The sequence below is a fragment of the Marmota monax genome, unplaced genomic scaffold, assembly GCF_021218885.2.
Source record: "Marmota monax isolate L192 unplaced genomic scaffold, Marmota_monax_Labrador192_F-V1.1 WCK01_AAM20220418_F8-fsc00086, whole genome shotgun sequence".
Lineage (NCBI taxonomy): Eukaryota > Metazoa > Chordata > Mammalia > Rodentia > Sciuridae > Marmota > Marmota monax.
The window spans coordinates 1147926-1208873 of record NW_026693086.1 but is presented as its reverse complement, the minus strand read 5'-3'; the positions used below and the strand labels follow the sequence as shown (position 1 = coordinate 1208873).

General features: G+C 51.5%; 1 protein-coding gene across 3 annotated transcripts; it reads right to left on the bottom strand.

Annotated features, from left to right (window-relative positions):
• Positions 1–1412: 1412 nt before the first annotated feature.
• Positions 1413–45364, bottom strand: Scnn1b (sodium channel epithelial 1 subunit beta). Of its 3 annotated transcripts, none has more exons than XM_046454581.2 (14): positions 44665–44844; positions 18487–18597; positions 18061–18379; positions 15787–16066; positions 14219–14307; positions 9818–9921; positions 7992–8155; positions 7571–7678; positions 5460–5577; positions 4252–4327; positions 4099–4156; positions 3403–3464; positions 2465–2540; positions 1413–2250 (listed from the first exon to the last, which is right to left on the bottom strand). In XM_046454581.2, the coding sequence occupies exons 2-14, from the start codon at positions 18551–18553 to the stop codon at positions 1879–1881; spliced, it is 1893 nt and encodes a 630-aa protein (XP_046310537.1). In that variant the 5' UTR covers positions 18554–18597; positions 44665–44844; the 3' UTR covers positions 1413–1878. The 3 variants fall into 3 exon arrangements, with proteins under 3 accessions (XP_046310537.1, XP_046310539.1, XP_046310538.1); XM_046454583.2 differs by lacking the exon at positions 44665–44844 and adding an exon at positions 45241–45364 and having other exon boundaries at positions 1414–2250; positions 14219–14409; XM_046454582.2 differs by having other exon boundaries at positions 1414–2250; positions 14219–14409; positions 44665–44839.
• Positions 45365–60948: the final 15584 nt, after the last annotated feature.

Genomic DNA, 60948 nt, shown 5'->3' with positions numbered 1-60948 from the left:
GCAGGTGTGCTGACTCGGGTCTCTCTTCCTCTTCTTACGAAGCTACTAATGCCATCAAGGGGCTCACCCTGATGACTTTAATCCCAGTGACCTTCCATTGGTGCCACCTCTAAGAACCATTAACTGTGAATGTGGGCCAGGCTCTGAAGCCGGAGCTGCTTCAAGACTTGAACCTGGTCGGTGGCAGCAGGGGGCTGCAGCGGTCAGCTGTCTAGACCGTCAGGCCCCCTTCTTTGGTAATTGCTCCCTGATCCCTTCCTGGGGAACCATTAGGTTTGTCAGATTTAGCAATAAAAAATCCAGGATGCTCATTTAAATGTAAATTTCAGAAAAACAACAAATGGTTTATTAGTATATTATAAATATTGCATGGATATACTTATACCTAAAATTATTTTTATATTTATCTGAAATTATAATTTAACTGAGCAGCTTAATTTTTTTCCGGCAACCCTAGGAGCCATTTCCCATTACCTGGGACCAGGTGATTCTGCTGGGGGCCAACCAGGCAGTCAGGTCTGGGCAAATGAATTCAGGTTTGACCAATCAGAGCAGCCTACCCAGCTGGACCACTCATTGGTTCAGAAACAGGCACGTGACCCAGTCAGGGGCCAATGAGCGTCAGCCTGGGGGCTGCAAATGCAAGGAGAGGTGGCCTTGGGGAGCAGAGGGAGACCGAATGGTTTGAGCTGCCTGAGAGTGTCTTGCTTTAACCCATTTCGTCCCACTGTCCTTGATGTGAGATACTACAAAAATCGAAACATAGTATATAATATACAATTATTAATAACATAATCATAATAATATTTAATAGACATGAGCTCTAGACTGTGACTTCTAACCTATTTCAATGCACCTGTGTCAGTTTCACTGAAACATTCACAGAACTGAAAACTTGAGACTTGATGGGTTAAGCTGGTTTGAGTTGCTCTCTCTGTCCTTGTAACCCAAAGAAAGAGTTGGGTGGCATTGTAGCCATTAGCTGTGGTGCACACCTGTGATCCCAGCTGCTCGGGAGGCTGAGGCAGGAGGATCGCGAGTTCAAAGACAACTTCAGCAACTGCAAGGCACTAAGCCACTCAGGGAGACCCTGTCTCTAAATAAAATACACAGTAGGGCTGGGGGTGGGCTCAGTGGTCAAGTGCCCCAAGTTCAATCCCTGCTACCCCCTCTTCCCCCCAAAAAGAAGAAGCCGCTAGGCCTCTGCTTCAGGGAAAGGAACAGCTGGAAAGGAACTATAGGAATCACAAGAGAGAGACGCTCTTGACCTGCTTAAGACCTTGGCTCTCAAGCCAGGATAGACGCCCTTCCTGTCCCAGGCACGCGTGAGGACCTCCGCTGCCCACTAAGACAAAGAACAAAGCTGGACGCAATGTCTTCCACTTTTATTTTGTAGAACGACGCATGTGCCACCTGCAGGCCCCCACTCCTGGTGCTCCCCCTGTCCCCCCCCCGCCACTGCTGCCTTTGCTAAGCCTGTTCACAGAGGTCAGTCAAGGCCAGTGAGGGAAAGGCCACTGATTCTGGGGAACATGGTAGACCCACCTGGTCATCTCTGGGGCAGTGACTGACACTGGGAAGAAAGTGGCCTGACACCAGGAGAGGGGTCTCTAGAGCCAGAGGGCAGGTCAGGTAGGCCCAGGACAGGAAGGGCAGGAGCCAGGTGAGAACCCAGTTCTGGCGTCCTGCACCGTGACCCTGCGGACCCTGCAGCCTGGGCCTGGCAGTGGCTACTGGCCTCTCTACGGAGGGGGCCGGGCCCTGGACACCGGTGGTCCTGGCTCTCTGGAGAGGGCACTATACAGCAAGGCACTGAGCCACGGTCTCAGCTTCTCAGCTTCAAGTACGTGAGCCGCCCGGGGTGGGCAGGGGCAGGGTCTAGATGGCGTCACCCTCACTGTCAGACTCAATGGTGTCCAGCGGCTGCAGACGCAGGGAGTCATAGTTAGGGGGCGGGGTGCCCGGGATGGGCAGTGGCTGCCCGTTGGGGTAGCCCTCGGCCTGGCTGGCGGGGTCGGGCTGGAAGCCAAAGTTGGTGTGGGCCTCCACCAGCTCGGCCACGGTGGGCGGGGGGCTGTCACAGGGAGCCCGGGCCCGCCTCCGCCGCAGGCTCCTGAGGAAGGCCACCAGCCTGATGATGGTGATCCACAGGAAGTCGATGATGATCTCCCCAAACTCGATGAGGCACAGCACGGAGCCCCCCATCCAGAAACCAAACTGGCCGCCCAGGTTGGAGAGCAGCCAGACGATCTGTGGGGAATGGGGCGCTGAGGGCCTGGCTGGGCGGAGAGTGGGCACAAGCTCTTGCCCCTCGCCCAGGCTCAGGGGTTCCTGTGGGGTGCGCAGTTGACTGGGAAGGGAAGGGGACAGGGTGACCACCTCAGCCCAGGGAAATAGCTCAGCTGGCTGTAGGGACCTTCCTGATCTCCACCCTTTGGGGTGTCAGGAGCCTCCCCAAACTCACGTTGTTGGCTGCTGATTCCTCGATGGTGCGATAGTTGAATTCTTGGAAGTAGATGTTGAGCTTGACGATGCCGTTCCTGCAGAGGCAGCAGAAGGGGCTGGGACCCGGGGCTCCCTGCACACCCCGGGTAGGGAAGCCAAGGGGCCACCCGGCCCTCCCCTGCTCTGACTTGCTCATACTGCCAGGAGTGGTGAAGCCAAACCAGACCAAACAGGTCACCTTGTCAGCCTCCCTGCACCGCGGGGCCACAGAGAGTATCTACCCTGTTGGCCCCTGTCCTGCCATCTTCCTGAAGACACTCTGGCCTGGGACAGCCCCAAAGATCAGCTCTGAGCTCCCTTTTCCCCAGGTCTAGGGCGGCCAGGCCACATTCGGTGACCCGCCCACATTCGGTGACCCTGCATAGAGTGCTGAGGAGTTCTGCGGGGATTAGGGCCCCTGGGGCAGGGAAGGTTGGCTGAGAGGGGGTTCCCCCCTATTCATATGTGTTCTTTGCTTCTTATTTGAACAGTCCCTGTTTCTCACTCACTTCCTACACGGACCCCCCTTATCTCTCAGGCACACTGAGGCTCCCTCCCTCCTGTCCCTGAAGGGGAGGGGGCTCTACAGACCCTCATTGCTGTGAGCTCTTTTTGCATCTGTCTCTGGGCTTGAGCATCCTGGTGGTATGGACCTGTGTCTTCCCTGTGCTCAACACACATTTGTGCTGAGCAGGTGGAGAGAGACAGGGGAGGGATGGGGATGAGGGATGGGGGAGGGGCTGATGAAGAGCATGCTTCTCCTCCAGGGGTTGGAAGACCCCAGTCTTCCTGGCTGCCTTCCTCCCTCTTGCCTTCGGGGCTTCCTTCCCTAGCCTTGCTCCTGGATCTGACCCCATCCCCCAGGCCCTGGCTCCTCCCCTTCCCTGCCTTCCCAGCCCGCCCAGGCTTCAGGCTGACCTGCTCACAGTGATGTTGGGGCTCTGGTCCCGCTCCTGAGACAGCACGTGGAGAATCCAGTCCTAGAACCCAAGAAGGCAACTAAGAACATGGTGCTCACACCTCACATTCCCCCATCGCGGTCCATGGTCCATCCTGGTCCATGGTCCATCGCGGTCCGCTGCACCTTCCTGAAGCCCCCAGGGACCGCAGGAAGGGGCTGTAGGAGGAGGCCGCGGGGGAAGCTGCGGCTGCTGTTGGCAGGAGGGGAGCTCGGGGCTCCAGCCTCTTCTGGACAGGCCTGGCCAGAATGGACCTTGTCCCAGGTCCATTCCCACCTCTTGAACTTGCCGTCCCCTCTGCCTGGGCTCCTCTGGCTCTGCCCACCGCTGGCTCAGCCTCTGGGTTTCAGCTCAGATGTCGCCTTTGTAGAGGGGCGTCCCTGACCCCTCTGGGTGCTCTCCTGCTTACTCCCTCACAGCCACCGTTGACCTTGAACGTGATCTTACTTCTGTGTACGTGATAGACAGTAAGCTCCACGAGGGCAGGACCCTCGGGCCCATCTCATCCTCTGCAGTGTCCCCGGCCCGGTGCCTGGGGAATGTCAGTGGGAGAGCCGAAGGGAGGGAGGGAAGGAGGAAAATACCACCCCCCAAAGATTGGGACCTGTCAGCCCAAAGATGGGGACCAGGAGTGTGGCCACTCCCACCGTCTCACCTCGGAGGCCTCAGAAGGCCAGTCGGCCATGGAGATAGTCATCTTGTACTGGGTGTCACTGGAAAAGAGAAGCAGCCCTGTTGCTGTCCTGCCAACATCGGCCGCCCTCCCTGCTGGCCCACGGCAGTGCCCACGTCCCCTCGCCACACTCACTTGCAGGACTCCTTGCACATGCTGATGCACGTCTCTCTCAGGGCCACGCTCATCCGCAGGTCTAGGTAGCAGTGGGCTGGGCGGGAGAGAGGAATGGCCAATAGGGGTGGGCGGACGGTGGTCTAGGGGTCCACCCTTCACCCTGTTCTGCCCTCCTGGCCCAGGGCCACCCGAGGCCTGGGGTTAGATGGGGATGTGGTGTCTCAACCCACGCTCTCTGGTCATGGGGAATCATTGCCACCCCGACTCCAGCCACCTCCAGCCATTTTGCCGCAGCCTAACCCTGGGATGCTTCCCTCGGGTGCCCTAGACCCAGCTCAGGACCCCCTGGGGAGCCCTCTCCATCTCTGCCCATGGATGGGGTTTTCTCCCCAGCCCTGTTTTGTATTTTATTTAGAGACAGGGTCTCGCTGAGCTGCTCGGCACCTTGCTTTGGCTGAGGCTGGCTTTGAACTCACGATCCTCCTGCCCCAGCTTCTTGAGAGGCTGAGGATTACAGGTGTGGGCCACTGTGTTCATGTTTGTTTTAAGAGGTGGCGGGACCCCTGCTTGTTGGATTCCAGGCCACCAGGGCTTTCAGGCCTGGGTTCTAGCTCTGTGGGAGCCCAGCAGGGGCTCCTTGTCCTTGGAGGACATCACCATCAGGACTCTATCACTTTCTCCTCGGGCCCAGCATGCCACAGAGAGACCCAGCGATGCCACTCAGACATGGACACACCCACCGAGCACCACACACGGCCTTGTGCACACGTGTGCATCCAAGCCAGGATGCACGACGAAGACACTGGAAGCCACCTGTGCCCGAGCACAGCACTCACAGACAGGTCCTGTCATCCCCAAGTGCTCCGGCACACTCAGGTGCAAACACAGACATGCCCTTGCACACGTGCATTGGAAAACACAACCACACACACACCGTGCTGTCTCCCGGGCCCATTCCCAGGCTCATGCCTGTGCTGGCATTTGTGTGGCACACAGACACATGCCCTGGAGGACAGATGGACTCCCGCTCCTATGTGTTTCAAGCAGGCACTTCATGGAGTCGGGGAGACAGGGCTGAGTTCCTGCAGACAGGCCTGGGATGGGTGGTAGGAGACTGTGGACAGAGGAGGGGCCGCCCTGGCACACCCCAGGGCCCTGCTCAGGGCACCCAGCTCTCCTCTCTGCTCTGTGGGTAGTGGCCCCAGAGGTCGTGAACCTGCACTCACCCCAGTCTGGGAAATCCTGGTTGTTGCAGTATCTCTCCCCCCGGGGCAGTGGGTACAGGTAGTGGCCGCAGCTGCAGTTATGGATCATGTGGTCTTGGAAGCAGGAGTGGAGACAGGCCTGGAGGTTGGGGAGGGAACACAGACCTGGCTAGTGATGTCCCCACTCTGGTGGCAGAAGAAGGACCCCAAGAATTCAACACCCAGGTCAAGGGAGCTGGGGGCCCGGAGAGATGCCCTTTGGCCTAAGATGCAGGCTTGAGATGACCAAGTTGTGGTGACGGACCCTGTCATTGGGGTGTGGCCGTCCTTCCTCCTTGGGCCACATAGCAGATCACTGAACCCCACAGAGAGACCAGACAAGGCCCCCGAAGTCCAGGTCTCTCCATAGATGGCACCCCATAAATGACACAGCAGAAGTGGCTTGTCCCAAACCATAATGCTCACACCTAGGGCACCACCTCTCCTCCTCAGGTGCCAGGGCCCTTCCAAGCTCTCTGTATCCAGGGACCCAGAGGGCAGCTTGAGGAAGCCAGGCGAGCCGGCCTGAGCACCTTCCTCCTGGGGGAAGAGCCAGGGAGAGCCGGAGAAGGACCTCTGATCGCCCAGAACAGGAAGAGAATGGGCAGCTGCTCTGCAGAGTGTCCCCTGGTGGGGAGCGAGAAGAGGGCACACGGCGCACCCTGCCCTGGGGCTGGATGTGGTGAGTCTCCACTCACTGGGCCCCAGCACGCCGTGGGGTGTTCAGGTCATTCTGACCTGGCTTCAGCCCACTCAGGGACCGACCATGTGTCCTAGGGCAAGTGATTAACCTCAGCCTCGGTTTACTCACGGGGAAACAGGGTGACAGTCACCCCTGCCTCCCGGGGTCCAGAGGATTCCGCATAGCATCAGGCCCTTAGTCAGCGGCTGTCCACTGTCCTGATTGCCATCTCCCGTGGACTCTTGGCTCCAACCCTGCTCCTCTGTGCCCTCCTCTCCTGCTCCCCCAGGTCACTGTGTGGCCTTCCTCTCTTCCTGAGGGGCTTGTGGGGTCCCTGCAGGCAGGGGGTGGGACTGACAGCAGAGTCAATGGCATGGCCAGGAGGACCTGGAGCCTGGCCCAGAGGAGGCCATGGGGTCAGGCTGGGCGCCCTGACTCCGGTGAGAGTCTTGGAGGAGCTGGTTTCCCAGGAACGAGGCCTCCAGGGCTGGGGCCTCCTCCTCCATTTTCCCACTTCCCCTTGCTGCCTGCCTGTCTGTCCAGCCTGTCTGTCCAGCCCTTCAGAGACTCAGAAGATTCCCAGAGCTGCCCACAGCAGACCAAAGGAGGCCCAGCCAGCCAGCTTGAGTGTGCAGTGAGACAGCTGGGCAAGTGGGCAGTGGCGGGGGGTCGATTTCCTAAGGGAAAACACTAAATGTGGGTTTCCCAGACTTGGAGGCAGGCACAGGGCTGCCCCTTGTTGGACTCCATTTCTTTTCTGTCAACACAGACAGGGACGGAGGTGGAGACCAGGTCAAGAAAGAAACCTCCAGCTGCAGCGAGGGAGGCTGAGGGCAGATATAAAGAGGGACGTCCCAGGTAAACGGATGAGGTGTTCAGATTGGGGTCTGTAAATCCAAATGTCCCCATTCCGCCATCTTGAAACGGGAATAATAGTTTCTACATCCTAGGGTGGTTGTGAGGATTAAATGAGGTAAAGCATGTGAACTACTTGCAACAGCGCCTGCCTCACACGTGATAAGCCAACTCATTAACATATTACTAAAGGCTATTAGTACTCTACTTTTGCCTGGGAGGCTTGAAGGGATCAGATGATGATATGATGCATGCAAATCACACAGTTGAGAGCTCGGTAATGATCCTAATTGTTTTTTTTTTCCCCTCTTGGGAGACCCCAGAGCAAGATCCTTTCTAATCTTGGGTTCCCAAGGGCACATCTGCCCAACTGGGGACTTGCAGATAGCCCGCCCTGGGCCCTGGTGAGAACCCAGGAACTGTGCCTGTGGCTACCTACAAAAATCCAGCCCAGCCAGCCTTGCCGGGCCCTCTCTCAGAGACCTGAGGCCTGCGGTCGGGAGACGTGGACAGGGACAGGGGCCCCAAGGTCCAGGGTCCTGCGCAACCTGCCCACCTGGATGGAGTAGGTCGTATTGTAGTCGCTGTAGAGATTTTGGACCGCGACGTCGGAGCCGTTCACAGTGCACGGGCTGTAGGGCTCGCCCATGCGCTGCAGCTTGTCCTGGGGCAAGAGAGGTTGCTCAAGAGGACCCCTGATCACCCCTGAAGGCCCCCTCTGTACGTCCCGCCCAACAAACTCGGGGGATGCTGAATGGGGCAGGGGAGCTGTAGTACCCGCAGGCGCCAGAGGGGGCGCCAGAGGGCTCAGCCTTCGCCAGAGCGGGGCTCGCTGCAGGGTTCCCCCAGGGTCCGGGGGCCTGGGAGGCAGGGCCAGGGCTGGGGCCCCGGATCCCCTCCTCTGGGCCAGGTTGGCCCTGAGCAGGTGGGCTTCCACCCTCAGCCGCCCTCGGGCTGCGCTTGCGCTCCAGCTGTACCACCAGCACGCCGATGGAGGTCTCTGTCCCCGTCATGGCATAGATGCCCTCCTCTCGGATAAAGGGGTACGTCCTCTGCTCGTGAAGCAGCAGCCGGGCCCCGGCCGTGGATGCGAGGAAGGGGACATAGTCCTCCTGGCCTATGTCCAGCACCAACTTCAGACCTGTGGGGAAGTTGGGGTGAGGGGATGCCCACCAGCCCCTTGTCCAAGCCCCCTGCGGCAAGGGGTGCCCCAGGGCCTGCCGAGGAGCCGGCAAAATCCAGACCCCAGATCGCCCATCGTCCCCTCCTAGGGCTGTTCCTGGCCTCTGCCCCCATAATCTTTTCTGCACGACAGGTAGATCTTGGAGACACAGCACCACCCACCCAGCCACCCCACCCTGTGCCCTCTCACCCAGGTCCTCATTCTCCCCATTCAGGGCCTCTGAGCTCCCAGCTCCTTCCTGCTCTGGAGGCTGCCGGCCTCACCCTTCACCTGAACCTCCTGCTCTTGCTTCAGATCAAAGCCCCGTGTCTCTTCCTGCAGAAGTGACTGTCCACACCAGGTCTCAGGGGCTTCCCTAGCTCTGAAACTCTCCTTCCAGGCATCGCTCGTGTGATTCTGTCTTCCTTCCCCACCGGCCCTTCTTGGGGAATCAGACCCAACCTCTGTGCCCCTTAGTCCTGGGCTAGGTGGGCACTGGAGCGAGTCCCAGGGCTTAGGACAAAAAGGGCTGGCATGGCCTGAGCCCGGCCCCATGCTCAGAGCAGTGTGAAGTGCTTTAGGGACCCGATGCTGTTGGATGCTCCTGGGAGGCCCAGGAGATGGGCACTGTCATTATTCCCACTTAGAAGAGCAAACAAGGCACAGAGAGGTGAAGGGACCGGTCCCAGATCACTCATGAAGGAGGCGGGGCTGCTGGGTCCTCACCCAGGCTGCTGGCTCCTTGTTGTGATGCTCTGCCCCATGAAGCAAGGGGTCCCTGGAGGGCAGTGCTTTAAGGAACGGGGTCACTGACCCCCTCTTGGCTAATAGCCCTGATGGTCACTGAATGATGACCTGCTTCTTGGTGGTAGGGGGGAGGTCACAGTCTGGGCGGTGGGAGAAGGATTGGCTCCCACCTGGGTCCAGCTCACAAGCCTGAAAACCACAGCCTGCCAGCCTTGCCCTGGGGGACAGGCCACTGCGTTGGCCCCAGGGAAAAGGCGCCTAGGGTCAGCCATTCTGTCCTTCCTTGCTTCCTTTAGTCCTCCGCGCCCTGTCTCTGGGGTTCTCTAAGCAGTGGGTAGGAGAGGCCAAGTGCATGCCCTGGACTAATGGGTGGTCTCGGGGAAGCTGTCCAAAGGCTTCTCAAGAGTCAGTCCCCTGCGCACGTGCAGCATTTTCTGCTTCCCAGGCCTGGCCAAGCAGTTCACCGCAGGGTGACAGAGTGACTCACAAGGTGACCTCTCTGTGCGGTGCTACCAAGAGCCTCTTCTCCCAATGAAGAGATCCTGAGCTCAGGATCACCCAGGGAGTGAGGGGTGGAGCTGGGATTCTACCCGGCCTGGAGCTTGACCTTGAAGCTGCACCACGTCCCCAGCCTCACCTTGCCGGGCTGCAAAACGGGACACCAGCCCCTCCCCCAGGGTCAGCGTGGGGAGGGGAGGGGCTGAGAAGGCGCCTGGCCCCGCCTCTCCAGCCCCCAGGCAAACAGCAGGCGCTCCATTATGGCCACGCCTCTCTGCGCTAGCCCAGGTCTAACCCTGAGCTCCGGGGCCAACCACAGGGGGCCCTTCCAGCCCTGCGGGGCAGAGGGCTTAGAGCCTCCTGGATCTGGCCTCTGGATCCAGAACCAGGACTCACCAAATTCACTCCCGGGGTTGGCAGAGGGGAGCGCCTTCTCCGTCATGCCCCAGTTGAAGATGTAGCAGTTGCCGTAGTAGGGGTAGAAGATGGCCGTGAAGTTCCTGAGAGAAGAGCCACCGGCTGGGGGAGGCACCGGCAGAGCCTCCCCAGCCTGCAGAGGGGATCCCACCACCACGGCCCGCCCTCCCTGCGTTGCTCAGAGAGGCTCAGAAAGGGAGAGATGAGCAACAGGCCATTCTGTCCATCCCCCTGCAGAAACCAGAGAGAGGCAACTCCCAGGATCCCTTGGGAAAGAGGGAGGAAGGGAGTCTCAGGAATTGGGGGACAGGCTCCCTGGTTTAGCCATGAGTTATGAAAAAGAACTTTCTTAGACGTTTGCATCTGGTCTCTTTAGACACCTCCAAAAAGACGTGTCCACATCCTAACCCCCGGAGCCTCTGGATGAGACCTTACTTGGAGAAAGGGTCTTTGCAGATATAACCCAAAATCTTGAGAGGACGTTATCTGAGGGGATTCAGGTTGGCCCTAGAGGAGAATCTCTGATACAGAGAAGCCCACCATAAATGCTTTAAAAATACTTAAATACTTTAAAAAAACGTTGGTTTTTATATTGTTCTTTTATATTTATTCAAAACAAATATAAGCTGGGGTGCAGCTTGGCACATCTGTGATCCCAGCAACTAGGGAGGCTGAGGCATGAGGATGGCAAGTTTGAGGCCAGCCTCAGCAATTTAGTGAGATCCTGTCTCAAAACAAACAAACAAAAAAAAAGGTGGGGGGATAAGTACAGGAAATCATGTTAAAAATTAACCGCTGTGCAGAACTGTCTATTAAGCCTTATATTCTGCAACACTTATTGAGCAACTTCCCACGGGCCAGGCCCATGCTGAATGTTTCTGCACACACAATCTCACTTCATCCTCAAAATAACCTCATAAAGTCAAGGGCTATTTTCACTGATTTTCCCGATAAGGAAGCCATTTCCTGATTCTTTCATCTCAGCCTCTGGGTCAGCAGAATGAGGTGGGTCCAGCCCAGGCCGCTGAGAAATCAGATCTGGGAACTGTCCTGGGCTGGCTCTGCCATGTCTGACAGAGCTGAGCTGCTTTCTCTGCCTCTGAGAGGAAGAAACCACATTTTTTCACTCAACAAACATTGACTGAGGTGGGTCCCGGGCTAAGGCAGTGAGGAGAACTGGATAGGGCTGGCCTGAGAAGCGCCTCCCACCCAGACCCCCGCCAAAGCCTCTGTGTGGTGTCCCCACCGCCCGCCTTGCTGCCTGCCAACAGTCAGGGCCCCTTGTGGACAACTGTCAATCAGACAAGCCACGCCCCTGCTCAGCCTTCCCTCGCTGCTCTGGGAGTAAGATGCACACTCCAGCCTTGGGTTTCTACACTCCTCCACCAGATGTTCCCAACCCCAGCCCCTTTGCACCTGCTCTTCCTCATGGTTCAAATCCCACCTGCTCTGAGAACTCCCATGGCCCCTCCCTAATGCCAAGTGACAGAGGTGGACCATCAGTTCCTAGAAGCTCAGCTCTGACAGATCATAACCCACCTCCCCGCCTCCCTCATCCCCGCCTCTTGATTTCCCCGATGGAAGGCACCCGAGTGTGACATCATCTTGCTCACTTGTCATCTGCCTCCCTTCTGCTTGGGCTGTGAGCCCAGTTTGGACGTGTGACCTTGTATCTGAAGTTGGGCAGCTCAAGGTCAAGAGCCGGGTCCTGAAGCTGTCTGACCTGGAACTCTGTCCGTTAGCAGCCGGTGAGCTCGGGGACTTCAATGCTCTGTGTCTCACTTTCCATGTCTCTTACTATGTCCCCAGGATAGTGGCAGCAGCCACCCTGTGGGACTGAGGTGTTAGACGCCTAACAACGTGTGTGTGTGTGTGTGTGTGTGTGTGTGTGGCTGTTACAGCTGACATCGCTGTGCCCGGGGCCTGACACAGGACACAGACACCTAGTAAATATTTGTTGAATAAACTGTGATGTGTGATAAGGGCATCGCGGAGATAAGTGCGGAGGAGGGACACCCAATTCCCCGTGGGGAGAGGGGACTGACAGACGCAGCCAGTGGAGGTGGCAAGGCCTAGGGACAGGGAGGGGACAGGGCCGTCAGGCAGGGGCACCGCTTGGGCAAAGCCTGGGGGGAAGGAAAAGCTATGGGTGGCCCCTGGACACAGGGTGGGATCCGGGCTGTGGCCACAGGGGAGAGGACGACAGGACAAACCAGCCAACGCCAGGCGGCTGACCCCGCCCCGGCCACCGGACACAGCGTTCCCAAGGAGCTGCTGTGGGCAGATGCAGCCTGGAGGAGAGGCCGCCCCTGGGGTGCGGCCAGGTCCTTCCTGCCCCGGCCTCGTGGTGGGTTTTCTCCTCGGTGCCAACTATTTGCTTGTTGATCATGCTCTTGGCCCTGAGAGGCTGCTCCCAGCACCGGTCCCCTCTGGTTCCAGAGCTTTCCCTCCAAAACCCTCTCTTGGGACAGGAACCTAGTGTGCAGAGGGACACCAGCAGGTCTCCAGAAGAGGCAGGGAGAGACCGTGTGCAGGCGTTGCCTGAAGTTCCAGCTCCTAGGGAGGCTGAGGCAGGAGGATCGCCAGAGCCCAGGAGCTCCAGGTTAACCTGGGAAACACAGCCAGACACCCCCCCGCCCCCCGAAAAAAAAATCCCAAAACTAGGAAATGGACCATCTCAGCCGGAAGCAGTATAACAACGGGGGTACTGTGTGGTTGGAAGTCAGCTGATCCCTGAAGCAATAAAAAAAATTTTAAAGGTGTATCAATGCCCAGATCCTATGTTCTAAATACCATGCTCAAATAAAAGGACACAGGGGTCCTTGGAGAAATGGCTCAGGCACCTTGTGACGTCAGAAGGTAAGGAAGTGCCGAAAATAATTTTTTTTTTTTGGAAGATTGGGATATATCAAAGGATGCAGGAGGTAACTGGAGGCGCTCTCAGTGGCCAAAGCTGAAAGAATGTAAGCAAAAATAAATAATGACGTGTGGAACCAGAGCCTAAATATGTAGGCAGGCGTTCATTTTGGTATAATTAAATGTTTGAATGAATAAATAGAGAAGAAAAAATATAAATCTCTCTTTTTATACAGGAGATTGAACCCAGGGGTGCTTTACCAGTGAGCTACGTCCCTCGTCCTTTTCATTTTTATTTTTTTAATTTTGAGACTGGGCCTCACTAAGTTGCTGAGGCTGGCCTTGAACTTGTGATCCTCCTGCCTCAGCCTCCCGAGTAGCTGGGATCACAGGCATCCACCGTGGGGCCTGGCAGAAATCAATCTTTCTTAGAGGAAAAATTCCAGATCATATCTATGCGTCTCTCCAGGAGAGGTGGAGCTCGATTCTCTCTGTCCCTGTCCACCTGTCCTCGTCCCCAGAGTGTAGGCTGGACTTCGTGATGCCCTGCCAGAGTGCCCAGGGAGGGGAACGTGGTTCCTCTCCTGTGGAAGCTGGTGTGACCCCAGAGCTGAGGGTGCTCATCCTGGGCGACGCACAGAGAAGCAAACTGCCCAGAACAGGTTTCCCCACCCCGACGGCTGCTCAGGGTCCAACTGTGGCTTGACTACCCCTAAGACCACGGTACTATGCCCCAGAGAGAGAGAGGTCGGGTCACAGTGAGGGCGGAGGGTCACGCCGTTGGAGCCCAGCGTTGGCAAAGGCAGAAGGACATGCTCCCGGGCCACCTTCGAGGGCCGAGTGGGGAAGGCCCGGGTCCGGTCAGCTCTGGAGAGAGACAACCCAGAGACAGGTTGGGGGAAATTTCTGGGCCAGGCTGGCTGGGGGGTGCCTTTCACGCAGAGGGCTGACCGGGAGGGAAGAGAACGGATTTTCCTTTCCAACGAGTAGCAGAGTGACGTGGGGTGGGCCTGGCCCTGGGCTTCCCGCTCTGCCACTGCCCAGCTGTGTGACCTCAGAGAGGTTACTTAAACTCTCTGGGCCTCAGTTTCATCCTCTATAAAGTGGAGGATGGGGAAATAACAGGGCGTTTCTCAGGGGCTTCTAGACATAGGGTTAAAGCAGTTTTATACTGTGAAGCGCTTACAGTAGAGCATAAGAGGGCCCCATAGATGCCAATGATTTGAAGTCCTTGTCACACACGGGTTTAGCAATAGTCGTGACTTGTTGGAATCTGGCCTGCAGCCTGCTAGCCAAGTGGTAGCCTGCAAGGCGGCCTGCGGCCCCTGGTTTATTCCACCTGGGGGTCCCCCAGCAAGTTCCCCCGAGGCCGGCCTCCCTGCCTCCAGCCCCTGCCATGGGTGAGGCTCAGCCTGTGACGGTGAGGCTGAGCCTGGCACCTTGGCCCAGGCACCACCTAACCCCCTGCAGCCCTAACCCAAGCACCCCCAGAGCAGGGGACAGCGGGGTGGCTGGGCGGCTCACCGGTGGCTGCAGGGCTCCGTCCCGAACAGGCAGGCCAGGATCATCCGCTGGGCCGAGTAGCCCATGGCCACCAGCTCCTGGCGCGGCACCTGCGAGAAGATGTTGGTGGCCTGCAGCACGTACCACTCGGTCACGGCCTGGGTGGCGCTGGTGAAGTTCCAGAAGGCGCACGCGGTCCCGTTGAGGCTGCACTGTGGGGGCCGAGGGGGTCCCGTGGGTGTGGGGGCTGCTGACCGGGCTCCGTCTCTGCGGGTCCCCAGCCACTGCCCCCAAGGGACCCAGCAGGGCGAGGGTGACCCTGTGGTGCTCCCTGCTCACACCCTGCGCTCAGGGGCCCCAGCCCCACAGCCCCACGGCAGGTCACGAGGACCTCCATGCGTGGTCACATGCACACACAGGGCCACCGGGTCCCCCACCCAGGGCCACACAGTGCCACGTCACAACGGTGTGTCCTCTCGTCCGCCACCAACCTCAGACACCTGGATCCACCCGAGCCGGACCCCATTCACACTCGTGTGACCTCACACCCACGAGCCCCTGAGCAAGTGCCCACGGGCGCGCACACTCACACGGTTCCCTGGAGGCTGCATGGGCCTCGGGGAGGCTCGGACTGGGGAGTCTGCCCTGGGGTTTGTCAGACGGAGCCACGGACCTCGCTGGGCCCGTCCAACCCAGGTCACCACAGAGGTGCAGGGTGGCCGTCCCCTGGAACTTAGCCAGCCGTGGGGCCTCTGTGGGCCCTCGCCGGGGACCTGCCTTCTGGAACCAGGTCCGAGGGGGGACTTGGCCTCCCAGTCACAGCCCTGCGGACCCGGCCAGTCCTGGGCAGCGTCCTCAGTGCCACCCCGAGGCTCCTGCCTCTGCCTGGGGACGCGGTGGCTTCCTCAACCCTTGCCCTGTCCAGACTGTATGGGACCCTCCTTTAGGGTTCCATTCCACGTGAGCCCCAAGTCTGTGGAGGGGTGTTACGTTATTTGTTACTATTATTGTCATTTAGTACCAGGGGTTGAGCCCAGGGGCACTTAGCCACATCCCCAGCCTTTTAAATTCAGGTTTATTTGAGGCAGGGTCTTGCTAAGTTGCCGAGGCTTTGAACTGCGATCCTCCTGCCTCAGCCTCCCCAGCTGCGGGGATTACAGGCACGCGCCTGGCTAGGCGTGAGTATCATCCTCCTCATCCTGGAGAAGCGGAGGCCCAGAGAGGTCACGGAAGGCATAACGGCAGCACAGCCTTTCCTCACCCCCAACACACGCGCGTGCACACAAACACACACACGCACACACACTGCTGCCCCTGAGAGCTGTGCAGCCCCCGGGGGTGGGCTGGCTTTTCAGATGAGAACCCAGGCGCCGGCAGCCTGGGAACTGCACCTCCGGGCAACAGGGCCCTGGGCAGAGCCGACAGAGCTCCTGGCCCCAGGCCCTTTGCTGGCTTGTGTGGAGACGTGGGGGTGGGCGAGGGAGGCAGTGGCCCCAGCCTGGTCTCCATCCAGGTGGCTTTCCCCAGCAAGAGCCAAGTCATCAAGGAGAAGAGGAGCCCGTGCTCCCAGTGCGCCGGGGACCACTTACTAGTCTCATGGCCACTTTGCACTCCTGGGCGCTACACGTCCTTCCCGGGGCTGGGCTGCCGCTTGCTGAGCCATTGGTGTTGTTACTCCCAAGGAGGTCGAGGACCACGGGGTGGCGGAGGTCCCGCTCATCGATAAGGACCAGGGGCGTGTGGTTCCAGATGGTCAAGTTCAGGGTGCTGCTGGCGTTGGCCCGGCCTGGCTCGGGGGCCACGATCCTCTCCAGCACGGCCTCCATCAGCTCGTCCAGGTCCTTCAGCAGGTGCTTGACTTTGGAATACCTGGACGGGGAGAGGCCCCGTCGGGTGGGCAAGGGTGCTGAGCAGGGGGACCGGAATCTGGGATCCTCCTGCCCCCCGGCGCAACGCCACCAGGTCAAGAAGGATGTCCTGCCCGAGCGTCCTTCTCTCCACCCACCCACGTGCCTTCCCACAGCCCACTCATTCATTCATTCACTGAGTCTTTAATGAACACCTACTATGTGCCAGGTACTGGTCCCAAAGGGACCGCTTCTCTTTCCCTGTGAAACTCACAGCTAGGCACCAGCATCATCAGTTTGGGGTCACTGATCGCTGGCCACGTGCCAGATGCCAGGTGCTTTCTGTTTTGCCGCATTCTATCATCGTCCCTGCGCAGGGACAAGGGCACCGAGGCTCTGGGACGTGCCGTGATTGATTTCTCACCCCACGGCCAGGCAGCAGAGCCGAGATGGGAACCCGGGGTCGGTGGGCTCCCGTGGGCCAGGGGTTCTGCTCGGAGGGGACAGAGAGGTAGGAGGGGGACAGGGCTGTGACTCGGAGGGTCCTGTTCCTCTAGCAGTGGTGACCAAGGTGCAGAGGGTGGAGGGCCGCGGGGCTGGCTTTAGGACTTTCCTCCGCTCCTGGGGCCTCCCGTGGTGGACGCGGTGCCAGAAATAGCGGGGGGCGTCCTCCCCAGGCCCCATGGAGAGGGGAGGGCCCTGCACCCTGGTCACCCGCATCCATTCACATAGGACCTCGTCATCAGGGTCCCCAGGGCCCTGGGCACCAGCTCTGGCTGGAGGCATCCTGTAGCAGGGTCATCAAGCCCTGGACAAGGTCCACTGTCCTGAGAGAGGGCGCATGGGCCTCAGGCCCCACCGACACCGTGTCTCCCCATCATTCGACCACTGGGCTGCGTCCAGGGTACTCAGGAGGGGGAAGGTGGTGGCATCGCTGTGGCCGACATGTCCACAGCTGCTGTGGAGATTGGTGGTCACTGTGCGGGCTCTGGGTTCAAATCCTGGCTTCTCCCTTAATATCTGCTTGACCCTTGACCAGTAGTAACCTCTCCAAACACCTGTTCTCTGATTGACAGAATGAGGGTATAAACATGTGTAGCTCCGGGAGTTACTGGGGGGCTCAGGAAGTCCATGCAGCAGTGCCCAGATGGAGTGTCCGTGGCTGCCATGATTCTTAAGGGTTCTCCTGAGCAGCTCTAAGGACCCACCCTAGTGGGTGAAGCCCTGTTCGGATGGGACCTCTGACAACTGGAAATGTAATCAGGAGGTGGGAATCCTCTTCTGGGACTTTCTTTGGGATGAGAACATCCTCCATGGCTCTGCCACGTTGGCCCTCCTTTCTATTTCTTGAACACCTGCCTGCCCCAGGGCCCTTGCATATGCACCATGTCAGCCACTTGGGGCACTGTCTCACTTCCTCTTCACTTTTCTGTGACCAGCTGCCTGTCCTCAACCCTGATGAGGTCGATTCTCCCTGCAGGTCCCCTTCAGCAGCCTTGTTGTCAAATAGGGAAGGGGCAATATGTCAGAGCGGTTAAAAAGTGGAATCAGATCAGCCCTGGGTTCTCATCTCACAGTTGCCCACTGTGCATCTCTGGGCAAATTCATGCACCTCTCTGAACCTCCATCTCCTCACCTGCAGATTGGAGCTCGTACATACATAGCGCCTGCCTCTGGGGAAGTGGTGTGGGTCACAATGAGACCAATTCCCCCAAGGACACTGGGCACCATGCCTAGCATACCCCAAGCACTCCCTGGGGAGTTTAAAGTGTCTCCGTCACAATCATAACCAATCCCATCTTGAAACCCGTTGGAGCCCGTCTGCTCTGGTAGGTGGAGAGAGGTGAGGGCTTGATCTGGTCTCTGCCGCCTTCCCAGCGCCCAGAACAGTGCTGGCTCCTCGCGGCTGCCCGGGAAGCCCAGATGCACTGGGCAGACAGACAGACACCGGAGGCGGGAAGCCCGGGAGCGAGGGAAGGGGAAGAGGACGGAGGGGACGCTCCAGGGCCCACCTACTGGAAGGGGCTGGCGTTGCAGAGGGTGACGGCCGGGAAGTCCATGGTCTTGAAGCCCAGGGAGAGGGCCACGCTGACCTCCCAGCCCAGGTAGGTCCTGATGAAGACGCCCCACTGCCAGCACACCAGGCAGGCGAAGAGCAGCGTGAGCAGCAGCCACAGGGCCTTCTTCTTGGGGCCCTCGCAGATGATGCGCTTGGGCCCGTGCGTGTTGGTGTTGTTGCAGTACCACACCAGCAGCTCCTTGTAGCTGTAGCCCGGGCCCTTCTGCAGCCGGTGCAGTCCCTTGAGCAGGTACTTCTTCACGTGCATGGTGGCCCCTGCGGAGACACGGGGGCCGTGGGACACTGCCCTTCCTGCCGTCCTTCCTGCCCTCCATCCCTCCAACCGTCTCACCAAAAAAAAAAAAAAAGCACTTATTGAGCACCTGCTGTATACCAGCCACTAATTGCTCGATGATGAGCAAAACGGAGGTTTCTTGCCGCCGTGGGCATGCACACGCTACTGGACAGGCTACTTCTCAGCTCCTCGGGTGTTCCTTGTGCAAAACAGGGATAGTAATCACGTCAAATTCTATTATTATTATTATTATTATTATTAATTATTATTATTATTATTCTTATTCTTTTGCAGTACTGGGGATTGGATCCAGGACCTCATTCATGCTAGTCAAGTGCACTACCCCTGAGCCGCACCCCCGGCCCCATCCTATCTCATTTAGAGAATCCACCGAGAGGGTGAAATTGGAAGTCGCAGACAAAGTGCCAGCCATCCAGGGGACCCGGCAAAGACCGAGGACTCCACGTGCTCGCTGCCCTGCCCAGTGGCTGGCTGAGGCCAGGATGATGTCAGTGAACCAACTGCATCCAATGGCCAACTTCAGATGGTGACAGGCAGCCTTGGGGCCCTGTCCCCTGAGACCCCAGAGGCAGGAGAGGGCGGCGGTTGGTTAAGCACCAGGTGACGGCATCTGGCTTTGAACCTCTGCTCGGCCGCTCTCTGGCCCTTTGAGCCGATCACCTTCTTGGCAGTCAGTTCCCGGGGCTGTGAAGTCACCGTGACCCTCAACTTCCACCCGACAGGCTGCTGGGAGGCAAGAGCCACCGCGTGGACACCGCCTGGCCGGCCAGTGTCCTGGCCAGGAGGGGGAGGGGCTGCCCAGGTGACGGTCCCTGGGGAAGGGGCCCGGAGCCAGGGCGCGGGCTGGGGGCAGGACGGTGCTGCACGGGCCTCCCTGGCCACACTGGGGACTTGAGATTTGTTGAGGGAGGACTGGGACTTCGGGGGTGTGGGGGGTGAGGTCATCGGGGTTTGGGAAGAACATTCCAGCAGCTTCGCGGATACTGATTGGAATGGGGTGAGGCCGGCTGCCCAGCGTTAGGTGGCCGCTGTGGGTGAGGGAGGAATGCTCCCTGAGACTCCCAACGGCGAGAGGTGACAGGAAGACTGGTGTCACAGGGCCTGGTGGGGGTGGCTTCCCAGGAAACACAATTCCTTCCTGCTCTGTCCCCAGCCTGGAAGCAGGACACTCGAGATGGATTCCCACAGACAACTGAATTCTACCTTCAATGCAGATCAGAGGCCACCGCCTCCAGGGAGCTCTCTGGAGTTCACATGGGAGTGACCCTCACCCCTCCTCAGAAAGCCACTCCAGGCTGGGGACACCATGGCAGGCAGTGTGGCACCTGCTGGCCCAGCATCCTCTCCCCTTTGCTCTGATGTTGCAGGGGGACCCTCCTCCCCCGAGTCTTCCTTGGTGTGACTTGCCGGATGGTTCTCCACTCTAGCTCTGGGGGATGCTCCCGTGATCATTGTTAATATGGACCACCGGGATTTAGTTCCATCACTAAGTTAAAGAAAAAGTCAAGGAAGAGACCTCAACTTTTTTTAGCCAAGACTTCTAAGCCTCCCTGAGAATAAAACCAACACAGGAAAGCAGAGCCACAGAAGAGATTCCTGACAACACCATCTGGATATCTGGATCCAGCCATGCCTGAAAGCAACTTATTCCTGGGATATGGAAACCAATACATTTTCTCTGTGTTCTTATGTCGGCTGATCCAATCTGGGCATCTGTCATTTGCAGTCATTAGAATGTTAACAAAAAAAAGAAATTCACCTGGTTTTACTCTGTTCTTTAGTTATTTGTGCCCATGGCTCCCCCCCCCCCCCATAAGATCACAAACTCACTGAGGACAGCAGTTTTGCATCTTCAACAATGTCCAGCATGGCGCCTGGCAATCCATCAAATAGCTAAATAGATAAAGTCAGGTAACCGTATCCAAACAGGGATTTTTAAACACCCACACATGTTCAGTGCTGGTCTAATTTGGGGACATGGCAACATCTCTGCCCTTTCTTTCCTTGTGGAATGAGATGGGAGTGTTACAGGCTTCCTCTCCAACTCCATGCCTCTGTCCTCTGATGGAAATCCAGCTCCAAGTGCCTCCCCTGGCCATCATGGCTAGAAGATGAACGTTCAGACGCTCCCGCCCCTGCATCTGCTCAGCAGGTCCACTTCCTGCCCTGACATCATAAAATAATAATAATAATAATAATAATAATAATAATAATAATAATAATAATAATTGTCATAGCAACAACTACAAGAGCTACACTGAAGTACTACTCACCACCACACAGGCAACAGGCAAGAGGCTCGGGTCATTTCGTCCTTACACATTATTTTCAACAACTATAAATGGGCACGTGTGGAAAGAACAGGGCTTTGCCAGTCTCATGTAGACAAAAAGCCCGTTTGGTTCCAGCGAGTAGTTTGTGGGAGAGGTAACAAAGGACCTCTCTAAAAAATCCCAACCTTTTCTATTCTCATTTAATAATTCTGACACTTTAAAGGTGACCTTGTTCTTCTGGCTTGTAGATCTGGACTTTTGCTTTAGGTTCAAAATAAAGTAACAAAACCAAGCCCCCCCCCCAAAAAAAAAGTGTATGTGGGGGGTGTGGGGGGCAGATTTAAAGAAATATATTAAGTAAACCATAGTATTACCTGTAGCCAAAGTAGTGACCACGGAAGGTAAATAACTGTTAAATGTTAAACGCAGGCTGAACTTTAACTAGTGTGGTCCCTTGGGTCTTTAGCCAAGTGAAAAAAAGAAATCAACAAACACTACAAACAGCCTCAGATTTCACCTCCAGGTGATAAGGTCTGTGTTTGGAGTGTATACACAGTTGAGTTCAAGGGTTTCAATCAGTTTACAGTTTCAACCAACCCAGCAAAGTGGAAATAGAGTCCCCGTGGGGACCTGGCTGATGGGCAGCCCCTGCCCAAGCCCCAGAGAGTCCCAGACGACTGTCTAGACCTTGGCCATGAACTTGTGAGAGCTTCACTGGCAACAGATTCCGATACAATGTTGCACACAGCAGGGTTTGTTTTCTTAGAAGAGACAAGGACTGCTCCCTTTGGGAAACATTGTTTTTCCTCCCTACAATTTGATAACACAGAGCCCAGAGCTTTGGCCCAAGTATAACTGTATATCTGAGCTTCTTATTTGGACAAAACCCAAAGCAATGCTATTGTAGGGTCAATTTTTATATTCCTCTTGTGCACAAGAGATTGCAACTGGATAACTCAAGACCAAAAATGTTTTATTGGTTGCTACTGTTTGCACAGTATCTATTTATTTATTTATATAATTCCCACTTTTAAATAAAAGCTTCATTAATTTGCAAAGCATATGATTTGCCCATTTAAAGTGTAAAATTTGTATGCTCATGGAGTTGTTCAACTACTGCCACACAATCAAGATTAAAATATTAAGATTTTTTTTTTTTAGTTGTAGATGGGCACAATACCTTGATTTTATTTATTTATTTTATTTTTATTTTAAAAATATTTATTACATATTTTTTTGTTATTAAGTTTTAAATGTCATGTTTTTAAAATATTTATTACATTTTTTTTAGGTGTAAATGCCTTTATTTTTATGTGGTGCTGAGGGTCTCACCCGTGCTAGGAGAGCGCTCTACCGCTGAGCCACAATCCCAGCCCTTATTTATTTATTTTTATATGGTGCTGAGGATGGAACCCAGTGTCTCACACGTGCTAGGCAAGCGCTCTGCCACTGAGCGACAACCCCAGTACCAACATTAAAACATTCTGACGGGTGCAGTGGTGCACACCTGTCATCCCAGAGGCTCAGGAGGCTGAGGCAGGAGGATCGCAAGTTCAAAGCCAGCCTCAGCAAAAGTGAGGTGCTGAGAAACTCAGTGAGACTCTGTCTCTAAATAAAACACAAAATAGGGCTGGGGATGGGGCTCCATGGTTGAATGTCCCCTGAGGTCAATCCCTGGTAACCAAAAAAAAAAAAAAAAAAATTCTTTCCTTCCCCCAAGACACTTCTCACATCTCATTTATCCACTCATCGGGTGATGGGAATTCGGGCTGCTTCTGCTCTGGGGCTATTCTGATAATACCTCCCTGGACGCTCACAGGAGAGTTTTTGTGTGGACACGTTTCTGTTTCTCTCCAGTGTTTACCTAGGGGTGGATATACCCATGGTCTGTCCTGCAATTCCATGCTGAACCTTTTGAGGAATTGCCAGTCTTTTCTGAAATGATGGTACTATTTTACAGCCATGTACCAGGCTTCCAATTCCTCCAGATCCTTGATGATGCTTTTGTTATTTTTATCTGTTTTTTTTTTTTTTTTTGAGAAAATTATTACATTCATCTTTGTGGGTGTGAACTGGTATCTGACCATAGTTTTGATGGGGCTTTTCTTGATAGCGAATGATGTTGAACATCTTTCCATGTGATTACTGTCATTCTGTCAATTGCATGGTCATATATCATCTCTGGAGAAGTGTCAATTCAGATCCTTGGCAGATTTTTAAATTGGATTTTGTGTCCTTTTGTTATTGGGTTCTAAGTGACACACACATATATATATATTCTGTATACAAGACCCTTATCAGACATAGGATTTGCAAAAATTTTCTTGCATTCTGTGTATTGTCTTATCACTTTCATGATGAAGTCCTTTGAAGCACAATGGATTTTGATGATTCTCAATTTGTCTATATTTGCCTTCTTTTTCTTTTGGTGGTCCTGGGGATCTAACCTAGGGTCCAGTGCATGCTAGGCAAGTACTTGGCCACTGAGCTACATCCTGATCCTTTTTTTTAAATTTGGAGACAGGGTCTTGATAGATTGCTATGTCCTTGTTAAGTGGGAGAAAGAGGCTGGCCTCCATCTTGTGATCCTCCTCCTTCAGCCTCCTGAGCTGCTGAGATTACATCTGTGAACCACTGTGCTCAGCTATATATTTTTTGTTGCTTGTGCTTTTGTGTCCTGCTGAGGATCTATTGCCAAGGTCATGGAGGTTTATTCCTATGTTTATTCTAACAGTTTTATAGTTCTGGCTCTTACATTTACGTCTTTGGTTCATTTGGAATTCATTTGCATGCTGTGGGACGCAGGGGCTCAACTTTATTTATTTATTTATTTATTTGCCCGTAGACACCCACTTTCCCCAGCAAGAATATTCTTGGCCCCATTTAGTTTGCACCTTTAGTTTTTTTTAATGTAAATTAAAGAAAACTTAAATAAACAGACAGATATACCATGTTCATGGATCATGAGGCTCAACATGCTAAGATGTGAATTAACCTCTATAGTCAACTCAATCCCAATCAATCTCTAGGCCCAATTACAACAGAAATCTCATAAGACCCTTTGTAGAAATCGACAAGCTGATTCTAAACCTTATACGAAAAAACAAGGGAACTAAAATAACAAAATACAAAATAAACCTACCCATATGCAAAATTTAAAAAATTTTTTGAAAAAAAATAACAATGTTGAAGGATAAATACTATCTAATATCAAGACTTACTATCATGTACAGTAATCATGACAGTGTGGTACTGGTATAGCAATACACATATTAGCTGGGTATTGTGGCCTGTGTTTATAATCCCAATAGCTTGGGAGGCTGAGGCAGGAGGATCACAAGTTTGAGGCCAGCTTCAGCAACTCAGAGAGGACCTACACAGCTTAATGGGACCCTGTCTCAAAAAAAGAGGGGAGGCTGGGGATGTGGCTTGGAGGTTAAGCAACCCTACATTCAACCCCTGGTACCAAATACACACACACACACACCAATGGAACTAAATAGGGAGTCCAGAAATAGACCTACAAAGTTGCCAAGGTAGTTCAACAGAGAGGTGATAGTCTTTCCAACAAAAGATGCTGAAATAGGTGAATGTCCACATTCAAAAAAATAATAATCTCAACTTGTACTCTACACTATGTACAAAAATTATTTGGAATGGATCAGAGACCTAAACACAGACCTGAAACTGTCAACCACACATAAGAAACTCTAGGAAAAAACCTGTGTGAACTTGGAGCAGGAGAGGGTCTTTTGGATAAGACCCTCAAATTATGCATCATCAAAGGGAAAAACTTGTAAATTGCACTTTCTTGGAATTAAAATCTTCTCTTTCAAAGATACTTAAGAAAATGAAAAAGCATGCAATGCAGCTGGTGGAAATACTTGTGATTCATGTCTGATAAAGAAATTATGAGCAGGATATATAAATAATTCTGACAAATAAATGAGAAGACAAAAGATTCTATGTGTGTGTGTGGGGGGGTAGGGGACATGGAATAGCAAGGAATGGAATCAACCTAGGTTTCCATCCATGTATAAATGGATAAAGAAAATGTGGTATCTATACACAGTGGAGTATTATTTAGACATAAAAAAAGACAGAAATCATAGCCTATTCAACAAATGGTGCTGGGAAAACTGGAAATTCATATGTAGCAAAATGAAATTAAACCTCTATCTCTCACCCTGCACAAAAATCAACTCAAAATGATTCAAAGACTTAGACACAAACAGAGACCCTGTGCCTAATAGGAGAAAAACTAGGCCCAAATGTTCATCATCATATTGGCTTAGGACCTGACTTCTTGAACAAGACTCCTAAAGCACAAGAAGTGAAATCAAGAATCAATAAATGGGTTGGATTCAAACTAAAAAGTTTTTCTCAGCAAAGGAAACAATCAATAACGTGCTGAGAGGGCCTACAGAATGGGAAAAAAATCTTTGCCACATGCACCTCAGATAGAGCACTAATCTCCAGGATATATAAAGAACTCAAAAAACTTAGCACTAAAAAAACAAAACAAAACACACAATAACCCAATTAATAAATGGGCTAAGGAACTGAACAGACACTTTACAGAAGAAAAAATACAGTTGATCCACAAACATTATGGAAAAATGTTCATCATCTCTAGCAATTAGAGAAATGCAAATCAAAACTATTCTAAGATTTCCTCTCACTCCAGTCAGAATGACAGCTATTAAGAATACAGACAACAGTAAGTGTTGGTGAGGATGTGGGTGGGGGGGGGGTGGAAGGCACTCTCATACATTGCTGGTGGGACTGCAAATTGGTGCAGCCACTATGGAAAGCGGTATGGAGATTCCTCAGAAAACTTGGAATGGATCCACCATTTGACCCAGCTATCCCTCTCCACGGTTTATACCAAAGGACTTAAAATCAACATACCACAGTGACACAGCCACATCAATGTTTATAACAGCTCAATTCACAAGAGCTAAACTATGGAACCAACCTAGATGCCCCTCAATGGATGAATGGATAAAAAAAATGTGGTACATATACACAATGGAATATTACTCAGCCTTTAAGAAGAATGAAATTATGGCATTTGCAGATAAATGGATGGAACTAGAGAATATCATGCTAAGTGAAACAAGCCAATCCCCCCAAACCAAAAACTGGATGTTTTCTCTGACAAGCAGATACTGATCCATAGTGGGGCAGGGGTATAGAGAAGAATGAAGGAAATTTGGTTTGTGTAGAGGGGAGTGGGGGGAGGGGGAGGGCTGTGGGGATGGGAAAGATGGTGGAGTGAGACGGCCATTATTACTACCCTATATACATGTATGATTACACTACTGGTGTGACTCAGCACCATGTTCAGCCAGAGGAATGAGAAGTTGTGCTCCATTTGTGTACAATGTGTCAAAATGCATCCTACTGTAAAATAAATTTTAAAAAGAAAGAAATCCTGTTATTTGTAGTATTGTGAGTGAACCTTGAGGACAATATGTTCAGTGAAATGTCAGGTATAGAAATATCATGTGTTCTCACTTATATGTGATTACCAGAGGTTAGGAAATGTGGTGGGGCAGGGAAAGGGAATGGAGAACAGATGTAATGGGTACAGGGTGCAGTTAGACAAGAGAAATAACTTTTCATGTCCTATAGCACAGTCGAGTAACTCTGGTGGACAAAAGTTAATTCAATATTTAAAGAGAGCTAGTTGAGATGACTTTGAATATTCCAACAAAAAGAAAAGACAAATGTCTTTCTTGATCTGATCATTGCACATTGTCTATGGGTTCTTAAATACCATTGTTGTACCCCATAAATATATACAATTATGTGTCCACTAATTTTTGTTTGTTTGTTACTACAGATTGAACCCAGGGGCACTTAACCACTGAGCCCCATCCCCAAATCTTTAAAAAATGTTTTATTTTGAGACAGGGTCTTGTTACATTGCTTAGGGCTTTGTTAAATTGCTGAGGCTGACCTCAAAATTGTAATCCTCCTGCCTCAGCCTCCCGAGTCACTGGGATGACAGATGTGAGTCATGGCGCCTGGCTAAAATTTTTTAATATATTAAAAATTTCACTAAGTTCATTAGTATCCTTAGTACTAATAATGATGACAACTAACATTACTAGCCCCATTTTATGACTTGAACAAAATAAAAATCATCTTCCTAGTTAATTCTTGATTGTACATGTGTAATAACAATAAATATATACACATTAAACATGGGCAAAAGACTTGAAATGACACTTTGGTAGAGAGAAGAGATGAATGGGTCTTAACACACGAGAAACTTCTCAACATCATTAGCCATCAGGAGAATGGAAATCAAAACCACATTGGATACTACTTCTCACTAGAAGACTGATCATGCTTAGCATTGGCAAATGACTGGAATCCCACTCCAAGGCTGATTGGCATGCAACAGTGCTCACACTGAGGAAAAACTCCAGAGGTCGCTTATAAAGTTAAATGTGCACTTATCATATGACCCAGCAATCCCACTGTTATTTATCCAAGAAAACTGAAAAACAAACTCACACCAAGATTTATACATATTTATATATATATACAAAGCAGTCTTATTTCTAATAGTCCCTAACTGGAAACAATCGAAATGCCCACCAGTCACATGAGTAAATAAACCAATTATGGCATTTCCATAATGGAACACTATTTAGCAGTACAAAGGAATCCACTGTGGACACACGGTATGGATGGATATCAAGAGCACTAGTCTGAACAAGAGAAAACAGACCCAAAAGACAACACAGGCTATGAGTCTGTTTGTAAGAAACCCTGGAGGAGAGCTCATCCACAGCAGCACAAAGCAGGTGAGAGATTGCCTGGGTCTTGGCGGGTTGTGAATTGACTAGAAAGTTCCCCAAAAGAGATGATGAAAATATTCTGGATCTTGAGCCGGATGGTGGTTCACTGGATGTAAACCTTTGTAAACATTCAACAGATGACATTCTTACAGGGGATGCATCTCGTGACATAGGGGTTGTGTCTTCACACACTGTTAACACTTTCATGGACATTCCAAAATGATGAGATTCTATGTTTTAAAAAATTTGATTTTTTTTTTCATTAAAAAAAAATCAGATTGGACAACTGCCCCCACGTGGTGACATTCTGCTAAATTTGAAAGGCAGCTGCCCATCCCTTGCCCCCCACAGGTAGATGGATCACATAGGTCTCTGCAGTTTCCCCACGCCCTACTGTTTTATACCCAGCCCACTATACTCATTTTTTTTTTAATGGGGTATTTTGGCTTATGTGGACATCTCACTTGGTGAGCCCTGTAAATTGTAGGTCAGGTGCTTTCATTAAAATCCCCTGTCCTTATTTTTGTAGCACAACCTCAATTATCTCAGGATGTCAGGCATATGAGTTCTGGGGAATCTAGGCTCTTATAGTTAATTGAAGGTTAACCTGAAAATGGATTTGACTCTGGGTTATTGAAAAAAAAAATCCTGTTTCTTCCTCTACTCGGGCAGCCACAGAGCATGACTGGGTTCTTTGTTCTCGGGCACCTGGCCAGGTATCAGAGCCAGAGGTGGGGTGTGTGTGCCAGGCTAGAGAAACTGTTTTTGTTTTTGAGAGATGGAGACTCTGCCCAGGCTGGTCTCCAGCGATCCTCCTGCCTCAGCCTCCCGGGTGGCTGAGACCATTGGTGTGCACCACCACGCTCACCTTGAAGGAGCTTTGAGGGACCCTCAGAATCACTCCAGAGGACTTGACCTGCCTGGTACATAATTTCTAGTTATAGATTCAAATATCATGTGCATTTCCAGGACCCAGAGTTTGGTCTCGACATAACTCTCTCAACCAAAAGGACTAGAGGCTTCTTAGGAAAATGGCTGAGACTAGGTTTGATAAAAATGCATAAAACGTACAAGATGATCCTGGGCTCCCTCATCTTATTTAGGAGAAAAGGGAAATATCAAAGATGACCGAGGTCCGTTGAAAGACCTCTTTGAAAAGGTTCTCACTGGGAAAGATGTTTTATCTTTAAAAATAAAATAAACTTTAAAAACCCTGCGATTAATTAGAACATATTAAATGCATAACAATTCTATAATTTTACAATGATGGATAGCCAAAAAATGGCACAAAGAAGTAAAACATTCATGCTATTAATAAATAAATGTCACTCATCAATGTGCCCCGTGGTGACACAGTTTACTAGCAGCTTGTGTGTTCAGTAGACTCCTTTAATTACTGCAAGGGTTTGGAAATTATAGCCCCAAACTCATTTGAAGGCCTGTTTTTGATGCTCTTGAGCTAAGAGTGGTTTTTACATTTTTTTAAAAGGTAAGGTATACGAGACATCCCAGCGGCTCAGGAGCCTCTGAGGCAGGAGGATCGAGGGTTCAAAGCCAGCCTCAGCAACTTAGCAAGGCCCTAAGCAACTCAGCGAGACCCTGTCTCTAAATAAAATATAAAAAGGGCTGGGCACGTGGCTCGGTGTTTAAGTACCCCTGGGTTCAATCCCTGCTGCCAAAAATATGAGCAAAGGGTGTGTGGTTCAAAAATCCCCAAGTGTTAACAAAACAAAACAAAAAAACTTGCCCAGGCCTGATTTACTGTGTTCTGTTTTTTTCCCATTACATAATAATTAAAAAAATTTCAAATAGGGTTTTCATATGAGTATTTGTAAGTTTGATTTTATTTCCCCCTAAGATGCCCACTACTTATATGTTTTCCCAAACATCAATCACTTGTATCTCACATTCATGATTTTTGCTAACTCCCTGGAAAACTTGTGTCATTATTTACTTGATATATAACATCACAGCGACTCACTTTTTGTGAGTGTGAGAACTTAGTAAGGTTATATCTGTGAAATAACAAGTGTGATGTGTTGAGGCACTTTTCCTAATACCTACTGAAATACCTCCTCCTCCTCTTCCTCCTCCTCCTCCTCCTCCTCTTCCTCCTCCTCCTTTTTTTTGGTTCAAAGATTGAACCCAGGGGTGTTTGATCATTGACTCCCATCCCCAGCCCTTTTTATTGTTTTTATTTTGAGACAAGTTCCCGCTAAGTTGCTGAGGCTCTCACTAAGTTGCTGAGGCTGGCCTTGAACTTGTGATCCTCTTGCCTCAGCCTCTGGGGCGTTGGCATTACCGGTGTGCCCCACGGCTCCCGGCTGAAATGCCTTCTCAACTATTTACGAAGGTGTCCCTCTGAGCCACTTTGAAAATCACCTTCCTTTCCCACCCTTGAGGGAGATCTCCGTGAATCGTTCCCACTGGCTGAAGCCAGGACAGAGCCAAGGACACACCATCTCTCTCAAGGCACGTCCCTGTGTCCCTTTGGGGGGTCCTTTTAAGGGCGTCAGGGCCGGAATCACGATACCCATTTCACACAATGTAAGGAGCGGGCAGAGGGACTTGCCCGCAGTCCCTGTGCGTCGGAGGCAGCTCTGGAAATAGAAACCAGGGTGCATGGCTCCCTGCCACCTCCCACCCACGCCACCTCTGACCTCAGCACCTGTCCCCGTGGGTGTCGGGGAAGTCTGACCTGTGGCAATGGGCAGCTGTCTCCTCCGTGGGCACGCCTGCCTCGTCCACCAAGGCTCCAGTCCCTGACAGCTCGAGGGGCCTCCTGGGAAGCCAAACTCAGCAGGACTGGGGGAGATGGTAGGAAAGGGGGCTGCCTCACTGTCCACCAGCAGAGGAGGAGACACAGGGTCCTAGTGGAGCTGATCACTGGTGGAGAATGTTGCCAACGTACTTAGCTAAGTGAGAGAAAGGGCAGGGCAGGGCATAGAGTTGTATTTTTTTTTTTAAAAGGAAATCAGAAGTATGGAGACATCATGTGTGTGCATGTATATAGTCAGTCACCGATTACTCAAAAAAAATTGGCACTATGAGTGGACTAAGAAGAGGAGCTAGGTGCCTGGGGTGGAGGTGGGGGCTAGGTCAAGAGTTTTCTTTCTTTTTTTAAATGAGCCTCTCCTTTTGCGTCTTTGGAATGTTGAACCATCTTAACATTTAATCTTTTCATCGATTCTCTCAGCAACTATTTACTAAGCATCTACTTTGTGCTCTACACTATTCCAGCGGCTGGGCTTCTCTTAGTGAACAGGGTGATAAAACCCTGCCCACAGAAGACCAAATAAGTATTTAAAAAAGCAATTAAAATTTAAAGTTGATGCTGATCAGATACAAGTTTAAAAAAAGAAACACCTGTACGGCAGTCATTAGATTTGCAAAGATGACAACGTTGCGTCACAGCGAGGGTTGGCCAAGCTCTGAGGAACAGAAGAGTTTTAGGTGCCAACGAAGGTCGAGATGGTGCAACCGGACGCTCTGTGTCACGTTCAGAACGTGACCGCCGTGACCCAGTGGTCCCACTTTTTGTGTGTGTGTGTGTGTGTTACTGGTGAGGAAGGGCACGGGTGTCCGTGTGCGTGCGTGGCTTCAGAATATGGATTAGGACGCGGTGACCTCCTCAGATTGGGGCAATGTCAGGACTGTCCCTGAGGGGGGCCTGGGATAGAAGCAGCCACCTACAAAAGGTCCTTGATGCAAAGCAAGAAAGGGCAGCTGGCTGCTGGGCCCGTGGTGGCCATCTGACCCGGGATTAAGACTGGTCCAGGGCAAAGTCCCACGGTGCCCCCGTCTGCAGGTAGCTGAGTGTCGTCACTCCCGGCCTCTGGGTGGCTGGAGCGTCCCTGTGTCTTCACTACAGCCGGGGGTGCTGACCCGGCTCGCTGTCCACCCCACGACGTGGAAGAGGCACTTCCAATACTTCACTGTGGCCCCGAAATGCTAAGGATTTAGGGCAATGGTGTGCGACGTCCCCTCCGAGTTCTCTGTGGAGGGCCCCACACGGGCCACTCCTCTACCAGTGACCACGCTCATGCGCCCCGTGGAGACGCCTTTTGGGGTCCCTGCCCCACCTTTTGGGGTGATGTCTGGGTGATGCTGCCTTGCCCCCTGTGGGGACATGTTGGTGGCTGTCCCACTGTTTTGCTGCGCGATGGGGCTGGGGTGGGGTCATCCTCTCCTCCTGGGATGGCCCTTCTGTTTCCTGAAGGAAAGGACTCTACCCGGGACACCTGTAGATTGGCATCTGCGTGGCTTGCAGCTTGAATGTCCCCTAAATGCCCGAGAATCAAAGGCGCGGTGCCCAGATCTTACTAGCCAGCTCATTGGGAGGAAGTGGAACCTTCAGGAGGTGCGGCCTAGTGAGGTCACTGCGGGTGTGCACTTGAGGGGAAATTGGGTCCCCGCCTCCTCCTTTCCCCTCTCTTTGCTCCTAGGTTGCCATGAGATGGCGTGGCCTCCCCCAGCACGTGCTCCCACCATACTGTGCTGCCCCAGGCCCAAGCCACCACGGACTGAATCTCTACAGCTGCGAACCAAAGTCAACCTTTTTAAACATTAAGCGGCCTCAGGCATTTTGTCACAGAGACAGAAAGCTGACTATCAGGGTCTCCCTTGGTCTTCATTTTCTCCTCTCTGTAATGGGGATTCTCGTGTCTGTGCCTCTTGGTTGTTGGCAGGATCCAGCCAGATGAAGCGTGGGTGGCACGGGCCCCGTGGCCGTCACAGAGCAGGTGTTAGTAAACGGTTGCTACGCTTGCTTTTTGTTACTGTTATTATTAACATTTTATGCAAGGGGCAGAATTATTCAAAATGACCCTGGGTGTTCCCTCGGGATTGCTGAAGAACAGCTGGACTCCTCTGTGAGCTAGGCAGTGGACCCTCACCACATGCAGGACATACCAGCAACTCCATCTTGGACTTTCCAGACTCTGGAATGGTGAGCAACAAATATCTCCTGCTTCTAAGCCACTGAGTTATGGGATTGTCTAAGAGCTGCCCCTAGAGACTAGGAAGTCGCCCGAGTTTCCTAGAAGGTCAATTGCAGCAAGCCAAAGGGGCAGGGAGCCCCACCCTGTGTCCTCTGGTCCCTGTATGCTCTTTAAACCCGGGACATCCTGCAGATGACTCACTCCCAGCCCTTTCCCTTTGTCCCCAGGGGGCCACTGGACCTGAACTCTGTAATCTGGGGTGTTGGGGAAAGAAGTCCCGTTAGGCCAAAGCTGCAGGCCCTGAACAAGATCTGGGCGGCTGGGAAGGAAGACAGGGGCCCTGACAAGCCAGCATGGGCCAGGCAGGGTGGCCAAGCCCACGGGGCACGGGGCTGCCACCATCGTCACCCCAGCCCTGGCCACCTGTCACAGCAGACAGTCCTGCCAGAGCCGTCCGGCTGGTCCCCAGTGATCGGATGAGAGGTCAGAGCGGCTGGGTGGTGGCAGAGGACACTGGCGGTGTCTGGCAGGGTGTCTCCAGATGTGACCCGGTCACTCCAGCTCCCTCTGCCGCTGGCCTGTCCACCTTCCAAGGCCCGCTCGACGGCAGGCTCGGTGGCTCAGCATACCTAATGTGCTCCTTCCCCGGGGACAGCGCGTGAAAGACCGGGGTCACAGGACCTCAGGGAGGGTGGCTGCTCCTGATTATATGGGCCTCCTGACCCACACGGGCAGAGACCACCACGAAGAAGATGAAAGACGTTTCTCCCCACGCACCCCGAGAACCATCTACCCTCGCACACGGCTCCGCACGGGTGACCAACTCAGGAGCAGCCCCTTCCTCGTTTTGCAAACGCACAGATGACATAGAACACCCTGTCACTTGTCACTCGAGAGACGGCAGGACAGGCTGATCCTGGCCCTCCAGCTGCAGTGTGGGATCCTTCCAGAACCTTCTCTGTGGGTTTCTGTGCCCTGGACCCAGGAGTGGACAGGTGTCCAACTCAGGAGAATCCTGACACGTGTCCTGCACCCCAGACAGAAGTCCCCAAGTTCCAAGACCTCACTGTGGCCACAGCTGCCGGGAAAAATCTTCCAATTTTTAACTTTTTCAATAGTTTTTTTTTTCTCACACTAGGGACCCAACTGGGGACCTCGCACCTGATAAGCAAGGACTCACCACAGGGCTCCATCCCCCCGCCCTTGAAAGCTGTTTCAGGGAGAAGCAAGTTATTTCCTTGTTCACCTGATGGCTAAGAACTGCAGCCGGGTTTGAAAGGTGACTCCCTCTGTGGATGTCACCGCCTCTCTGCTGGGCTTCTCCTCCGGGACATGGATGCTCACAGCAGGAAAACTGAGATGCCCAGTTGGAACAGAAGGGGTCACGTGCTACGCACAACACTGGCCCACGGTGGAATATTGGAAAGTTGTTAAAAAAGGTTTAAAAAGAATCTGTGACGCACACCTGTTGTCCCAGCCGCTCGGGAGGCTGAGGCAGGAGGATCTCGAGTTCAAGGCCAGCCTCAGCAACAGCAAGGCACTAAGCCAGTCAGTGAGACCCTGTCTCTAAATAAAATACAAAACAGGGCTGGGATGTGGCTCAGTGGTCGAATGTCCCTGAGTTCAATCCCCAGTACCCCCACAAAAAACAATCAGTCTGTGGATTTATATGTATTTGTGTGGATAGGAAAAAAAATCCTATCTTCAGGAAGCAGGCTCTTGGGTTACTAAATTTTTTTTTTTTAGTTTATTTGTAACTTTGTAACTCCCATAATGAACCTAGATTGCTTATATTATTTTTTAAGAAAGCAAAGCTGGGTGGGGCACATGCTGGTAGTTCCAGATCTCAGCTACTCTGGAGGCTGAGACAGGGAGATGGCTTGAGCCCAGGAGTTTGAGATCAGCCTGAGCAACGTCTTGAGGCCCCACCTCAAACAACAACAGCAAAAACAACAACAACGGCAAAGTAATAATAAATGGAAGATAGTTTGTTTTTTACCAACAAGGCGGGGGGAAGCCATTTGAAAAAAATCGAGATTGGAAGGACGACAGGTCCTCGTGGATCCCTGGGTTCTGCAACCCACCTCTGACCCAAAAGGATTTAAAAAAAAATTGCGTGTGTCCTGAGCAAGCTCCGAGTTTTTTTCTGATCATCATTCACTACACAATACACTCTGACACCTATTTCCTTGGAGTTTACGGTGTGTAGGTGTTCTAAGAATCCAGAGGCGACTTCAAGTAAATGAGAGGATGTGGGTAAGCCGTGTGTAAATACGACGTCATTTTATAGGAGGAACCTGAATGTCCCCGGATTCTAGGTCTGGAACCAACCCACTGGGGATGACGGAAGAGACGACAGTATAAGGAAAAATTGTTAGGGAAAAGTGGCTGGAGGTCAGCAGAAAATATAGATCTTAATTTTTTTTCCCCTTTTCAATATTAAACTTTCTAGAATTTGAGAAGCAGTCAGGGAAAAGGGGTTGGGGAAGAGTCCGGATCGCTTGGGATGAAAGTTCCAGTATTTGGTGAACAGGGGCTTGTAAAAGAAGTTAAGCTCAAACGTACATGTTAGCTTGTATTCTAATATTCATACCTTTTCCCCCAAAGTTTCTTTTACTTTTTTTTTTTTTTTTTTGCACCAGGGCTGCTTAACCACTGAGTCACATCCCCAGCCTTTTTTTCTTCTTTTTTTAAATTTTGAGACAAGTTCTCACTGAGTTGCTTAGGCTAAGCTGTTGAGGCTGGCCTCTAAATTGTGATCCTCCTGCCTCAGCCTCCCTGGTTGCTGGGATTACACATGTGCTTCACCACACCCTGCTCTACTATTTTTTAGATTTAAAAAAAAAATTAAATAAGAAACCAAAAGGAAAAGGCATTCAATCCATTAGAAAAATGTGCCTGGGGTCCCTAGCAGCAGGATCCTTCTCCCCACAATTCCTGGGGGGGGCACTTCCTGCCTCTTGGGGACAGGGTGAGCCAAGGAGGAGAGACGCAGGGTCTGTGGCGCCGGCTCCTGCGCTTCCGGGACGGCCCCGTCCTCCAGACCCGGCTGACGGTCTCGCGCCCTGTTTGCTTTCTTTATGGCCCGAGTCCTGGCGACACCAGGTTTTATTCTGAACAATCACAATTTACACAGGAAACACCTCGCCTCCCGGGCCCCGAGCCAGGAGCCGTGTCCTCGCGTCCTCGGGCACAGGTGACTTGGCGGTGCCCGCGGTGAGCCCTGCGCCCACGGCCCTGCCCTTGCCCAGACGTGCACGTGGCCACTTGCCCAGGGTGGGCGGTGCGTGCTGGCACCAGGGAGATGGGGACAGCTGGAAAGGAGAGCTTCAGCAGAGCTTTGCAAGATATGAGAGTGTGTGTGTGTGTGCATGTGTGTGCACGTGTGTGTGCATGTCTCTCTGTGTGCATGTGTGTGTGTGCACGTGTGTGTGTGCATGTCTCTGTGTGTGTGTGTTTAGTGGGGGAGAGGGAGGGGAGGAAAGTGGTTATTTCATTGGGAATAAAATGTGGTGTCCCTGAGATCCCATCTCACCCATCAGAATGGTGGGCATCAAGAACACAAGCAACAGTGAGTGTTGGTGAGGATGTGGGGGAAAAGGTACATTCATACGTTGCTGGTGGGACTGCAAATTGGTGCAGCCAATCTGGAAAGCAGGATGGAGATTCCTTGGAAATCTGGGAATGGAACCACCATTTGACCCAGCCGTCCCTCTCCTCAGTCTATACCCAAAGGACTTAAAAACAGCACACTACAGGGACACAGCCACATCCATGTTGATAGCAGCACAATTCACAATAGCTAAACTGTGGAGCCGACCTAGATGCCCTTCAGTAGACGAATGGATAAAGAAAATGTGGTATATAAACACGATGGAATATTACTCAGCCCTAAAGAAAGATGAAATCATGGCATTTGCAGGTAAACGGATGGAGACCATCCTGCTAAGTGGAATAAGCCCGTCCCCCAAGACCAAAGGCCAATGTTCTCTCTGATATGTGGATCCCAACACAGAACAAGGGAGGGTAGAGAGAGGAAGAAGAGACGTTCACTGGATTAGACGGAGGGGAACGAGGGGAGGGGAGAGGGTGGGAATGGGAGGGACGGCGGAGTGAACCGGGCATCGCTGTCCTCGGTTCATACGTGGACAGATGACCCGCGAACTCCTCACTGCGCACGGCCACAAAACGGGAGCCACACTCCAGGCGTGTCCACCCTGCTGCCAGGCGTACCTCGAAAGTCTCCACCCTGGGTCTGCGCTGGAAAGAGCCAGGGCTGGGGGGGGACTTGGAGTTTGGGCTCACTCTCCTGAGGCCCAGCTCTCTCCATGTCACATTCCTCCCAGGAACTTTCAATGGCTCCCGATGTCTGCAGGACAAAGGCCAAACCCTCAGCCGGCTCTGAAGACCTCGGGCCACTTGGCTCTGTGCAGGGGGAGTCGAGGGGGTGCCCCCGTCCACCTGCCACGTGGAGCTGCGGGGTGGGCTCTATGCGTCCTCTTCAAGTCCACATGCCGAAGCCCCACCCCAGGACCTCAGGATGCGTCTGTATTTGGGGACAGCAGCTAACAGGCGACTAGGTAAAAACCGAGGCTCTGCGGCGGGTCTCCCTCTGAGCTGACCAGTGTCCTAGTGAGAACAGAAAATCTGGACGCATGAAGGAAACCTGTGACATGGGCAGGGAAGGGCAGGCACAGGGCTGGGGTCGGGCAGAGGAGACCGGGGCTTCCTTCTGAGTCCCGCTCGGGGGACCAGGGCGTGTATTTAAAAAATGATAATAAAATCAATAAAAATAAATAAAAGATGCATTAAAAACAAAGAAACCCATCAATAATTTTGAATATGGGTTACATGTTGAGCTGATCATACTCTTTCTTGCAGGTTCCATGAAACACTGTATTAATATGACTCTCACTTGTTCCTTTTTCCGGACGTGGCTTTTAAAATGTTTTCCATTGTTTATGTGGCTCAGATTTGTGGCTTGGGTCACATTTATGTTGGACCACCCTAACCCAGCCCAAGGGCCGGCACAGGAGGCCCTTACATCTGGATTGACTATCAGAATGAATACAGTTGGCGCCAAGTAGGTGCTTCTTGAGCCTGAATATAGCTGGTGCCAAATAAGAGCTTCTGGCCCACAAACAGATTTGTGTCTGGAAGACCACGGGGAAGGGGAGGGAGGCTGCGTCAGGGCAGTTTACATAATGACCACACCGTCAGCCATATCTATCAGGAGGCTGTAATTGGGGCCGCGGTTTCTTGAGCACCTAGTACGTGCCAGGACCTGCCAGGGTACGGCAGGCACATCAGCTCAGATAATCCCCAGTCAATCCCGTCAGGAATGGTTCCCTCCACAGCCCAGGACTGCCCAAGGTCACCTGGTGGAGGGCAGGGTGTGCACATGGACCTTCCCTAGGGGTCCTGCGGATGCCAGCCCCACGCAGACCCCACCCAAAGGGGCTCCAAGGAGCCCCAGGGCGGCAGCCAGTTCCTGCTCTCGAGGGTCCAGGAAGAGAGTGCCACCATTCCTAATCTCTGATCTGGGGAGGCTCAGCCATCCAGAGCCGCCACCAGCCCTCTGAGGTTCAAGGTCTCGGGGAACCGGTCCTGGCCCTGGTTGTGGCGGGTGGCGCTGGGCCCAGCCTGTCCCCTAGCTCTGGCAGCCACTGTGATCTGTGGGGTGTGCCCTGTCCCCTCCCACCCGGGGCTTCATGGAGTCTAACACCCAGGTCTTCCCAGGACCTCCCTGGGCAGGGCCTTGGCTGGAAGCTGCAGATCAGAATCCCTGGGGATGGGGAGGGGTCCGCAGCCCACGAGCAACTGTGTCTCTCCACTGTGGGTCGGAGCCTGAGGAGGCCGCTCGGGTCTGGGCAGAGTCTCAGGGCAGAAGCTGAGCAACCCCGGGCTCTCCCCGTGAGATCTGGGGGTCAGGAGTCTGATTTTATTCAGAGACAGGGTCTCCCTGAGCTGCTCAGCGCCTCTCTTTGGCTGAGGCTGGCTCTGAACTCGCGATCCTCCTGCCTCAGCCTCCCGAGTCTCTGGGATTATAGGAGTGCGCCACCGTGCCTGGTAGAACCTGCACCTTTTATCATCCTCTGCGATGCTCGGGATGGACCCCAGGTCCCCGAGCATGCCAAGCAAGGGACCCAGCCCTGAGCTCCACCCCCAGCCAGAATCAGCACCTGAGTCAGGACTCTGGGTGACCGACCCCTGGGCACGGTGACATTTCCTGACCATTTGAGCAGGACACTCAGGCTCCAATGCTTTGGGGGACCTGGTGACGTCATTAAGCAAGGCCAACTCAGATGCAAAAGATTGTTCCCATTTGGAAATGCGAGCTCGGCCGGGCGGGAGCTTGCAATGTTCTGAGAGAGTCTGACGGACGACAAGGGCCGGGGGCAGGTCTCAGGGGTCAGGCACTCCGTGTGCTCAGGGCTAGGAGTTCCATCCCCAGTGTCCCTTGCTACCTCCCCCAAATGACAGGGCGGATCACACAAAATAAGGCCTTTGGGGCACCGGCTGGGACCAGCCCTCAGGGCAGGAGGGGTGCCCGACTCTGGGTCAGGTTTTTGCTGGGGGAAGGCGGCCCTCCCGGGGCCTGGGGCAGGGCTGGTCCAGGGCTCCCCAGCTCCGCTGCCTGGAGGCGTCAGCAGGGCCATTCTGATTCCCTGGGCCTGGGGCTTGACAGGTCCCCCAAGCTTTCGCCAAGTCCCCAGTGACTCAAACGTGCGGGCGAGTTGGAGACCCCAGGTCTAGACCCCCAGTTTGCAGGGAACAGCAGACTCTTTCAGTAAAAGCTCAGACCCTAGACGCGGGTTTTCCTCCCGATGCTCTTCAACCAGGTGAAACCACTCTGAGCCCTCAGGCCGCACAGAAAGAGGTGGCCGACTGGACTTGGCCGTGAGCCGTGGTCTGCAGACCCCTGGGCTCAGGGGATGCACTGCGGGTGCGGAGGCCCGGATGGTGGGCCGTCCCTTCCTTCCTGGTATCCCCCTGCCCCTACGCCACCTGGGAAACCCGAGTAGCCCTTGATTGTGAAAAGCTTATGTTGACAAGGCCCCCGTCGAGTGTTGACTTGGCCTGGATCCGCTCCAAAGGCTTCAGGTTGGGCCCCAAATCCTGCATCACCCTGACAGGACTGCAGGGAGCTGTCCTGTGACAGGTGACGCCGAGTCTCACACCCCCAGCTGATGAAGTCGTTGAACCTTAGAACTAGGGACCGTTTATTATGGAAGACAGGGAGGGCTGGTATACCTCTGTGTGTATTATTACATACCCATTTCTTTTTAGATAAAAATGAGGCACAGAGAGGTCAAGTAATTTGCCCCAGGCCACACAGTGACAGTGTCAGGGCAGAATGGAACCCAAGTCTGCCTGACTCCAGGGCCTGCTCTCCTAATTACTTTGCCGTATGGCCACCCCATAAAATCTGTGTTGAGAACAGTCACTAATCCACCACCATCTCCAGTCACTGCAACACCCAGACTCAGCCTTCTCAAGGACAGCAACCAATCGGCTTGGTTTGCTTGGGCAGCCATCCTGGGCTCTTCTGGTTCTTGATTGGCATTTAGATGTCATTTATCCTTGCTCTACTTTGAGCTGCAGCTAGAGCTGGGCCACCTAAAGTTGTTCTGCACTCTCTCCAAGGAAGAAGGAGTCTGGCAGAGCCGCCCGGTATGGCTGCGTAGGATGCGCACTGCACCTCTCTAGGGGTGTCATGGATCACGTAGTCTGTGTGACCAACGTTCCTGGAGTTGTGCAGCACACAACCAGCTCAGCTGTTCATGGCTACCCTTGAGGCTGGAGGGAAGACACCCAGGACCCTCTGACATCAAAAAGGAAGAAGTCATCCAAAAGGCAGTCTCCCCGTGGGAAAGGCCGCCATGCACCGTGGGATCTGAGCTTACGGCTTTGGGGAGCCTTTTGGGTCAGGAGCGGGAAGTAGCTGGAGCTTCCTGGGGAAGCCCCATCCAGCTCCCTGTGGCTCTCGGACCAGTCAGGCTGCAGGGCCAGGTCTGGACTCTCAGTCCTGATCCAGGAGACAGCTCCCCACTCCGCGCTCCACGCCCGGGCCCTCGAGTGGTCTCTCCAGCTGCCCGCAAACTGGCCCCGGGGGCCGTTCTCACGCTGGCGACACCTGCACCTGCTCCTCCAAACCCAGGCTGCCGGGAACTCCCAGCCGGTCGCCCCGAGCCATTTCCGTAACCGCTGCCCCCGGCCAGTGTGTTTGCCTGTGTTTGTTTTGCTTTTACGATTGGAGCCAGGCGCTGGGCCAGGCTTTCCCTGTGTTGGCTCCTGGGTCCCTTCCCACCACCCTAGCAGGCAGGATCTGTGATCACCCCATTTTACAGACTGGGTCTCTGAGGTTCAGAGAGGTTGGGCCAATTACCCAAAGTCACACAGCTAGAAAGCGGCCGAGTGGGGAGGCAGATCTGCGATCTTTCAGACCTTGGGGCCCAGATTCCTCACTATCTTCCTAGAGTCGTGTCCTCTGTCCTACGTCCCCATCTGAGGGTTGGGCCTTGGGTCTGAGAAGCCAGGTGAGTGATCATCATGTTGCCACTGGCCATGACGATGGGTGAGCGGGTGGTGACGATGGGGGTGGCAGAGATGTGGGTGATGGGGGTGACGGTGAGGAGGACAACGTGCCCAGTGTTCTCACGTGCAGGTGACACAGGCAATCCGACCAACCACCCCTCCCTCCGCCTGCTCCAGGGCCAGCACTCCCCAGGAGGGTCAGGTCAGCCGGGTTCCTGTGCCCTAGGGCAGAGCGGGTCCCTCGCACCCATCGGAGTCACCAAGAGGGAGGCGACCTCTCTGTTTCCTGCCGAATCACCGTTTCCCGTCAGACTCTGAGTCCAGTTTTGCTTTTGCAAGTCCTGGGCCCTGGGCACGCACTGCCCGGCTCGTGCCAGGGTCAGGCTGGCCCTGGAGCTGAGGCCCAGCCTCCCTGCGCTCTGCAGAACCCCAGGGCCATCAGGCGGAGGAGGCCAGTCCTCCAGGAAGCAGAGGCTGAGACTCTGACGTCCCCAGGGGAGGCGGTGAGATGGCAGCCACTCGCACACGGGGCCTGGTGGCCCTCTTGGTTGGGGGAGACTAGATCTTCACCCACACAGTTGACCCCGGGTCCCACCCAGGGGATTGAAAAGCTGAAACCTTACCCTTGGCCACAGGTGAACCAGAGGCTTGTCCCAGAAAGCCATGTCCCAGAGAAAGAATTTCCACCCCTCCTCCACACTCACTTCTCAGATGACACCAGGAAGCGGAGGAGGGACAGGTTGGGAGGGGAAAAAAAGTGGGCTCTGCAGTCAAACCGCCTGGCTTTGGATCCCAGCCTCACCATTGGCCAGCTCTGTGTGACCTTGGGCAAGTTACTTAACCTCTCTGAGCCCCATTCGTTATCTGCAAAATGTAGCTGATGACACTACCTGTTTCTCTGGACTGTCGCGGGGAATACACTGAAATCGTGCCGAGGGAGAGCTCAGTTTCCCTGGGTGTAAAATGGGGATAATAAATAATTACACCTACCTGAAGGAGTTTGATGAAATAGCATGGGCACCTGGCATGCAGCATATACGTAAAAAACACCTGAGGCCCTGAGTTCAATCCCCAGCATCAAATGATAATAAAAAGATCCTGCCTGTTTTTGTTACTGGGGCACCCAGGGACCCCTGGGTGGAGCCTGAGGGTGCTGGGAGCAGGGGGGCGTGGCCTGGGTCTAGTCTGAGCCCCGGCACCCACCTGTCCATCATCCATTCAGCAAGTGTTCTTGGAGCGTCTCCTGGGACTTGGGGCGACCGCAGTGATCAAGACACATAACCCCTGACCATTTTGCTGAAATTCCTGGGAAACAGAGGGGTGCCCCCCCCCAGACACTCCCTGGACATCTGCTGAATGAATTCGTGAATTGCAAACAGAAGGTGCTCAGCATTGCAGACTGGGTGTCTCCCCTCCTCCCACCAGGCCAGATGGGGCCCTGCGCACGCCTCACCCCGCAGAGACCTCCAGTTCTGCCGTCAGCTCACAGCACAGTGAGCCACCCACTGACCCCCAGTACCAGCAGGCCACAGGGCCCCGTGAGGCTCAGCCAGGCTCCTGTTCCAAAGGCGGGTGCGTGGCCACCCATCAGCCTGCTGACCGCAGGAACATGGCTTCTCCTTGACATGTTCCAGGGACTCTGCTTGCCCTGAATTCTGCAGTAAAGGTGTTCCCGGGCAGGTGGCTCCTCCACGGCCAGCCCCCCCCCCCCCGTCCTCTCTGGACTTGGGCAGTGACCAGGGTGGGGCTCCCGGGCCAGGATCTAAGCCTCCTAAGACTGGCCCTCCCGGCCTCTGCTATGGTCCTCCACAGGTGGGGTGGGGTGGGGGACATCAGAGGTGGCTGGACCCCTGCTTTGGCCTCTGTCTTCTCTCACAGGGCAGGGATGGGCTTGTGGGCAGCTAAAAAGAGCCCCCGGATGTGACAATGGGTGGACTCTGCCCATTGGGCTTGGACTAGCAGAGTTTGAGGCCTGAGTCGGTCCCAGACTTTGGGCTCTGCGGGGACTGCAGCCACAGATTGCAGCCAGAGGGGCCTGAGTGTCTGTCCCCGGCCACAGGCAGACAGAATAGAGATGTGTGCGTGCGTGTGTGTGTGTGTGTGTGTGTGCGCTCATCGGTGTGCATGTTACACATGGGTGTGTGCGTGTGCATGCGTACACGAGCCTGTGTGTGTGCGATGGAAAAGAAGCAGCAGCACCTCCCAAACTCAGATCCCGTACAATCAGTTTAGGACAAGCGACAGGAAATTGAACTTAATCTCCGACGGCAATTCATAGAAGAGTCTAAAATAAAAGCCCCTCCCAAATTTGGGGACCCAGACGTCCCTCAGTGGCCTACCCAGGCAGCAGTTTAAATCAACCAGCTGGTTTAAACGCAGCAGTGTGGATGGCTCTGTATAGATAGCTGGTGAGGGGTCAGTTGCAGAATGACCAGATGGGTTATGACATTTCTGTTGCCCACCTGCCCACCACGCTCACCACGATCAAAGGATTTCACATATCCCCCCAGGCAAACATATGGACTGTACAGGTGTTGGGAAACGTCTAGAAGGAATGCCCCACATTATGAAGACGGTAGGTCCCTTTGGGCAGCGGGGAGGGCAGGGGATGGGAGGTTGTAGGGGAACAGGAAGGAATCGCAGTTCAGCATAGCACTTGGGTAGGTAGGTAGTTGGGCCCTCCGAGGTTCACAGGGCTACAGGGTTGCTCAGACAGGTCCTCTGGGGACTCTCTGGGAGCCACTGACCGGGACAGATACCCTGGGGGAGGTGGCGAGCTGTCGTTTCTTGTGGGTGCAAAAAGCCCCGGCGCTGGCTCCCTAAACCGTGCGCCTGTTTCTCCCTGGGCGCTCTGCGCTCCATGCGGCGCGCAGGGCACGTTGCCACCACCCACTTTGTGACAGCGCATCTAAGCCATATGACATTATCCAGACATAAACGCAGCCCTCGGAGTCCTCGAGAGTATAGATTGCACCGGGTCCAGACCCCAGCACCTCCCCAGAGTGGACCTTCAGAGAATTAATCCAAGTCCCCCCAGAGCTGGGCTGACAAGGTGCCACGAGGAAGGTATCTGACTGTCTGGGTTCCAATCCGCGCTCAGCAACTCGTCCCGGATGGCGGACGCTTCTCCCCTCTCCGACCCTCCCCAGTCCCCCCTCTGTAACCTGGGGACACCTCGCAGGGATGCTGCGGGCGCTCTGCCTCGCGGCGCCTGGCACGAACTGCGCGCTCTCGGGTTTCACTGTTGTCATCTCCCACGACAGTTCACCACGCCCATTTGGTAAGGGACCCTGCCACCCTCCCTGCCGCCGTCCCAGACGCTCGGGCGACCCTGGCCCGAGCCAGCCTGGCCGCCCCCTCCCCCGTCACTTGCCATAGGTCCCCCTTCTTGGTCTTTATGCACTTCCTGGGATCATTCCCCTCTGCTCAGGGGGCACGCTAGGGGCGACCTCCCCCTCCGTCCTCTCCGCCACCTGCCATCAGCCGGTTCAGCCCCGGGACGGGTCCCCGCGGTGGCTGAGCGCGGCGCCGCAGACAGGCACTCAGGCGCCCCCCCGTGGGAAACTGAGGCTGGACAGCGGGGCTCGCGGCCGAGTTCGGGCGTTGGAAGGCGCGGCGCGGAGGGGCGCGGGGCAGCAGGCACGGGCCCAGGTGCGCCCCCCCGGGGTCGTTGTCGTACCTGGTTCCGGCGGCGACTCGGATGCACGCTGTTGGCAGCAACTGCGGCGGGCGGCGGGCGGCCGAGTGTCGGTGGCGGTGGCGCTGGGACACCGCGACAGAGCGCGGCCAGACGGAGGTAGGCGGAGGAGGCGGGGAAGCCCCGGGAGCGTCCGCGGGCGGAGCCTGCCTGTTGCCACCAGTCCGGCCACCTGCAGGATCCTGGCTCCTCTGGCCACCTCCCTCACCCCTCAGCAAGCTCCAGTCTGGCACCTTGAATTGTCCCCACATGCCACGTCCAAGCGCCCCCGACACCCCATCGCGCACACACTCCCCATTCTAGCAATGTCCCAGGTATGTCCACATAGAGCCTTCTCTGTGCGCCCCGCAGAACCCTCCCCTACACACCCCATGCCCCACATATGAACTCTCCGTTTTGCCCTCGCATGCACCTGTCCCTGTACAACCGAACTCCCATCACATGGCATCCCTGCAGGTACAGAGGGTCCCCTGGACACGATGGGGATGTAGGGAGGCCCGTGCAGTTGATCTCTCTAGAATGTTCCTGCACCCCACTGGGACCTCCGAATTTGCTCACCTTGGCTCTCCCAGTGACCTCCTTCCCTCCCTCCAGGCAATACCAAGGTCGCTCTCAGATGAAGGTCATGTCCTAGGGGCTGGACTTCTGCATTAGAAAGTCAACAGCCCAATGGGAGGTTTGAGCCTCTATTACCCCGCCCCCCCCAAGCCCACTACACCTGAGGGCTGTCCTCAGCCAATAGCCAGAGGGCTCCGTGCTATGGTGGAATGTGGTTTGTCCCTTCTGAAACCCAGCTGAAATTTAATCTTCTCAAGATGTTAAGAGGCGGGACAGGGTGATTAACAGCTCTGCTTTACGAATGGGTTAATCCACTTATGCCATCGGCGGCTCAGCGGGTCATGTCCAGTGGGTCTGTTCTGAAAGCCAGTTTAGCTGGATCTCTGGGGAGCTCCCCAGCGCCCTGTCTCTCCCCACATAATGCCCAGTACTACTTTGGGACTCTGCCAGCCAGAAGGCCATCTGCAGATGCACCCCCTTGACCTTGGGCTGGAAGTGGGAGTCAAACTAAACTTATTTTCTTTAGTTTACCCTGGCTGTGCTACTGTGCTATTAGAAACAGGAAATGGATGAAGACAGGCCAATTCCTCTAATCTTGGCTTCCTTCCCTTCATCCTGCTTTCTCCCCATCAAGTCAAGATTCCAAGCAGGGTCATTCCAGTCCCTCCTTTTGGAGGGCTCCACCCTTCATTCCCTGGGTGGATCTCCATGGATGGTCCTAATGCAGGAGTTCTCTAGAGTTTTAGTCTTAGGAATCCCTTAGTCCTTTGAAGACCCCGGGGAGTTTTTGTTTCTGCAGGTGGTCTCTGTTGATACTTTTCTTATAAGAAACTGATGCTGATTTCCAAGCTATTTCCAGATTCATCACACTATGACAATAATAAACCCATTACATGTTGACATAAGTAAAATACTGCTACAAAAAAATGTTTTCCAGAAATAAAAATAACAAAATAGCATAAAGAAGGGCATGTTTAGTATTTTTTTTTTCAAATCTCTTTAATTTCCAGCTGGATGGTAGTCTGAATTCATGAGTTTGGTCCGTTGCAACATGTTGCTTAGTTAGAGTTCACTGTGGTCTGAATATGGTTTGTCTGAAACTCAGATTGACGTGGAACTCCTACTGTGTGGGATTAAGAGGATGCGTCCCACCCTCTTAATTTGACTGTGGTGTTGAGAAGGAGGGCCTCTGGGAGGTGATCAGAGCTAGATAAAGTCATCAGGGTGGAGTCCCATGATTGAATCCTGGTGGCTTTTAAGAAGTAAAAGAAGAACACACACACACACACACACACACACACTATGTGATGGCCTGTATCACCTTCTGAATCTGCCAGCAAGAAGGCAGATACAGCTTCTCTGCCTTGGCCCAGAACTGTGAGCCCAAATCAACCTCTTTTCTTGATAAGTTACCCAGTCTGTGCCACTGTGTCATAGCCACAGAAAACAGACTGGCACACCCACCATGGCTCTTACACTTTCAGTGCAAATATTCTTTTCATGAAAAAGGTCAATAATTATCTTGGTATTATAATGAAAATAATTTGGACCTCATGTTCCTCTTGAAGAGGTCTTTGGGACCTCCCAGGAATCTGTGGGTCACTAATGCTGCCTTAACCTATACAGATGTGAACCTATGAAATCGCGGGTATTTGACTATGATTTGCCTATGAAAATGGACATTTCATACGGTTCAACTCAATATTTGTTATTTCGGGGAATCTTCCTTCTGGGTCACACTGTTTTCTTGACTGGTTCTGTTGATGGACATCGTCAGAATGAGTTCCCTGTGGGACCGTGTCACCTTTTCTTGCAGCATGATTTCCGAAGTGGAGGGTGGTTAGAATTTTGGGGTGTCCGGGAACTCCAGACTAGCTGACGTTAGGCTGAAAAATTTTAACGGGTTGATTTTAAGCAACTGTGAACAAAAAGGGTTGTGTTCTGGTCGACAGCCTGGCTCACTGAAGAGCAGACCTGCTTTTCTCCTTTTTTGATAGGGACCCTAATCTGAAGGCCTCAGAGTCTCCACATGGACTTAAGCCAGGTGTTTGAATTATGAACCATTTGGCCAAATTTTCTTTTAAAACACACTTTTTTTCCCCTAGATGAAGATATATGGGCTGGATTATGGCAAAATCAGGTGAATTCATGTGTGGATGGGTTCATGACTAGTTCTGGGGGTAGGAAAATTTAAGTGCCCCCTCCCCCCCAAAAATACTGTTCAAATCCAACCTCAGCAAAAGCAAGGCACTAGGCAACTCAGTGAGACCCTGTCTCTAAATAAAATACAAAATAGGGCTGGGGGTGTGGCTCAGTGTAATTATTTAATAATAATTATTAAAATAATTATTTATTTAAATACTATTGTAGAAGAACAGCCCTCATGCTTTCTTTAATTAGTGCAATTCTAGGATATTGATAGAGATATGAAAGGGAATCCAAGATCAGCCAGGTTGGCCCTGCTGGTCAATGCGGTGTTGGGTGTTGAAGCCATAAACCTTTATAGCTGCAACTTAAATATTCTGCATAGAAGATGAATATGATTTGGGGAGGCATGAAGCATATATTCATTCCACTTCAGGTACTGGCATATGATTTACCTCTGGGCTCAATATATATATATATATATATATATATATATATATATATATTTTTTTTTTTTTTTTTTTTTTTTTCTGGTTGGGGGGTGATACCATGGATTGAACTCAGGGGCACTCGACCACTGAGTTCCACCCCCAGCCCTATTTTGTATTTTTATTTAGAGACAGGGTCTCACTGAGTTGCTTAGCTCCTCTCCATTGCTGAGGCTGGCTTTGAACTTGCGATCCTCCTGCCTCAGCCTCCTGAGCCCCTGGGATTACACTTCTAATGTATATTTTGATCTTGGGGTGTTGATTTCATTCTTCACCACCATTTCAGGGTTGGATCCCAGAACTAGCAACCAGCAAGTGGTATTCTTCTTGGGAAAGTGGTTTGTTTGTGGGGGGGGGGAGCATGACCCAAGTCAAGGTCATCCATGAAGGTCATCCATGGCCAGTGAAACTCTATAAGAAGACTTTTCCTTTCAGATCTCAGGAAGTCTTGCTGGCTTGGGAGTTGTGCAGATGTGGAGCGACAGCTGGGAACAGGCGATATAAGAGTGGATCCTACCCAGAAAGGCAAACTGGGTCCTGGTATTGTCACCTGACTCACCTAAGGGCACATCTTAAGTCAGCTCTACCCCTCGGTCATTTGGGCTCAGGGGCGGTAAATTTCCTTTTGCTGAAGCCACTGTGGGATTTCTGTTGCTTGCAACTAAAAGACACCTGGCTGATTCTGGTGAAAATTTCATCCAAATTACAAAAGAAGGAAGTGAGCAGGGACAGCTAATGCATCCTTTTACAGCAACCTGACAGACTGGAATGTCCAGCCCCAAATTAAGAAGATAAACGACAACAAGCACAAATGTAAAGCCTCAAAGTCCGGGCTCCAACCAGCACCATGGGAGTACAGAATGGGAAACTCCAGCTTGGGAGTTCCAGAGCCTCTCAGAGATGCAGTGCCACCTGCAGGTCTGGAGGCCCCACGCACTGCATCTCAGGCTTGTTTGACAGAAATCTTATCTCAGTCCACTGATCAAAGGTAAGTCCCTGGATCTTGGGTCTCATTCCTCCAGGTCTTGGCAAGCTTCAGTCCTCCTCTTCCTCTGACCACGACAATACAGGATACCATGAGTCTCCTTTTAAAAAAAGAATCCACAATACTTTCTAGGTCCTCTCTCCACCCCCATTATTTTTAGTAATGATTTGCATTGCTAATCACCGCCCCCCTTTTTGGAGGGGCACTGGGGATTGAACCCAGGGGTGCTTAACCACTGAGCCACATCCCCAGCCCTTTTACTTTTTATTTTGAGACAGTCTCTCCCTAAGTTGCTTAGGGCCTTGCTAAATTGCTGAGGCTGACCTTGAACTTTTGATCCTCCTGCCTCAGCCTCCAGAGCTGCTGGGATTACAGGTGCGCAGCACCATGCTAGGCTTACTAAACCTCATTTATCCTCCCAAAGAGTACTAGGAGGTAGGTTCTATTTTCCCCCCATTTTACAAATAAAGAGAAAGACTTGAACCAATGTTTAAAAATCAGGAAACAGCATACAAGAGCGGATTTCCTGATTCTATGGAAAATAAGCAACCAGGAGGTGTGGGCCAGATGGGGTTCCTATTCCTGGGTGGCCTGGGTGGAGCTGGAGGCCTATAGGGACCCTGGGGACACTCAGGGACACTCAGGTCCCCAGGGTCCCTACTTGGCCTGAAGTCAGTGTGCTCGTGCCCAGCCTGAGCCTCTTGTTTCTGCGTCGTCGTCGATAATCTGAGTGCGAGGCCTCTGCTCCTGGTGCACCCAGGCTGCCTCCGCCCCACCTTCCCCTCTCCCTGGCCCCTGCCAAGCCTGGACGTTTTCCCTTTGTTCCCAGAAATCCAACCACAAGCCCCAGATCACATGGGGCACAGCCAGGCTGGCACTCGGAGCACATACCTTTCCGTTTTTCTCTTCCCACTGGCCTGGCTCCCAGGACCTTGACCTGGGGACGAGGAGGCGCTGAGAACAAACATGGACGCTTGGTCTTGGAGGATGTCAGTCGCATCTGGGAACCTTGAGAAAAGGCACCTCGGTCCTTGAAGATTTTAAAATGCTCTGATGCTGTACAATGCTGAGAAAGTCCTCAGTGTGTGTGTGTGTGTGTGTGTGTGTGTGTGTGCGTGCGTGAGAAAGAGAGAGAGAGAAGTAATAATGTATATTCTGTAATTTTCAAACTGCTAAATGCTCTGCTGCAGTAAAAAAAAAAAAAGAGTAAGATAGAGCCCGAACGGACCCGTGCAGAAAGATTCAGGAGAAATTTCATTCAGTCCACAAATATTATTGAGCTTCGATTATTAATTATTATTACAATTTTTTAAAAATAGTTTTTAGTCACGGATGGGCCTTTTTTTAATTTCTTTTTTTCTGTGCGGTGCTGAGAACGGAACCCAGTGCCTCACACATGCCAGGCAAGGGCTCTGTCACTGAGCCACAACCGCAGCACATCAATCATGTATTTTAGGCTCTGGAGATACACTGGTAAGCCAAGACTGACAATGCAAATAAGGAAGACTAAGAATCTTCTAGAAGGTGATAACTGCTAAGGAGAAAAAAAAATCCATGTAGGCCCAACAGCACACTCTGGAGGAGACTGAATTTTAGGCAGTAAAATCAGAGAAGGAGACTTATGAGCGAGGAACTCAAGGATGGAAGGAAACCAGCCCCTCAGAGGGACCAGCAGGTGCAAAGTCCCCAAGAAGGGCAGTGTGTCTGGGGAGGAAATGAACAGGAGAAGTGACTGAGAGGGAGGTCCACTTGCGGAAGGGCCTTGGAGGACAGGGTAGGGACTTTGGTCTTGAGTCAGAGTGAGAGGTGGGGATCTTTAGAGAATCTGAAATGATGTAACCTGGCTAAAAAAAAAAATTGCATGTAGTTTTTATTGATGGTAAAATATATATGACCTGGAACTTGTCATGTTAACCATTTTAAGGGCACGGTTCGGTGACATTAAGGATATTGACCAACATCATCTCCATCCATCTCCGGAAGCTGTTCCTCTTCCCAAATTGAAACTCTACCCGGGGAACAACAGCTCCCAATGTCCTCTCCCCACAGCCCCCTGCAAACGCCATTCTGTGTTCTGTCTCCACGAGTTTGACTTCTCTAGGTCTCTCATGTATGTGGGATCAAACAATATTGGGCCTTTTGTACCTGGCTTCTTTTACTTAGCATAGTGTCTACAAGGTTCATTCAGGGTCGAAACTGTGTCAGAATTTCTTTAAAAATATCATTCTGGGGGGCTGGGGTTGTGGCTCAGTGGTAGAGCGCTCACCTAGCCCACGTGAGGCACTGGGTTCGATCCTCAGCACCCCATAAAATGAAATCAAGATATTGTGTCCATCTATAACTAAAAAAATAAATATTAAAAAAATATCATTCTATGGCATGGACATACCACAATTTGTTTATCTGTTCTTTTGTCGATGGACACTTGGATTGTTTCAACGTCTTGGCTGTTGTAGAGAGTGCTGCTCTGGATATTGGTGTTCGCTATTTGAATCTCTGCTTTCAATTCTTTTGGTATGTCTGACTGAAAGTTTAAAAGACTCACTCTGTAAGAACCCTTGAGAAGGAAACATACGGGCAGCAGGATTGACATAGGGGTCAGGGCGGGAGCCATAGTGGTGGGGGGAAGTGGTCAGATTCTGGATATAGTTTTTAGAAATAGCTGACATGATTTTCTGAGAGCTTGTGGCTTGGATATGGTTAGAGTGTGATTCCCAAAAGTTCATACATTGGAGTTTGGTCCCTAGTGTGTGGTGTGGAGGTGGAGGGGGCTTTAAGAGGTGGAGTCCAGTGGGAGTTCACTTGGGGTCATGACCTTGGAGAGGGTTTCATGGGATCTTAAGTTAATTCTTAAGAGAGAGTAGGTTATAAAGGAACAAATGGCTCCTCTTCCCCTTGCTCTGGCTTCCTATCTTACCATGTACTCTCCTCTTCCGGCTCCCAACCACTGTGATGCCATCTACCATGAGGTCCTCACCAGAGCCAAGCTGACATGTGGTTCCCTGGAACCTCCAGAACTGAGAGCTTAAGAATTCTCTTTCCTCTATAAAGTTCCCCAGCCTCAGGTATTTTGTTATTGTAACAGAAAACAGACAAATACAGATTGGATGTGGAGTGTGAGAGAAAGAAAAAAAAAAACCACAGCAGAACAATGCCTATGATATAACCTTATTTGTCACAGCGGTGCATACCTGTAATCCCAGCTGCTCACGAGGCTGAGGCAGGAGGGTAACTTGAGCCTCGGAGTTTGAGGTCAACCTGGCTAATACAACAAGAGCCCATCTCAAAAACAAAAACAAAAACAAAACACACCCCTCACCAAAAACAACTCAAAAATCAAACAAAACCAAATATAACAATAACAAAATAAAACCAAAACAAGCAAAAAACCTTTCATAAAACAGTAATATAGGTTTTGATGTGTGTATATATATATATATATATATATATATATCAATGTATATATTTATATCAGTATATGTGTATTTATCTCTCTCTCTCTAGACACATATATTGATATAAATGCAGAGACAATGTTCTAGAAGAATACATATCAATTTGTTAGAAGGCTTTACCTCTTAAAAGCAAACAGAGATGGGGGGAGGATGTGGTCAATGAATTATTTTTTTCCAGCCAGGGATTGAACCCAGGGCCTCACACAGGCTAGGCAAGTGCTCTGTCATTGGGCTGTATCCCCAGCCAGGTCCATGAGAATTCTGTCCTTTTCTGTATGGATTTTTTTCCTAAAGGAATATATTCAGATATCACTTCTGTATTCTAATAAAATCAAACCCCTTTTAGACAGAACTTATGCTTTTAAAAAGAATAGGAGGGGCCTGGTTTAATTTGGGACCAAGTCCTTTGAGACCTTGGCGTGTTGAATGAGTCAGATTCACCTCTGAAGCTATTTAATTGCTACTTAAGTGGCTTGGAATTACTGGTTCATGCTGGGAAGGAGGGCAGGAGACCTTCATTTGGCGTGGTCTACTGAAAGATAAAACTTTCCTAGTGAGGGAGGGCCGGCGGCCAATGATGGGCCTGGCAGAGGCTGAGACGGGTACAACCGTGGGGCCTTAAAACCGGAGTCCAGTCTTGTATGTCTATTAATCTCAACAACAATAGGAGCAGCAGCAATGGCTTATGCTTATGTAGCATTTGCCCAGCCAGTCGCTCTAATGAAGGTTTTATAAACTAAATCATTGAGTCCTCTCCGTAGCCCAGTAGCTAGACATGATTTGGGGCCATTTTGAAGTGTGTGACATTGAACATGGGATTGTGGGAAGGTCGACAGCAGGTGCATTTATGTTCATCCTTATCTTGCTCCCCTGACTGACCATGTCCAGATAGCAGCAAAAGAGCACTTCTACTGACCCAAGTCACATATTTTTATAAAAACTAATTAATTGTCTCTGGAGGATTCTAGGGGTGATGGGTGGATCTTCCAACAGCCTCTGGTGTTAAGTGCCTTGTGTGTTTCTCTCCCCTTAGATAGGCTTGCTTATAACTGTCAAAGACAGCAAAGGTGCAGGAGGTCACTTCTGTGATTACATTGTGTTAAATAAGACCTAAGTCCTGGCTAACACTTGGATTATAGCCTCTTTGGAGACCACGGAGCATGATACACAGCTAAATCTTGATGGGATTCTTGAATCTGAGACATAATAAAGGTGCATTGTTTAAGCCACTAAGTGTGGTGATTTGTTATGTGGCAATAGCTGACTAATACACCAGGGAACCAATTCATTAGTTTCCAAAGTTATATATAAAGGGTCAGAATCAAGCATGGATTCTGCCTGCTCTATACAAATGAAACTTCAGGAAAACTAAATAGCTAATTGGGGAAGTTTACTTTTATAGATATATATCTCAACTAATAAAAGAAGGAAAAAAAAATAAAATCTCAACACTTCTCAACAGATCTAGGCAATGAACATTGTGCTGATATCATGAGATGAAGGACAAGTGGACGTGACACACTCGTGGACATGCACAGCTTTATCCTTGACAAAAAGAAAAAAACACAAATTGGAATCTAATTAGGTATCTAGATATAATTGCAAATTTCCCATCAATCTAAGGGAGAGAGGATTAAATGACACCATGGTAATGTCACCAGCAAAATCTATTGGAGAAGTTTCCTAGAGATTAGAAGAGCTAATTCCACAATTGCAGTTTTTGAATCTTATTTGGGTACTGATTCATACAAATTCTATGAAAATTATTGATAAGACAATAGGGGCATTTGAACACTGCATAGACATTTTATGGTCTTAAGTAGCTGTTAGTTTTTTAGGTGTGGCGATGGTTTTGTTGTGAGTTTCTAAAAGAGACCTTTAATATTATTAATTAGTTTATTTACTTTTGGTACTAGGGATTGAATCCAGGGGTGCTTTCCCACTAAGTTGCATCTCCAATCCTTATTATTATTATTATTATTTTTTAACTTTTGAGACAGGGTGTGGGAAAGTTGCTGAGGGTCTTGCTAAGTTGTTAAGGCTGGCCTCAAACTTTCAATCCTCCTGTCTCAGCCTCCTGAATCAAGGGGATTACAGCTGTGTGCCAGCATACCTGGCTGAGGCCTTATATTACTTTAAAAAAATTTTTTTAGTTGTAGATGGACACAATGCCTTTATTTTATTTGTTAATTTTTTCATGGTGCCAGGGATTGAACCTAGTGCCTCACGCATGCTAGGCAAGCGCTCTACCACTGAGCCACAACTCTGGTCTGGCCTTATATTAATGACGGCTTGTTTAATCCATACTTTTTTTTTCTTCTTGAAACATACAGAAAAGCAGAGCGAATCATATAACAAGTACTCATGCATACATCACTTGGTTATGACAGTTGTGAATATTTTGCTAGATTAGTTTCAATTATTACTTTTTTTCATTTTTGGCTGAAGCATCTTCAAGTGTTTATAGTCAACATGATATTTCATCCCTAAATAATGAACACTAAGCCTGTGTTCATACCCAATTTCTCCATATTCACGACTTCTCAAGAGCCCCCAAAGGTCTTTTACAACTGATTCAAACCAGGACCCAAATCAAGGCCCACAAATTGCTTTTGATCCTGTCTCTCACGTCTCCTTTGGTCTACAACAGCCTCCCCTGGGTTCCCCACCCCGTTTCCCCAGGTCATCCACCTGTTGAGCAAAGAGGTCCTTTGTCTCGTTGGTAGAATAACTCACTTTCTTGGCTCTCGGATCGCTTCCTGGTGGGGTATTTAACCGGTCCCTCTATCACCAATATTTCCTGTAAACAAGACGCTGGTTCTGTGGTTTGATCAGATTCTGGCTGAACACTGGGAGCAATAACTCTTCCCAGGCGTGTGGTAAGCACCCTGTTGCATCACGCCCCAAGGCGCAGACCCGGGGCGGTCTCTCAGCCAAGCCAAGATTGATGGGTGGGTTCAACTGGTGACAACCTGATCCCTCCATTGTGAAGCCGTTTCTTCTCTTTTAACCAGTCGAGTTCCATCTGGGCTGTTGATTTGGCAACTCTGAGTATCCAGTCTCTCTTGAACCTGTCACCCTGGGGACTCAGCATGTGTCATTGATCCTCCGAGATGAGCCAATTATTTCATTGCAGGTTGCAAAATTCTAGCCCTCTCCTTCCTTCAACATTTGTGAACAGGCATTCTTCTGCAAAGAACTACTTCTCCTTCTTTCCCTTCAATTATTACTTTTCCTAGAGTAAGAACTGGATGCAATAATTGCCTACAGTGGTGACATATTCATTCTTGCATAATTATTGTTTCTTGTCTCCCTCTCTTTGGTATCATTATGAACCTGTTGATCTTTAAAAAATAGATTTAAGGTGTTTTGTTATTTTTAAATAAACTTTTTTTTTGGGGGGGGGCACTGGGGATTGAACCCAGAAGTGCTTTATGGGTTCCACTGAGTCACACCCCAGCCCTTTTATTTTTTGAGACAGAGTTGCACTAAATTGAATAGGACCTGCCTATGTTGCTGAGGCTGGCCTTGAATTTGTGATCCTCCTGCCTCAGCCTCCTGAGCAGCTTGGATTACAGGCTTGCACCACTGTGCCTGATCTAAAATAATTATTTTTTATTTTTTAATAATTTGAGTTGCAAAAGATAGGGCAGAGAGTTCCTATATGATTTGTTTATAGTTTCTATAATGTCAGTTTCTTAATTATCATTGCACTTGGGATGAAATTAATTACCATTGCACTTGGGATGAAACCAACATTTATACATTTTTATTATTATTATTAGTAGTAGTTGTACTAGGAGTTGAGCACAGGGGCACTTAACCACTGAGCCACATCCCCAACTCTTATTTATTTATGTATTTAGACAGGGTCTCACTAAGTTGCTTAGGGCCTTGCTATCTTGCTAAGGTGCTGAGGCTGGCTTTGAACTTGTGATCCCCCTGCCTCAGCCTCTGGAACCTTTGGGATTAGAGGCCTGCTCCCCCCACCCCCCGCCCCCGCCAGCTATACATTGCTTTTCACCAAACTCCAGGCTTTATTTAGATTTTTTTTTGTATTTTCTCTAATGGTGTTTTTTGTTCTTTTCTGTTCCAAAATCATTCTCCTCCTCCTCCTCCTCCTCGTGCTCCTCCTCCTCCTCCTCGTGCTCCTTCTTTTCTCTTCAGTTTTGGGGATGAAATCCAGGCCTGGAGCCTGTTAAGCAGGCTGTAGGGTGGAGCCACGCCCCCAGCCCCTCCTTGCCCTCCCCCTCCCCCTTGTCCTTTGTCCCTTCCTTCTCTCCTCCCCTCTCCCCTCCCCCCTCCCTCCTTCTTTCCCTCTCTCCCTCTCTTTCCCCTCACTAATGGCGGGGGGGGGGGGGGCGTCATACTGGCTTTGTGTCCTCTGGACATGACCATGGCCCCAACCACTCGGATCAATGTCTTTGCTCTCTGACCCACAAGATGTCGCAGGCTCGTCCGGGTTTCTTTTCCAGATTTTTCAAGTCAAATCTATCCTTTGGCCAACACTTAGAAAGTGGCAGACTTCACCGGAAAATCAGAATCTTCATTTCTCCTGTGAGGTCAGCCCAGTGCTTGGCCGACTTGGGCTTGGAGGGGCTGAGCCGGGCGGTTCCTCCAGGTTGACAGTCCCCACCGCTCCCTGTCCCCTGTCTGCTCCTGGCCTTCGCGGAGTCTGCCTGCAGTCGGAGTTTGTTCTCTCCGGGTTAAGAGCCTGCACTTTGGTGTCTACCAGACCTTCCCCTCCCTCCCACTTCCCTGCGCCCACCTGCTGCGCCTCAGCTCGGTCCTCCGCCCCTCCTCTGCCTGCTACGGGTCTACTGCAGCTGGCCAATCGGCTTCCAGCTAAACTGAGTCCTGGCATGCGATTGGTCGGTGGAACAAAGGGGCGGAGCCAAGCGGTCCCTCCTCCCCTAACTTGGAGAGACTTGGCCGCACTGTGGTTCAATTCCTCCTGGGCAGCCTGGATGTGTGCTTGTAGCTCCTAGAGGTCGGCCCCTGCTCTGGGCACTGGTAACACGCCTCCTCCTGTCCCTCTAACTGTCCCTCCAGCCCTACCAGTGAGAGCAGCTTCCTGCTGTTGCTAAGTCCAGTTCATCAGCTCCTGTCTGGCTTTGTAGCTGTTGGAGCATTTGTATGATCAATTCTTCCATTAAATTCCCTCTGTTAGAAATATCTAGGATGGTTTTATTTTTGATACAGTAGGCATGGCTCCTGACCTCATGGAACGCACACCGATTTCTTTTCTTTATCTACCTTTACTTATTTTGAGACTCTGGAAAATTACTTCACCTCTCTTAGCCTCAGTCTTCTCATCGAAAATAGCATATTAAGAGTATCCATCTCGCATTATTGTCAGGATCCAATGCAGTGGTACATATTAGGTGCTTAGCTCAGTTCCAGGCAGATGATAAATCTTCAAAAAAGCTGTTATTCTAGGTTACAGTGTACACCCCACCAGGGGCAGCCAAGGAGTTCTTTCTCCATGGCCCTATAGACACACAGAGACTATTTATTGGGTATGTACCAACATCTTATTTAATCTTGATAATTATCTTTAAGGAGTGGGTATTACTATTCTTCTATTTTCCAGGTGAGAGTATCAAAGAACAGAGAGGTTGACTAACTTGCTCAAGGTCTCACAGCTAGTAAAGAAGAGAAGATCCATTTTGGACCCAAGCAGTCTGCCCAAGTCCGTGTATTTTAACCTGTACTCTAATCTAGCCTGTAGCTCAACACTTGGACTTATTGTTATATAAAAAAGATCTCTCCTTTCCAGTGGCTCATGGCCAGGCTGGAGAGAAAGGCTAATTATTAGCAAGCAAGGCAGTGTGGTCCGTGATAATCATTCTTTTGTGTGCTTATTCATTTATTCAGTCATTCGTTCGGCAAGCTCTAGACACCAGTTATGTGCTAGACCCTATGCTAAGAGCTGGTGAGGAAGCTCATGGTCACTTGAGGGGACCCAGACCACACCTTGTCTGCTGTGCACCGTGGTGGGAGGGGAAGTTTCTGGCATTTCTTGTTTTTATTCCTCCAAAGCACAGGGCTTTAGAGTGGGACACATTTGAGTTTGTCCTCTGCTTCTTCATTCCTTTGCTATATGAACTTGGGCAAATCCCTTAACCTCTCTGTGCTTTGATATTTGGAAAACTGAGGCTTATAATATTGATGCCTCCCTCCCAGTTCCAATGTGAGGGCAGAACATCATGATGAATGCAAAGTCCTTAGGTGAATGTTGGGCACCCAGGAAGAGTTTACTCATCAATTGTTAACGCTGTTTGCTGGTGATGGTTGCTAATTGGCCGTGACCATTGACAATGGAAGATAGTCGTTCTAAATGCTGCATTCCTTAGTTTGGCAAAGTCTTACTGGTGCCAACAAATAAGATGTGAGTTCCTTCTGGCTTTTCAACTGACAAGTCTCAGCGGAATGAAAACAGTGCTCATAGGCATGGCAGATAAATCATGGTTAAAAGACATAAGTTGGCTGTTGTTTCCCGGGGGCTGCAGAAGCTCTGGCGAAGGCTAGAAGCCTTCACAGCCTCCCTCCGGCCTCCCAACAAGCCCGGCCCTGCCTGGCTCCAAATCAGTCATGCCTGGATGGGTTTAAAGAGCCACAGCCTTTTCCAACAGAGAAGGGATGAATTTCAGCCCACAAACTTGGACGTGCAACTCTGTACATTTGTTTACTTTTCTATGATAACATAATTTGTATTTCTGACTGCTTTCTCCGGGAAGCAAAAATTTGATACCAGCCAGTTCCAAGTCTAGACATAGGCTGTGTATGGGAGACTCCCCAATATCTCCAGCACTGTCCCTGAACCTCAGCACATCCAACCATCTCCATGACAGTCTCACTTGGATGGTCAACAGGCATCTCCCAACCCATGATCATCTGAAGCCAGACACCAGAATTTCCTGCCCGAGCCTGCTACTCCTATGATCTTTTCCATTTCAGTAACGGGCAATGCCATCTTCAAGGGTTCAGAGACGTTGGAATCTTTTTCTTTTATGTTTAAAAATGGAAATGAAATTCACAGAATATAAAATCTCGGAGTGAACAGTTCAGTGTCACTGAACCTAGCAGAGTGCAGTCTGATCACTTTATCTAGTTGCCAAACATTTTTATCTCCCCTGCGAAAACCCTCCCCCACCTTTTTCTCAGCCCCTGGAAGCCACGTGTCTGCATTCCATGTGCGTGGACTGATTTCTTCTTTGATATTTGATGCAAGTGGAATCATCCGATATCTGGCGTCTGACGTCGTCCACCTAGCAAAGCCATCTTGAGGTCCCCGCATGTCCCAGCCTGTACCAGGGCTCCATTGCATTTATTGTTGAATAATACTCGGGAGACAGGCTGGATGCCTCTCTTTAGACCCCACAGCCCGTCAGCTTGCTGAGCCGGCTCTACCTTGAGGTTTTTTTTTCTGGAAGGTTCTCTTTGCACCATCTCCAAGGCTGGCTCCTGGTCTCGCCCCTGTTCCCGCTCACCTGGAATGATTGAATTCTTTACTTCTGTCCTGCACACCCTGCTTCTGTGCCCTTCTAGAACTAGAACGTTCTTTCTCCATAGAGAATCCAGAGGGATTCTCTTAAAGCCTCAGTCACATCATGTCCATCTGCTCAACCCTCTCCGGTGTCCTCCCACCCACCTTGTTCACCAAGATGAAGCCCTGACCTTGTCCGGGAGGCTCGGCGTCTGGCGCCCATTTCCACTCTGTGTTAGCTGAACCCTTGGGCTGACATCCTTGCTGCTCTCGCTGTGCACGGCCATTTCCCTCCTTCTTCAAGCCCTTTGTTCTCAAAGTGCTCTTTCTCCTCTCCGTGAGACCTTCCCTTAGAAACCTCATAAAATTGCACCCTCTCCCAGTCCTTTCTCCCTCCTCCTTTGATTTATTTTATTTATTTTACTTCATTTTATTTGCACAACAATTGTTATCACTACATAAGATGCTAATTGTATCTTCTCAGACTCTCTCCCCTGTTAGACTGCAGGATCAACAGGGGTAGGGACTGGGGGATGTTTGGGACACTGCTCTGTTTCCATTTCCCCAAACTGCAGCAGGCATTTCCCTATCACATAGGAAATTACTTCGTAAATATTTGTTGAATTATTGAATGTGTTCTCCGCTTGGTTCCCTGGATGATAGGATGTAAGGCCCAAAGGGCTTACAAAGTGCCAGGATATTCAGGAAAGGCATCTTCTAGCTTAGGATGCAGAACACCTTCATTTGACCCACCAAATTTCCCCGAGACACCCTCCTGAACTCCTTTGTTCCTTTGTAGCCAAAGTCCCCAGTGGAACTGCCTACCCTGGTGTCTGAACCACCCCTCCATCTCAACCGTCCTCTGCAGAAGTCCTTGAGGGCAACATCGATGGACAGTTTTCAATCCTTAATTTCCTCTGCTTCTTTGCAAATTTGAAGGCTATGGTTTGAATGTTTATCCCTCCAGATTTGTGTATTGGAAACTTCATCCCCAAAGTCATATGTTAAATGGTATTTAGAGGCTGGGCCTTTGGGGAGTAATTAGGATTAGATGAGGTCATGAGGGTGGGGCCCCTCTGATGGCATTAGTGGCTTTATAAGAAGAGGGAGAGAGACCCTAGCTGGTGCCCTTGTGTGTTTCACCAA

What these genes read in the sequence shown, in the direction of transcription:
- Scnn1b (XM_046454583.2), bottom strand. Translation starts at nt 18,553, where the DNA reads ATGCCCACGGCGGCAAGAAACCTCCGTTTTGCTCATCATCGAGCAATT. An exon ending in GCAAAGTGGCCATGAGACTA is followed by an intron (nt 14,410 to 15,786) that starts GTAAGTGGTCCC and finishes CGGCCCCCACAG; the next exon opens with TGCAGCCTCAACGGGACCGC. An exon ending in ACGGAGCCCTGCAGCCACCG is followed by an intron (nt 9,922 to 14,218) that starts GTGAGCCGCCCA and finishes CTCTTCTCTCAG; the next exon opens with GAACTTCACGGCCATCTTCT.